This window comes from Danio rerio, chromosome 17, assembly GCF_052040795.2.
Source record: "Danio rerio strain M-AB ecotype USA chromosome 17, GRCz13ab, whole genome shotgun sequence".
Taxonomy (NCBI): Eukaryota; Metazoa; Chordata; class Actinopteri; order Cypriniformes; family Danionidae; genus Danio; species Danio rerio.
In genome coordinates this window covers 58,515,266-58,586,218 of record NC_141037.1, presented here as the reverse complement: position 1 = coordinate 58,586,218, position 70,953 = coordinate 58,515,266, and the positions used below count along the sequence as shown (strand labels likewise).

Sequence of the window (70,953 nt, the reverse complement as noted above, 5' to 3'; positions counted from 1 at the left end):
AAAATAAATAAAATATTAAATAAATGTTGAAAATCTAACACAGACCTTGGAAAAGGTATAGCAGAAAGTTTTGGTGGTTTTAAAACCTTGACTTTTCCAAACCGCGGTAAACCTTGAAAACGGTTCTCATGCCTAAATGTCTGATTGGTTCAATGCAGGTTATGCTCAAAACACACCCAGAACTCATTAAGAGAGTCAGCACAGCCCTGTTAGACCATGCCAAATAGCAAAAGTGCATTCAGACACCCCTTAATGCTTTTGCGCCGTGCGCTTTAGACTTTGCGCCTAGATCGTTAAAATACAGCTCAATCTTTTCTATCTACGACTGCAATACTTTAGGCGGGAATTTAATCCCATAACTCATTCTTCAGTTTCTCATCAAATCTTCTGACCAATCAGATGCTCTCTAGTGTCTGACATGCCCCGCCTCCTTCTTCTCATTGGCTTTTCATTTGACGCACTTGAGCTCGACCACTCTCACTGGCAGAGCTGTGAGAAAACACAACACTATTGGCTGTTTGTTTTATAAAGGAGGAGCTACTCTATATGTTTCAGTTGAGATTACATCCAATAAAAAAGCACTTTATGGAGACCTTTAACCCTTTACTGCATTTTAAACGATTCCGCATATATAGATTTCCCATTTTCCGCACCTGAGGGAGCGTCTGCAGTCAGATGTGGAGAGAACTCGCTGTGTTTTCCGTCTTCCTGGGTAATATTATCAGATTCAGCCTGGTTCTTCACAGGTTGTGGATTGTGTGTGTCCTCCAGACTGGCGAGCGGTGTTTCTGACAGCACTCCCTCCATCTGACTGACATCACACAGAGTTTTCTGCAGCTCTTCTTCTGCTCGTGCTCTCTCTAGAGTCTCCACCAGTGTTCCCTGAGGATGGACGCACAGTATGTTGTATATATTCAACACATCGATTCAGCTGAAGCCAAAGTTATTACATTAACCTTTCACCGGAAGAATATTGGTAGCTGAAACACACTTGTTGTGCTTTAATCATAACTGTATTTAATACAGGCGGAGGTCTGCTGTACCTGAGGATGGTGTGTGTGAGTGTGTTTGTCTTGTGGAAGCTGTGCTGATCTCTCTGTGTTGTTCCCCTGCAGTGAGTCCTCCGTCTGCTGCTGCTGCTGTCCTCCACCGTCCCAAACCTCTCTGCCATTCACATGCACTGGCGGAGGCTTCTGCCACGCTGCTGTAGAGACACAGCACACACACCGATTGCAGAACACAGCTGATCTGATTGGAGGATGCAGATCTAGCTCAAAAGAAGACACTATAGATGAAGTTTGAGCTGCAGATGTTGGGAAAATCTGACATGGGGGGGTTTTCTGCGATGTGAATACAGTTTCAGCAGATGATTTGAATAGCTCTAATTGGAAAGATTTCATTCATTTAGATAGATTTTAGATAGATTAATTAGGAGGATCAAGTATTTTTCCATGCACTGCGTCCATCATAATAAATTACAAACATATGTAAACACAACAGAGGAAAGCTCAAATTGAATTAGACAGGGCTTTACGGTTTTCAAGTATTCAAGTACAGAAGTTAAACAATCAAATGTAAAATAGCATGGTCATCATGGTATAAATAATATTAAAATAATAATAATATCTTTTGTTCTTTAATAAATAATCTAATCCTGTGATGCGATCATTGCCGATACACACATTGTGATATCGATGCTCAAATGATATATTGTGCAGCCCGAATTGAAATTGTCATTATTTTTATAATTAATATTTAATAATTAAATAAATAAAAAACAATAATTAATATTTATAATTTAACTAATATTGAAATGATTATTATTTCTAATTTAAATAATATTTAAATAATTGTAAAATAATTATTCATATTTATTTGTATAAATTAATTAATATTAAAATTTTAATTAATATTCAAATAATTAAAAATTCTAATATTTTTAATGATTTAAAAAAAGTAAAAACTAATATTTTCAATTCAACTCATATTTCGATATTTGAAAAATAATCAAAAATATATCATAATTAATATTATTTGTTCAGATATTAATTATTTAAATATGCATGAATTTGAAATATTATTAGATTATTTAAAATATTAATTATTATTTTAATATGAAATATTATTCATTCATTTATTAATTTTCTTTTCAGCTTAGTCCCTTTATTAATCAGGGGGCGCCACAGCGGAATGAACCTCCAACTATTCCAGCATATGTTTTCCACAGCGGATGCCCTTCCAGCTGCAACCCAGTACTAGGAAACACACATACACACTCATTCACACTCATACAGTACGGACAATGTAGTTGATCAGTTCCCCTATAGCGCATGTGTTTGGACTGTGGGGGAAACCGGAGCACCCGGAGGAAACCCACACCATGTTAATGTACATTAAAATCAGAAATAAATCAACGTCGTAGAAACAAAATAATTAAAAAAGATAAATCAAGAAAAAATCTTTTAAAAATGAATTTGCTGTTGCCAAGGTTGAGAATTTATTTTATATTCAGCATGGGGGCGGCACGGTGGCTCAGTGGTTAGTACTGTGGCCTAACAGCAAGGTCACTGGTTCGAGCCTCGGCTAAGCCAGTTGGTGTTTCTGTGTGGAGTTTGCATGTTCTCCCCCTGTTGGTGTGGGTTTCCTGCATGTGCTCCGATTTCGCCCACAGTCCAAAGACATGCGCTATAGATAAACTAAATTGGCCGTAGTGTATGAGTGTGTGTGTGTGTTTTCCAGTACTGGGTTGCAGCTGGAAGGGCATCTACTGCATAAAACATATGCTGGAATAGTTGGCGGTTCATTCCGCTGTGGCGACCCCAGATAACCAGAGACTAACCCAAAGGAAAATTAATGAATATTTATTTACATTTTGTAGGAAAGAGTGTATACAGCCTCGTTTATGTGCTGGTGTTTTGCCATTTCATGCTCTGTTCGCTGTTTCTACACTATTATGGTGTTTATGGCAGTAACACGACACACTTTTACTATTTGTTTTTCTCTTCAGGAATGTTTTCTGTTAAACACACGTTCAAAAATAAACACACCTGTGACAGCGGTGTACATTAAACTGTGACAACTTTCATATGTATTATTGCGACTTCCTGATGCCCTCTATAAGTCGCTCGAGAGGCAGTGAGGGTCCTTTATATTTGTGACGCGCTGGTGGCTTTAGACAGAGACACTGAGCCCAAGATGTTATATGGAAAGACTTTATGTAACTTGAAGCATGAAAAAACAATACAGCAATTTGTGTCTTTGAATACCTGTATGGTGCCGATTATTGCGTTGGTGTGATGATTGTTGCGTGTGCCGTTGTGATACAGTTTTGCGTTGCTGTTTGCGTGGCTGTTTGCGCTGCTGTTTGCGTGGCTGTTTGCGTTGCTGTTTGCGTGGCTGTTTGCGGTCAACAAAAAATACGGCTACCCCACTCTCCTTCTCTCCTCCACCCTGTGTGATTGTGCACGCGCTTTATATGTTCGAGCAGGTGCCAATTATGCCCACGTGACCAAAACATAAGACGTCACTGTGAAACCCAAACCAATCAGTATACAAATAAACATTATAATTAAATGAAAAGTAATATGGCTCCTATACACCAGCCCCTAATTATTAGATCACCACATAATAATTATCCAAAATTACAGATAGGAGACATAAATCAAACACACAAAAGTTCAACTGTAAAGTCCAACAGTAAAATGTCCATACTTTTCTTCTTTGTGTCCTAATGGCAAAATCCACAAAAAAAGCAAAAAAAATCATCAACAAAAGGAATTATCAAAAAAAAGAAAAGAATTTAACTGTAGTTCATATTTAATCAAACTCAGCCTCCTGCAGCAAGCAGACCTTGGTAATAGGTCTTTCCAAACAGCTGGTTTTTGTTTTAATCCGTACTTGACGGACAAATCCTTTTCGGTCTGGGAAGGTTTGGATCACTCGACCTGTTGGCCAAGAATTTCTAGGAGCTGTGCTGTCCATAATGATCACAAGATCTCCCACAACAAGGTTCCTCTTAACTCCAATCCATCTCTGACGCTCCTGTAGCTGAGGTAAGTATTCCTTAACCCATCTCTTCCAGAATAGATCGGACATGTATTGTACCTGTTTCCACCTCCTAAGTGCATACATGTCTGTCGGTTGGAACAACCCTGGGGGTAATGATGGTGAAGTCTTTAACTGCAACAAGTGGTTTGGAGTTAGTGCTTCCAGGTCATTTGGATCCATGGAAGCCTTGGTGATTGGACGGCTGTTGATGATGGCTTCAATCTCACAGAGCACTGTGTGAAGACCTTCTTCATCCAGGTTTTGCACCTTAAACATTGAATTAAGGACTTTACGCACTGATCTTATTAACCTCTCCCATGATCCTCCATGATGAGAGCCAGCCGGTGGGTTAAAACTCCATCTGATTCCCTTCTGCAGCAAAAGATCATTGATCTGCCCCTGGTTCCACTGTTTAATGGCAGCTTTCAACTCACGTTCTGCACCTACAAAATTAGTTCCGTTATCTGAACGGATCTCTCGCACCTGTCCCCTTCTGGAAATGAAACGCCTGAGTGCATTAATGAATGAGTCCGTATCCAGTGATGGAGCAACCTCAAGGTGTACAGCTCTGATGGCAAGACAGGTAAATATAACCCCATACCGCTTTACCATGCTCCTTCGGCTCTTAACCTCAAAAGGTCCAAAATAGTCCACTCCCACTCGAGTAAATGGTGGTTCATCTGGGACTATTCTTTCGTGTGGCAAGTCTGCCATTTGCTGGTAAACTGGCAGAGCATTTAGACGGCGACAGACGATGCATTTGGACAGTACTTTCCTTATGGCTACACTGACACCAGTTATCCAGTACTTCTCCCTCAATTTGGACAGCATATGGTTCCGTCCACCATGCCCCACTTCCTGATGGATATGTCTCAGCAAGAGTTCTGAAATGTGAAGATCTTTTGTTAATATTATAGGGTGTTTAACTTCCACAGGCATAGCCAACCTACAGAGACGACCACCAACTCTCAGGATTCCATCTTGCAGCTGTGGACAGAGTTTATGGAGGTGACTGGATATTTTAATATGTTGCCCTTTCTCCAGACTGGCTAGCTCTTCAGGAAATCTCTTTCCCTGACAGAATTTAATGATGGCAAGCTCAGCCCGGTCCAAGTCCTCCACTGTGAGTTTACTGCTTGTCCTTTTAAAATAATCAATCTCCTCTGCCACGGAGGAGCTCTGCTGTGCATTGTTGTCAGACTGTACAACGGTCTGATGAAAGTGCCTTGTTTCCTTTAAACAAGACATGAGCCAGTCCTTGATCCTCAAGAACCATGCTACAGATTTCTTAAGGCGTGTCCAGGAAGAAAAATACTTGATCAGGTAAGTGACTGGATCTTCTTTGAGTTGTGTAACGTTTGTTGCAGCAACATTTTTGACCTCGGGGTCCTTAGGTGAAAGGTAGTTGACGTCCTCCTTGTTTACAGGCCACTCACTCTCCGGATGTAAAAGAAAGTGAGGCCCTGACACCCATGTAGTGTTTTGAATAAACACATCCACCTTAACACCTCTAGATGCCATATCAGCTGGATTGCTTGCAGTGTCCACATACCTCCACTGCTCAGGACTGGAAACTTTCAGGATTTGAGAGACCCGATTAGAAACGAAAACTTTGAATCGTGAGGTTTCATTTCGGATGTATTTGAGCACAGATGTACTGTCTGTCCAAAACACAGAATCCAAAAGATCCATATGCATCTCTTTCCTCCAAAGAATGTCCATGCGACTGGCCATGGTAGCAGCAATAAGCTCCATTCTAGGGATGGTTACGGCTTTTAACGGAGCCACTCTTGCCTTCCCCATGATGAAAGCACTGTGCATTACTGAATGCTGGTTCTTCAGCAACAGGTAAGACACTGTTCCATACCCATCCTGACTGGCATCACTGAAATGGTGTAACTGGGCTGTAACAACATCTCCAAAGCATGATGGTTTCACACATCGGTCCACCTTAAACACATCCAACAAATGCAGCTGCTGCAGCCATTTCAGCCAATCCTTTGACACTGACTCCGGCACAGTGTCATCCCAGCCAATTTCTCTCCTGCACAAATCTCTCAGAATTTTCTTTGCTGTTAAAATGACAGGGCTTAGCATTCCTAGAGGGTCATAAATTGAACTGATAGTAGAGAGAATTCCTCTTCTGGTGAGTGGTCTATCCTTTAGTACAATCTTGAACTTAAAACAGTCTGATTTTATGCACCATTCCAAACCCAGCACTCTCTCCACAGGTAATGAATCCAACTCCATGTTTAACCCTTCCATGCCTCTTGCTCTGTGACTTTCAGGGATAGCTTCCAATACACCAGGCCTGTTGGTTATCCATTTTGTGAGGGAAAACCCACCCCTGGCACACAGAGAAACCAGCTCCTGGTAAAGTGACACTGCTTCCTTCTCTGTAACAACTGACACAAGGCAGTCATCTACATAAAAAGAGTTCAATAATTTGTCTACTGCATTCTCACTGTAGTGACATCCATAATCCTCTGCACACCTTCTGAGGGCATAATTGGCACAACTAGGTGATGATGCTGCCCCAAACAAATGCACCTTCATACGGTATTCAACAGGTTGTTGTTCCACATCTCCATTAGGCCACCAAAGAAACCTAAGCAGGTCTGAGTAATCCGAAGAGACCCGTACCTGGTAAAACATGGATTCAACATCAGCCATGATTACTACTGGTTCCTTTCTAAAACGAGTCATGACTCCTATCAAAGAACTCGTAAGATCTGGGCCCTGTAAGAGCTGAGCATTCAACGATGTTCCTTGATAACTCGCTGCACAGTCAAACACAACTCTCAACTTTCCCTTGGTGGGATGAAACACTCCATGGTGTGGTATATACCATACCTTTCCATCACTGCGGTCTAGTTCCTCTACAGGCACCTTCTCAGCATAATCTTTAAGAAGCAGATCATTCATAAAGTTGTTATATTCAGCATGAAATAATGAATCTTTCTGAAACCTCCTTTTCAGATGATGCAAACGCTGTTCGACAATGTTCTTGTTTTTTGGCATGCTGACGTCAATGCTCCTTAATGGTAATGCAATTTGGTAGTGCCCATTCACATGTTTTACTGAATTACTCACTAGTTCTAGGAATTTTTGATCTTCTCTTGACATACCAGCATAATCATCGAGACGGTTTTCAGGGAAGTCAGTTTTAAACTGTTGGTGCCAAATCTCATCCAGATTTACAGCTGACACTCTATTAACCATTACCAGGGGCTGTTTCCAGTTAACCCTTTCTCCACTGTCTCCCATCAGTGGTCCATTAACAGTCCAGCCCAACATGGTTCTAATGGCATATGGTCCATCATTTACACTGCATACCACTTGTAATGGTTCCAGTGCTTTAGGGACATTGGTTCCTATCAGGAGTTCTATTTCGGAATCGATCTGAGGTAAATGAATGTGTTTTAAGTAAGACCATCTTTTAATATCCCTATTAGTTGGAATATTTCCTCGGTGCACTGGCATGGACTCTTGTGTATAAACTTTTGGCAGCTCAAGAAAACGATCTCCTTCCAGAGCTGCAACCTCCAAACCAGATATAATGTTGCTACTCACAACCTTCTCCTGCCCCATGGTTCGTAGAAGAATACGCCCCTTCCTTCCTGTAAGGTGAAGCTTGTGCATCAAGTTCTCTGTACAAAACACTGCAGTGCTCCCTTGGTCCAAAAATGCATAGGTATTAATAATTTTGCTTCCTTTATTAGATTTTACCTGAACCGGTACTATGGGTAGCTTGCAGTCCTCATCTCCAGCCCCTGTAAGACCACTTGACACCAGCATGTTGTCAACAGGCACCACTGTGTTCCTCTCAGTCTGCTCAGTAACATGTGCAGGTTCCCTATGAAGTACTGTAGGATGCTTAAGGTTACACTTTGAACAGGAAATCCTTTTACGGCATTTTTTACTGATGTGTCCTCCTGTACACAAACAGCCAAAACATATACCATTTTCCCTCAAGAAGCCTATCTTCTTCTCGTGTACCATCTTCCCCAGCTGTACACACATATCTAGGGTGTGTCCTCCTCCACAGCACATACACACTTTCTTATCTGTTGTTATAATTTCCTTCCTTTTCTTTTCAGACTGACATTTACTTTCCACAGTGCCCACACTGGTCGCAAAGCTGATTCCTTTGTTTCCTGATCGATATTGTGACTTAAGTTTGTTCATTCCTTTATTTCCACTTACTGATGTAGTGTCTTGTATGTTACCAAACACCGGATCTGTGAGTATTTTCACTTGCTTCTCAATGAAATCAGCAATGTCTTTGAACTTAACTCTCTGGTTATTTCTTTCCTGCAGCTCACAAACCTGGCTCCTCCATCGATCTCTGAGTTTATATGGAAGTTTTTTAATAATACACAACATATTAGAAGGCATGTCTAAGTCATGAAGATACTGCACATCCTCCATTACATTACAACAGCCTCTGAGAAAGAAACTGAAATCCTGCAGAGCCTTCACATCCTCGGTTTTAATTGGAGACCATAAAAGGGCTTTGTCCATATAAGCAGAGGCCACTTTCTGTTCGTCCCCAAACTGTTCCTTCAACAAAGTTTTTGCTTTCAAATATCCTCGATCTGGATTCATATAATGACAGCTCCCCACAAGTGCTTTAGCATGGCCCCTTGTATATTGCTCCAAGAAATACAAACGGTCACAGTTGTCATTTATATTTTTCTCAATACCATTCTCAAAAGCTCTAATAAAAGAGTGGTATTTCAGTGGGTCACCATCAAATATGGGTATTTCTCTTTTTGGTAAAGCTGAAAGCCCCTGTTGCTGCATCAACAGTGTTGTTACCTCATTCTGTTTCTTCATGAGACCAAGAACACAATTTTTGGTTTCCGAATCCATGAAAATATCTGTATTGAAATCATGTGGTCCTTGTGAATCTTGCATGTCGAAAGAATTCAGGTGGTTTTGCGAAAATGGTGGGTCAATGATGTTTGATGGAGTTATATTGTCCAACACTGGAGTAAGCTTGACTTTGGGTTTAGCTCCTAAATATCTCTCCTTATTTGAATCTGATGGAATAAATTCACCTGCATCAACATTGAGTGGTTGTTTAGACTGTTTTGCCACATAAGAGTTCATCCCATCTGAAACATTTGATGTCAGTATCACGCTTGTTGTACTGTGTGTTTTGAGAACCTCAAGTTTTGCCTGTTCTCCTGCAATTTCAGCATCCAGTTGCAATCTTTCTTTCCTTTTACGCAACTTTTCCTCCTCTTCTTCCAGTGCATGTCTTTCTTCTAATAATTTTTTCTTCATGGCTAAAGCAGCCAACTCAGCTTGGGCTTTTAAACGTGCAGATGAGGTTGAAGAATGTTTTGACAGTGATGATTTGTTACAGCTTATGTTTGAGACACTATCACGTGGATTAATTTCATCCTCATTTTCAACTTCATTTGATTTTGCAGAAATCACATTTTCGTTCATTTCTGTTGCAGTCTGTGAAACACCCTGGGTTTGCTCAGTTTCACTGATCCATTGCTCAGTTTGGTTTTGAAACACACTGCTGTAATTCATTATGCTTAAAAACCATTCCTTTTGTTTAAGAAATTCGTCCTCAGGAAGTAGTGGCATAAGTTCATCATGTGCATTAACAGCACTCTCACACATTGTGTTTAAAGTCATTAAACATTGCTTTATTTGAAGGATGTTTGCCTTTTGTTTCATATATTCTTTCATTTTTGGTATCAACCCTTTGATTTTATCAACAGCACGTTTACGTTCACATTGCAATCTCTCAATTTTATTCAGCAAGGCCTTTTGAGTGAGTTTGCTTTCCCTTTTCTTTCCCATCTCTTCAACCGAGCACGGGGTACCACCAGTTTGACTCATAGTGACTCTTTTGATTCAGTGTTCAGTGAATCACAACATCCAAACACAATGCAACGTTTGAACACGCTCAAACGATTCGATTCAATTCAACAGCAGTTCATTTTCCTTCCAAACAACATCACGGCATCACACAAACAAGCCGCAAAGTGCAGACTTCCTACAGACACCAAAGTAAGTCGCGCGACCTCGCGCATCCGATTTGCATTCCAAACAACTTTAACATGCACCAATGCCAACCAGATTCCTCATCCACACATATATCCACAGATAAACTTATCTGTCCTATGAAAACGAACACATGACGTGGCCCATTTGGTTTGCAATCGCATCACTTACTTGGCGTCTTCCTGATTCGTCTGTGCGCTGATTTTGCGAGCGATGATTTTCCTGATAAGATGCCGTTTTTTGTTGACAAAATATTGCGACTTCCTGATGCCCTCTATAAGTCGCTCGAGAGGCAGTGAGGGTCCTTTATATTTGTGACGCGCTGGTGGCTTTAGACAGAGACACTGAGCCCAAGATGTTATATGGAAAGACTTTATGTAACTTGAAGCATGAAAAAACAATACAGCAATTTGTGTCTTTGAATACCTGTATGGTGCCGATTATTGCGTTGGTGTGATGATTGTTGCGTGTGCCGTTGTGATACAGTTTTGCGTTGCTGTTTGCGTGGCTGTTTGCGCTGCTGTTTGCGTGGCTGTTTGCGTTGCTGTTTGCGTGGCTGTTTGCGGTCAACAAAAAATACGGCTACCCCACTCTCCTTCTCTCCTCCACCCTGTGTGATTGTGCACGCGCTTTATATGTTCGAGCAGGTGCCAATTATGCCCACGTGACCAAAACATAAGACGTCACTGTGAAACCCAAACCAATCAGTATACAAATAAACATTATAATTAAATGAAAAGTAATATGGCTCCTATATGTATATTTGGCGATACACTGCATATATATAACCGATATAATAAAACAACATAGGAATATTTCGTGTTTGTCAGCATTAAATAAAAGGCCTGCAGTATTTAAGTGCTTCAAAACAGCGTTTACTCTAGCTCATCATCGCTAATCAGCCAGAGATGAGGTGATTTATCAGATATATTGTTCACTTTAGTGTGTGTTTCTGCCGCGGGCGTGTTTATTATTATTATAGTTGAGGCGCACGTGCTCGTGCTGCAGGCGCGCGGCCGAGTCATCAACAGAAACAGATAAAAACAAAAGAACAGGAACAGTCTCACCTGAAACTCTGTCGAGGAGTCTGGAAAGCGGATAAAGCGCATAAAACATCGCACTGACGATCATCTGGAAAAGCCACTAACTTTATATTATTCAGCAGCAGAACAGCGAACCAACGCGAGGGGGCGACAGCGGCGTGACGACACGACAGACGCCGGCGGAGTGACGTCACTGCCCACAGACAGCCGCGCCTCCCCAAACTTTGCATCACTGGTAGTAACAATGGTGAACTCCCTTCAACTACACCAGTGGTTCTCAAACTTTTTTCACCAAGTACCACCTTAGAAAAAAGTTGTCTCTCCAAGTACCACCTTACGACGCTATTTTTTAACCAGTATTAAAAAATAGCGACGTAGGCCTAATTAAGCAGCTACAGGTGTGCACATTGTTAAAAACGATGCAGATTAATTTCTATTATTAAGAATATGTATTATTGTCAGTCACTTTAAACATTTTAAATAGTCTGAACATTAACTGTGCTTGCAGGTAAAAAAAAAAAAACGTTTTAGTTAAAATGTGCTTTTAAAAGTTTATTAAAAAATGGCACTGTTCTTAAAAAGTAAAAAGAAAACTGCTGTACTTAAATCTAAAGTTTTCATAGTAGCCTATTCATCAAAAGTTGGAAATGTTGCTTGGATCTCATAAATATAGGCTATATGTCATATTCATACACTTTCAGACAAATCTTGAAATATATGTTAAATGTACATATGACAGGGTTCATACAGGGACAGCCTAATGAAAATCAATTCCAGCACCTATTTTTTTCAAGACTGATATGCTATGTATTGAAGACCTGAAATGTATTGTCAGCAACCCATAAAACATTATATAGGAATAGATACAAATAAAAACCATTAATAATAATAATAATAATATTTATTAACCATATATTAATAATATAATAAACCTGCACTAAATGCTTGTAAAATCTTTTTTGTACTCAAGTAAAAATACTATTACACTGCTAAAATAACACAAATTTTAGTAAATAATACTAATATTAGGTAAAAGTACAAAGTACTCTTTTAATAAGTACTAGTTAAAAAAATCTGATTTTCATTATGAAATCACTTTTTTTAAGTGTAAACCGGATTGAATGGTTTAATTGCTTAAATCCCAAAGCTACATGTATAGGAACTTGCACTAACAAAGGAAGTGTGACCGATTTTTTTCTTTCATGAAAATTAATCTTTTTCAATAGCACTGGTAAAACTACCACATAATCTTTAAGGCCATCAAGACAGTTTTTGCCCATTTTTAAACAACATTTTCAAGCTTTGAAAGGTTAAATTAAAGTATATGGTAAAAAGATTTAAATTTAGCCTTTTATTTGCATATTTTACACTATTTTTCTTTACATTATGGCAAATTTATTTTCTTAAATAGCTGTACATCACATGTAGATTTTATTTTACACTTGATCTTAATCTAAAATACAAACTTAATACGTAAGTACACTGTCAGTTAAAAAAATAAAACAAATGACTTCATTTTACTTGAGGTATTTGAAATATGACAACAATACATTTATCAAAGCAGTGCTTTAAGAGCCTTATTGTTCATTTTGATAAATAAACAAGTAACAACGGATTGCTTTGACCTGTAATGCTTTAAGACAGATCAGAATACAGCTAAATGTATAAATCACACAAATACCTCATCCAGAAACATTTCCAGCATAATTCTTTTGTCGTAAAGAAATAAAAAAATACCACCTTTGCTAAAAGTAAGTTTCACTTCACAACACAGCCAAACAAGAAGACCATTAGCATTGTAATCGATTATGCATCAATCTATTTCTAAATACTTGATAACTTTGAATACTTTTGACTAAATTTAGTCAAGGAGCAAAGATAAATAATGTCTACTTTTAATAGTGGAAAGATCGCGATTGTATCCAATCTGAGCACGCAGGCGATCATGAGAGCACTTGCAGTTCATTTGAAAAAAGCATATTTAAGAGCTCGCATGTCTGTTTTAGCGATTTGCGTACATGAATGCGCTCTCGTGATAAAATAAAGCACATTTAAGAGCTCGCATGTCTGTTTTAGCGATTTGCGTACATGAATGCGCTCTCGTGATAAAATAAAGCACTCGCCACATTTGCAGAAATGAGTTATTGCGCAATACCTCCATTCCCGCGCCGCCATTCAGACTGTATAGAGGAGTGACAGGTCAGAGGCGAGTCGGCTCGCTGTCGTAGGGCGAAACCGTATGAAGATCGTAAAATAGGCTGGAAATATGTCCGCGGTTTAATAACTATGCTAGACATTTCTATAGTGAAAACATCCGAGAAGCATTATTCCAACAAAACATTTGTTTTTAAGTTGTTTTCTGTCTCTGCAACACAGAAAGCCTTTGTCCCGCCCTTACGTTTCACGCAAAACTAGACAAGGTCGACTGTGATTGGCTACTTTTCATGTCAGTCAAATTACGCTTCAGAATCAATTCTTAAGCTGCTGAATATCAGTTTCCGAAGTTTATGACACAATGCACTAAAATAAACACTCTAAGCACAGAGCTGTGATCATACGCTTCACTAAACAGAAAATGCTGATCACATCGAGGTTATAGTACGCATCAAAGGATTAAAAGTGTTAATTGTTTATTTCATTATTTGGCGATTCCTCCGCGTACCACTAGGAGGAAGCCCGCGTACCACTAGTGGTACGCGTACCACAGTTTGAGAACCACTGAACTACACTATTAATCATACAATTAAAGAAATCCATTTTCAAATATTACATTTACTTGGTGAAATCGATTTAATCAAAGTACATTGAGATCTGTGGTTTCTGCAATGTGGATAAAGAGAGCTTTTGTCATTTGTTTTTTGAATGCAGCATTGCAAAGGATTTCTGGAAGAATCTACAAAGGACAAAACAATTTTACATTAAAAGATAATATTTTTATTGTGAAAAAAATCCAACAAATGTCTTGAATATATTGTTAATCTCTTTATTTTATTGGCAAAGTTTTGCATGCACAAACTGAACTTTGCTAGATCATCTTCCACATTAACAGTTTTTTGCATCGAGTTTGACTTTTTTTATTGTTTAAAAGCAAAAATCTGAGATATGCATCAATTACTATGACACTTTTTTGATTCCACTTTCAATTCTTAAAATCAAGGTTGCTGCTTCGATCCTCGGCTCAGTTGGCGTTTCTGTGTGGAGTTTGCATGTTCTCCCTGCGTTTGTGTGGGTTTCCTCCGGATGCTCCGGTTTCCCCCACAGTCCAAACACATGCTGTACAGGTGATTTGGGTAGGCTAAATTGTCTGTTGTGTTTGAGTGTGTGTGTGTGTGTGTTTGTGTGTGTGTGTGTGTGTGTGTGTGTGTGTGTGTGTGTGTGTGTGTGTGTGTGTGTGTGTGTTTGAATGTGTGTGTGGATGTTTCACAGAGTTGGGTTGCGGCTGGAAGGGCATCCGCTGCGTAAAAATGTGCTGGATAAGTTGGCGGTTCATTCCGCTGTGGCGACCACGGATTAATAAAGGGACTAAGCCGACAAGAAAATAAATGAATTTATCTGTGTTTTGTTTTTTTTGTTTGTTTTAGTTTTCTGTGTTTCATATGTTGTATTGTGCTGTATGTTTGTTCCTGATGGTTATGCAATAACAAAACCCTAACCCTAATGAAAAAAAAAAAAAAAAAAAAAAAAATATATATATATATATATATATATATATATATATATATATATATATATATTTTTTTTTTTAATAAAAATAAAAAATAAATAAAATAAATAAATAAATAAAAATAAATAAACAAATAAATACATAAAAATAAATTAAAAACTAAAAAGATATATAAATAAATAAAATAAATCAATAATAAAATTCAAAAAAAATAATTTATTAATATAAATAAAAATAAATGAATGAATAAATAAAGCACGGGTCTGGAAAGATTTTGCCATTATTTGCCAGAAAAAAAATAATCTCAAAAAAAAGTTTGCTGATGTTGGTGTGACCTGCTCGTTCTGTGGTTTTGTAGAGGAAACAGCTCCCAGGTTGGTTTGTTTTAGTTTTTAATGCAGTTTTTTGAACAACATTTTGGGGAGATGTTTTTGAGTTTACCAATGTGAACCACATTATAGTCCTCGAAGATGTTATATTTCATTATGAAAAATAAAAAAATCCAGCTTAATCTTTTGCATACATTATTTTTTTATATTAAATGCAAAACAAATATTTACATACACAAATGTCTCAAGTCTTTTTTGTGTATTCCAGTCTTTCTGGCTCAATTTGACTCTCTTGTTTCCTCTCATTCATTCATTCATTCATTTTATTTTCAGCTTAATCTCTTTATAAATCAGGGGTCACCACAGTGGAATGAACCGCGACTTATCAAGTATATGTTTTACGCAGCGGATGCCCTTCCAGCTGCAACCCAGAACACCCATACACACTCATACCCAGAGGAAACCAACGCCAACACGGGGAGAACATGCAAACTCCACACAGAAACGCCAACTGACCCAGCCGGGACTCAAACCCGCGACCTTCTTGCTGTGAGTCCACAGTGCTGATCACTGAGCCACCGTGTCACCCATATCATATCATAATATAATGTGTGTTTGTACAGTATGTGTGTGTGTGTGTGTGTGTGTGTGTGTGTGTCTGTGTGTGTGTTTGTATGTCGGTGATTTTGTGTCTGTGCTTATGTGTGTGTTTGTATGTGTGCGTTTGTGCAAGTGTGTGTGTGTGTGCAGGAATAACACATGCATGTTTAATGACTTTCTCTGAGTTCCAGCACTAGAGCAGGATCACATTTACAACTGTTGCTAAGACACACACACACACACTCACACACACACTTCACACACACAACAGACCTCAATTTACACACGTAGACACTTCACACACACAGCAGATCTATATATGACGCAGCGCACTGTCACAGCCTGCAGAAGATGAAGACTATAGACAGCAGTGTTCACAGTCTGTCTCTGGATTCCCTCAGTCTGACCGAGAATGAACATCACCACGACATGCATCTGGAGGATGAAGACGACACAGAGTCTTTGGGAGATCAGATGGACCGCTTTCCAGGACCTGCTTTCAGGAAAACAACAACAGGTCAGTGCATACACTGGACACAAACCAGGATGCCCTCCAAAAAGAGTAGGGGTGTGTCCCCGCCCGGAAACCAGGCCAACGTGCCTACTGGCTTCTGTCCATCATGACGTCTGTATAATTGGCTTCATCACTTGATCTCTTCTCCACCAGTAAGATGTCCTCATTCAGGGACCACTGAATTGGGTTTACAGTGAGACTCAGAGGGAGTATAGTCTCAGGTCTCTCAGAGGGATCTTTGGATGTGTGTTTGGGAAAGAGCATCGGCCTTAACATTGTTTGTCCCTGGACAACAGGCAATGGAGGAATTATAAGACTTCTTTAAGAAATTAAAGAAGTGGGTTCACCTGATCTGCCTGGGATCCAGCTACTTTGTGTCTCTGAGATACTCATAAAGTTATGAGCACAAGGAAAGGGGAACGAGCCTGACTAGCCAGTGCCTCAGTTCTTCCAGTTCAAACCTGAGGGGCAGTAACTCTCTGATGTCAGAATTCTGCTCTGGCAGGGGTCATTTATAGATCTATTACAGATGGGGAATGTTTTTCCTGAGTTTGTCCTCTATATGCATTACTTTATTACATTATGTAAATCAGATGAAAGATGCGCTTGTGTTTTCTCCAGTATCAGAGGTGAAGCTGATCAGGAAGGATTTGTCGACTGAAGAACTGTACCTGCAGGCCTGTAAACTGGTGGGAGTCATTCCTGTCAGATACTTCATCAGGAACCTGGGCTGTGCCACCATTAACCTCAACCACCACGGCCTCGGTCCACTGGGAGGAAAAGCCCTGGCCATCGCTCTAGTGGTGAGACTCATGCAGCACCATCTACAGGCTATATTATACTATACTATACTATACTATACTATACTATACTATACTATACTATACTATACTATACTATACTATACTATACTATACTATACTACACTAAATTACACTAAATTACACTAAATTACACTATACTAAATTACACTATACTATACTAAATTATAATAGACTAAACAATATCAGATTGTAGTAAACTATACTATATTATATTATACCAGCCTATACTATAGAAAACTACACCAGACTTAACTATACTAGAATACACTATACTACACCAGACCTTACTATACTATACTGTACTATCCTTTCCTATACTATACTATACTATACTATACTGTACTATACTACACTACACTATATTATACTATACTACACTATCCTAAATTATGCCATACTTTACTAGACTACACTACACTAGACTAAAAGGTACTAGAATGAAGTAAACTATACTATATTTTATTATATTATACCAGACTATACTATAGAAAACTATACCATAGTATACTAGACAACACTATACAACACCATACTATACACAATAATATACTATACTATAATACACTACACTACACTACACTACACAACACTATACTATACTATACTATGTTACACTATACTATTTTACACTATACTACACTATACCATACTATACTTTGCTATACTATACTATTTTACACTATACTACACTATACTTTGCTATACTATACTATACTATACTATACTATACTATACTATACTATACTATCTTACACTATACTACACTATACCATACTATACTTTGCTATACTATACTATTTTACACTATACTACACTATGCTTTGCTATACTATACTATACTATACTATACTATACTATACTATACTATTTTACACTATACTACTCTATACTTTGCTATACTATACTTTACTTTACTATACAAGACTAGACTATAATATGCTATGCTATGCTATGCTATACTATACTAGACCATACTATTATATACCGGACTAAATTGTATTCTCAGCATTACTCCAGTTTTCAGAGTCTATTGATCCTTTAGAAATCATTATAACATGATGACTTGATGATCAAGAAATGAAGAAATGTGATCATTATTTTGTTCTCTTCATACAAAATATTCTGGAAATGTATAAAAATATTAAATTCTTTGTTGATTGAAGACACCTGTAGTAAATAAAAATGTAATTTCTTAATATTATTGTTAATAAAATCACAGTTTCAACAAAAATACAAAGAAACACAATTTTACATTTGAATGTTTCAGCACATTTGACATTTTACCACAGATGCATGTAAAAAGCAGCTGCTTTAATGGTAATAAAGCTGTACTGTATGATCATCACTCATCAGTGTGTGTGTCGGTGCGCAGACAGACATGCACACCACCACTCTGGAGCTGGCTGACAACTGTCTGCGGGCTGAAGGAGCAACACACCTGATGGAGATGCTGAGGGCCAACTTTACCATCCACAACCTGGTGAGCTTCATTTCTATTGCTAAAATTAGGGTTAGCGCTGTCGTCTCACAGCAAGAAGGTCGCTGGTTCCAGGAGGCATGTCTGTGCGCTGTTCTCGCCATGATAATGTTGGTGTTCGTAACAAACTGTATTAAATGCTGTACTATACTCTAGCTTTTACTACAATATACTGTGGTGTATTGTTGTATGATATAGCCTATACTTTTGTGCTGGGTTATTTGTTTATATCATAGTAGTTGTCGTGTTTCTATAGCAACTGTAGAATCATCACAACATTTCACTTACTGTAGTTGTTGTGTTTCCATAGCAACTGTAGAATCACCACAACAGATCAATTACTTTAGTTGTTGTGTTTCCATAGCAACTGTAGAGTCACCACAACAGATCAATTACTATAGTTGTTGTGTTACCATAGCAACTGTAGAATCACCACAATAGATGAGTTAATATAGTTGCTGTGTTACTATAGCAACTGTAGAATTACCACAATGGCACAATTACTGTAGTTACCATAGTAACTATAGAATCACCTCAACAGATTATTCCAAGAAATTGACTATAGTATGGAGGAAATAACTTTAGTATTACTCTGGCATCCTCCACAGTCAAATATATGCAGTGTAGGTGAACTGGAGAAACTAAACTTCAGTAAACTATATTTAATAAGTCTAAAAGAAGAATAAAAAATAGTTAAATTCAGAAAGAAATAGTGGAAAGTATAAAGGAGATTTAAGCCACTAATTTTTGTGTATAAATAAAAAAAAATGCATTTGATATAAGTACATTATCAACGTATTCACAAAATAAAATCTTGAGAATTGCAGAAGTATTGGCCAGATTAAGTTTAAAAGCATAAGAATTTAATTCAACCTGAAATGTATGTTACTCCTCTATAAAGGATTCTTTCATAAAGCCACAAAACAGCAAGTCACATAAACATCAGCATAATTAAAAGTGGATTAATTACCAGTATAGATGTGCAAAATTTAATAAGGAATCTACTTTGTCTGTCCACTAGAGGGAGGCAGAGCGTAGACCTGTGACGTCCTTCTGAAAAGAAGGGTAGTAGTCTACCGAAAGTAAATACTGTGGTGATTTTGAACCATACTAAAGTGTATTTTACTGTATATATTATAATATTTACAACTCTGTTAATGAATACTGCAGCATAGTGTAGTATTAACTAGGAAACTGTTAAACTTGAATAAATATAGTAGTATACTTCAGCTTTTACTACAGTAAACAGTGGTGGAGTGTAATTTAATAAACTGTAATGTACTGTAATTGTAGAAACATACAATAATAGGTCATTTGTTTACATTACTGTAGTTGTTGTGTTACCATAGAAACTGTAGAATCACCACAACAGATCAATTACTGTAGTTGTTGTGTTATCATAGCAACTGTAGAATCACAACAACATATCAGTTACTATAGTTGTTGTGTTACCATAGCAACTGTAGAATCACCACAACAGATCTAGTTGTTGTGTTACCATAGCAACTGTAGAATCAACACAATATATCAGTTACTATAGTTGTTGTGTTCCTATAGCAACTGTAGAATCACCACAACAGATCAATTACTATAGTTGTTTTGTTACCGTAGCAACTGTAGAATCACCACAGCAGATCAGTTACTAAAGTTGTTTTGTTACCATAGCAACTGTAGAATCACCACAACAGATCAGTTACTATAGTTGTTGTGTTACCATAGCAACTGTAGAATCACCACAACATTATTTCATGTGCTGTGTGTGTGTGTGTTTGTGTGTGTGTTTTCAGGATCTCTCCGACAATCAGCTTCAGTCTGCCGGAGCGGAGAGCGTGGCTAAAATGCTGCTGGAAAACATCTCCATTAAATCCCTCAAACTGTCAGGTACTTCACGCATGTGACCATCATCCCACATGATGAGGAGCTAAAGCTGATTCAGACTGACACACAAACACAACGCTTGTGTTCACAGGGAATAAGTTCACTGAAGATGATGCCAAATGGTTTGCAGATGCTCTCTCGGTAAGTCAAAGGGTTAGTTCAGCCAAAAATGAAACTCAACCACATGTCATCCAGCAGACTGCAGTCGCACATGCACTGAAAACTGTTTGGCCACACTGTGGATTAAAGCTATGATACTTTAAATAATGTTAGGTTTCTTACTTGGAACGATCGTTAAACTTCACAAGACCTCAGCGTGTCATCAGGAGTCGTGAATATTGATTGGGACTCAATTCTGTGTGTTTGTTTTTAATCTAATAAGCCTGTCACCATTCACTGCCATTATATGCAGCAACAAACACCACAGATTCAGCTCAAAATCGGCTTGAATGTTCTGCTGAAGGAAAAAGAGTCAACTCTTGGGTGACCTGTGGGTGAGTAAATCAACAGGAGATTTTCATTGTTGAGTGAACTAACCCTTTAAAGTCTGCTCCATGTTCCCTTGTGTCCACAAGTGCCGAGAATAAATAAACATCTCTCTGATTTTCAAGAGATGAAGGATCTGATTTTGTTTCTTCAGAGCAACTACAGGGTGAAGGAGCTGGATTTAAGCCACAACGAGTTCAGCGGCAGAGGTGGAGAACATCTGGGCCAGATGATCGGTGAATAAAATAAACAGTGAGAATCAATCTTAGCAACACACAGACCAAAATCACAGTAATGAAATGTTTGTTCATGCAGCAAATAACGATGGTTTAGAAGTTCTTGATCTGAGCTGGAATCACCTGCGCATGAAAGGAGCCGTCGCTTTCTGTGCGGGACTGAAGGTGAAGACACCATAAATAATAATAATACAGTATATTTTATCAAATACTTGTAGCATTATTATAGTTTGTACAATTTACTAGCATTGATAGTTTTTTGCTGTGTTTGCAGGTGAACACGACTCTGAAACACCTGGATCTGTCGTGGAATGGCTTTGGAAATGAAGGTGCTCTGGCTCTGGGTGAAGCGTTGAAGTTCAACAACACACTGCAGCACCTGGACCTCAATAACAACCGCATCACTGATGAAGGAGCCGGCATGCTGAGCAAAGGTCTGGAGGCCAACGACACACTGCGAGTGCTGCAGGTCAGCCTCTGACCACTGACTAACACACTGAGAAAACATGGGGCCTGTTCCATAAATGTGGCTAATCAAACTCTGGATTACAAGATTTGTGTTGAGTTTACAAAACCAGAACAAGGAACGAGTGTCCTTGTTGTCACTTTGCTCAAAGTTTATTGTTTGAATCTTGGTTGGTTATCTCTTAACCAGAACATAACCTGATCATAACCAAAACATAACCAGTACATGGATGAGTGTCTTTATTGTCACTTTGCTCAAAGTTGATTGATGGAATCTCTGTTAGTCATCTCTAAACCTGAACATAACCAAAACATAACCCGAACTTAACCAGTACATGGATGAGTGTCTTTATTGTAACTTTGCTCACAGTTGATTGATAGAATCTTGGTTAGTTATCTCTAAACCAGAATATAACCTGAACATAACCTGAACATAACCTGAACATAACCTGAACATAAGCAGAACATGAATGAGTGTCTTTATTGTCACTTTGCTCACAGTTGATTGATAGAATCTTGGTTAGTTATCTCTAAACCTGAACATAACCAGAACATAACCTGAACATAAACAGAACATGGATGAATGTCTTTATTGTCACTTTTCTCAAAGTTGATTGATGGAATCTCGGTTAAATATCTCTAAACCAGAACATAACTCAAACATAACCAGAACATAACCTAAATATAACCTGAACATAGACAAGTTTCTTTATTTTCACTTTGCTCAAAGTTGGTTGATGGAATCTCAGTTAGATATCTCTAAACCAGAACATAATCTGAACACAACTAAGACAACCTGAACATAACCAGAACATGGACCAATGTCTTTATTAACTGTTCTCAAAGTTGATTGGTGGAATTTCAGTTATTGATCTTTAAACCAGAAAATAAGCTGAACATAACCTGAATATAACCTGAACATAAACAGAACATAACCTGAACATGACCAGAACATGGGGGTACGTTTGCTCACAGTTGATTGGTGGAATCTATTTTATTGATCTTTAAACTAGAACATAACCAGAAAATAACCTAATTATAACCCGAACATAACTTGAACATAACCAGAACATAGCCTGAACATAACCATAACATAGGGGAACATTTGCTCACAGTGGATTGATAAAATCTCAGTTAGTAATCTCTAAACCAGAACATAACCTGAATATAACCTAAACATACCCAGAACATAGCCTGAGCAAAACCAGAACATGGGGGAACATTTGCTTATGGATGATTGATGAAATCCCAGTTTGTGATCTTTAAACCAGAACATAAACTGAAAATAACTTGAACATAACCAGAACATAGCCTGAACAAAACTAAAACATAGGGGAACATTTACTCACAGTTGATGGATGAAATCTCAGTTAGTGATTACTAAACCAGAACACAACCTGAACATCACTACAACATAAACAGAACATAACCTTAACATAACATGCCTTAGAGCGGGTTAGCTGCGCACCATAAGATAGTGACAAAGAAGAATTAAACCCAAGTTGGCATCATGGTACAAAAAGAGACAGGATTATTGCTAACTAAACTCAAGTTTAACTGGATAACCAGCTAATTCGGCTTCATGGACCAGCCCCCCGCTCTCATTACCATTTCATGATTACCATCAGTTACAGAGCATAAGCCGAACATATGTTTTGGTTTAGAGATCCCTAACTGAGATTACCTCAATCAACCATGAAACTATCAAAATCACAATAAAGACACTCGTCCATGTTCTGGTTATGTTCAGGTTATGTTCATGCTATGTTCAAGTCATCTTGAGGTTATGTTCTGGTATAGAGATCCCTAATAAAGATTACACCAATCAACTGTAGGCAAAATGACAATAAAGACGTTTCTCCATGTTCTGGGTAAGTTCAGGATATGTTCAGGGTTTAGATTTCACTAATTGATATTCTACTATAGAGATCACTGGTCATCTTTAAACCTTCTGTACCATCGGTGTTTATTTTAGACACCAGCGACTCTACATGATACATTGAGCAACTCCAACTTGAGTTGAATATGTGCGATACACTGAAACTTGTTCTCCTCCAGCTGGCGTATAACTCACTGACGGTGGAAGGAGCTCTCACTTTAATCAACACGATCAAAAACACACCAAAATCCGCCATCGAGGACATCAACATTTGTGTGAGTAATGTGATAAACACTCTGCTTTCGCTTGATGAGGCTTGAATAAGCAGTGTGCTGTGTACTGAAATCTGCCAGTGAGTATTTGTGTTCTACTGCAGAATGTGCTGGTGAACGAGAACTTCGTGCAGCTCCTGGATCTGACCTGTCAGGAGCGTCCCAGTCTGGAGGTGCAGTATGGAGGCGTCGGAGGTTTCATCGCTAAGAAGCCTCGAAAACGCATCGACCCCATGAAGATCATCCAGGTGCACAGACTGCACTCACAGCTACTAACACTAGCTGTGTTTCCATCCAAATATGCGAACTAGATTTATCGCTAGAACTATAACTAGCAAATTAAGCTGTGTTTTCATCCAGGTGAGGGGTTTGGGGCGCTAGACGTAGATATAACTGAGGGCGCGGGTGGTGAGGGTATTGTCGCGGACGCTGCCCTCCCTATTCTGCCGTCCTAGATGCGGATATAACTGAGGGCGCGAGAGGTGACAGTAGTATCGGGGACGCCGCTCTCTCTATTCTGCCGTCCTAGACGCGGAGATAACTGAGGGCGCGAGAGGTGACAGTAGTATCGGGGACGCCGCTCTCTCTATTCTGCTGCCCTATACGCGGATATAACTGAGGGCGCGAGAGGTGACAGTAGTATCGGGGACGCCGCTCTCTCTATTCTGCCGTCCTAGACGCGGATATAACTGAGGGCGCGAGAGGTGACAGTAGTATCGGGGACGCCGCTCTCTCTATTCTGCTGCCCTAGACGCGGATATAACTGAGGGCGCGAGAGGTGACAGTAGTATCGGGGATGCCTCTCTCTATTCTGCTATACTAGACGCGGATATAACTGAGGGCGCGAGAGGTGACAGTAGTATCGGGGATGCCTCTCTCTATTCTGCTATACTAGACGCGGATATAACTGAGGGCGTGAGAGGTGACAGTAGTATCGGGGACGCCGCTCTCTCTATTCTGCTGCCCTAGACGCGGATATAACTGAGGGCGCGAGAGGTGACAGTAGTATCGGGGACGGCGCTCTCTCTATTCTGCTGCCCTAGACGCGGATATAACTGAGGGTGCGAGAGGTGACAGTAGTATCGGGGACGCCGCTCTCTCTATTCTGCTGCCCTAGACGCGCATATAACTGAGGGCGCGAGAGGTGACAGTAGTATCGGGGACGCCGCTCTCTCTATTCTGCCGTCCTAGACGCGGATATAACTGAGGGCGCGAGAGGTGACAGTAGTATCGGGGACGCCGCTCTCTCTATTCTGCTGCCCTAGACGCGGATATAACTGAGGGCGCGAGAGGTGACAGTAGTATCGGGGACGGCGCTCTCTCTATTCTGCTGCCCTAGACGCGGATATAACTGAGGGTGCGAGAGGTGACAGTAGTATCGGGGACGCCGCTCTCTCTATTCTGCTGCCCTAGACGCGGATATAACTGAGGGCGCGAGAGGTGACAGTAGTATCGGGGACGCCGCTCTCTCTATTCTGCTGCCCTAGACGCGGATATAACTGAGGGTGCGAGAGGTGACAGTAGTATCGGGGACGTCGCTCTCTCTATTCTGCTATACTAGACGCGGATATAACTGAGGGCGCGAGAGGTGACAGTAGTATCGGGGACGTCGCTCTCTCTATTCTGCTGCCCTAGACGCGGATATAACTGAGGGCGCGAGAGGTGACAGTAGTATCGGGGACGCCGCTCTCTCTATTCTGCTGCCCTAGACGTGGATATAACTGAGGGCGTGAGAGGTGACAGTAGTATCGGGGACGCCGCTCTCTCTATTCTGCTGCCCTAGACGCGGATATAACTGAGGGCGCGAGAGGTGACAGTAGTATCGGGGACGCCGCTCTCTCTATTCTGCCGTCCTAGACGCGGAGATAACTGAGGGCGCGAGAGGTGAAGGTAGTATCGGGGACGCCGCTCTCTCTATTCTGCCGTCCTAGACGCGGAGATAACTGAGGGCGCGAGAGGTGACAGTAGTATCGGGGACGCCGCTCTCTCTATTCTGCTGCCCTAGACGCGGATATAACTGAGGGCGCGAGAGGTGACAGTAGTATCGGGGACGCCGCTCTCTCTATTCTGCTGCCCTAGACGCGGATATAACTAAGGGCGCGAGAGGTGAAAGTAGTATCGGGGACGCTGCTCTCTCTATTCTGCTGCCCTAGACGCGGATATAACTGAGGGCGCGAGAGGTGACAGTAGTATCTGGGACGCCGCTCTCTCTATTCTGCTGCCCTAGACGCGGATATAACTGAGGGCGCGAGAGGTGACAGTAGTATCGGGGACGGCACTCTTTCTATTCTGCTGCCCTAGACTCGGATATAACTGAGGGCGCGAGAGGTGACAGTAGTATCGGGGACGCCGCTCTCTCTATTCTGCTGCCCTAGGCGGCCACCTAGGTCGCCTCTATGGACGCGCTGGCCCTGAGCGCACAGCGTTTATTTGTCCCAAAAAAAATGTCAGAACTACTAATTCATCGGTTCATGGTGTTAATAGCACTTATGGACACTGTTAACATAGGGCTTTCGTTTGGTACAGTACAGTACTTGCATTTGTGGATGTATCGACGCATTGTGGAGCTTAACAAAGACTTCTTGACCAGAGTTCATTCGGTAAAAGTGTTTTCGTTGTTCGTGTTTTCTTATTAAATATAAAGTTTATCGTACTCAGTTGTGTGCATTCATTTTAATGCACATTTTCTAAATGGATGCACATCGTTGCATTTCCACTAAGCATTTTTTATGCGATTAATACAAAATGCAGATAAAAATAGGTGGATGGAACATGGCAGTCATTAAACAAACAAGCTGAAATGTGTCTTCTTGTAGGATTACCTCGATCAGAGAAAGCTCCGTCTGTGGGACTTCTTCAGGAACATCGACAAGGACGGGACGATGCGTGTTCCTGTGGTCGACTTCAGAAAAGCAGTTCAGGTATTAACCTGCATCCCAAAGGGGCTGTTTGCACCTGCTCACTGTGTCTGTTGTGTATTTTTTTCTGACTTTTTGACTATCTACAACTCCCGAGTTTAAACTTTTATAATGTTTTTTAATGTGAACACGGACTTGACGGACATGCTGTTATGTTTAAACACAGGAGTTAAGGAGTTGTTAAAAATGAGTAAATAATAATATTAATAATGTTCCCCTAAAGTAAAGTCATGACATAGAGATGCATTAACAGGTTCATGTTGGTCATGTTGCACTTTAATTAATCTTCTTTCTCATTGAGCGAGTTGCATTTAGCTCCAAATGGTGTTACTTGATACAATTATTAACAAACATGTACTAGCAAGGCAGGCATAATTGACACTGGAGCTCAAGTTAGTTCTTTATTAGCGCACGCATTAGTTCATAATAAAATAGCATTTAGTTTAATACATCATTACTTATGCACCGTTGTTGTAAGGTGTTTCCTGCATTTCTCTCTCTGTGGTGTTCAGCAATCCAGCATCCCGCTGGAGAGATTCCAGATCGAGGAGCTGATTCAGCGCCTGGACAGAGACCGGACGGGTGTGGTGGACTACAGGTGCGCTCGCTCACACGCCTCTATAATGAACACTGAGCTCTTCATCAGGACAGTCAACAATACAATCACACATGATCACCTGCAATGTTCTCAGAGCATCACAAGCTTCAACTCATAACTACAATGCTGTACGAAAGAGAAATACTCCTTAGCTTACTTCTGCTGACAAGTCTTGAAATTTCATTTGCTCGTTCACGTAACACGGACAATCCCATGATTATTTCACGTTTTGAGTCATTGCCACAGCCATATCACCCTGCAGCCCAAGAACAGTTACTCAGTGAAGCTGAGCAGGGCTGAGCCGGGTCAGTACCTGCATGGGAGACCTAGCAAAACTAGGTTGCAGCTGTAAGTGGTGTTAGTGAGGCCAGAAGGGGGCGCACAACCTGCGGAGTCCTAATGCCCCAGTAAAGTGAAGGGGACAATATACTGTCAGTGAGTAGTCAGTTCGGATGACCTGAGGTCCTGACTCTTGCATGGCGCATCTCGTAAAAAGCAGGGGTGTAACCAAATTCCCTCCAAATTCCCTATCATAGCCTCGCAATCCTCTCCATCCACCGAATTGGCTCTATCATTGTCTCTGCACTCCACCAATAGCTGGTGTGTGGTGAGCGCACTGGCGCTGTTGCCCTATGGCTGCACATTGTCCAAGTGGATGCTGCACTCTGGTGGTGGTGTGAAAATCCCCCCTCCAACCCTCCTAGATTGTGAAGCACTTAGGGTGCATGGCCATACACGATAAATGTGCTTTATTAATGCACACATTACATCAGGTGTTAAGTTGTTCATTCATCATGTTCAGCATGTACCAACCCGGGCTCATTGTGGAAACGTAGCCCAGCGGACGTTTCTGGAGACCGCAAAATACATCCCCGGAGGTACGTATTCCAACAGTTTTTATTTTTGCGAATCTGCGAGAGGCCGCTGTGCGCGCTTTTTCAAGTCTCGGATGCGTGAAAAGCCACCGGAGGCTGCTGTAGATCGGCCGTCCGTCCGACTGAGTGGCTGAACGACTAAACGATCGACTGGGCGGCCTATCAGCCGACCCAGCCACCCTCCTCCTCCTCTAAACCCATGCGACAATAAGCAAAAGCCGTCCAGAAAAAAAAGCAAAAGCCCTTGTCCGATTTTGACCCGCGTTTTTGGAACTCGCGCCGTCGCGAACTCGTTCGCTTTTATTTTTTTGGATTCTGTTTTTCATCTTACCTGATTTCTGGAACCGCTCTTCCCCGGACTCGATCCCGGTCGTCGTCGTGGCCGGCTCCTCCTCCCTCCGGGCCTCCGCTCCGCCGATGTAACCCTGCGAGCTAAGCGGACAAACTGGTTGAGGTGGGAAAGCCCTTCACACGGGGGCTACGTTACTAGAATGAGCTTGGGTTGGCATGTACAGAGAGGATTCAAACCCGAGGACTCAAGAAATTAATAGATCAAATCTTTTTCTGGCTCTAATAGTTCATGATTGGTTTATGTCCTTCACGTGATGAATGAACAACTCAAACCTGAGAGAAGACTGGAAAAAGGAGCTAATCTTCTCCCCTACCTGCACAATGTGCGCATGTACGAATCAATCGTTGCTCGACTCATTGTTCACGAGTCAAATTAAAGATGTGTTCAAAATGATTGAATCGTTGAAGAACGGCCCATCGCTATCACTCTGACAAAGCGGTTTGCTAGCATTGCTAAATTATTGCTGTGTTTGCCCACAGAGGCCTGGCAGACACTAGGAAGCAGATGATGCGGGACCACCGGCGGCAGCTGCGTAAGGTGGAGTCTCGGCAGAAGAAGGAGAAGCAGAAGAGCGAGCGGATCCTGAAGACCTTCGAGAGCGCGGTGGAGGCGGTGACGCCGCGCAGCTCCATGATCATCATCTCACCCAAAGAGGACTCCAGCGGCCCGCAGCCCTTCTCCGCCACGCCGCTCAGCTCTTGGCACCACATAATCATGTCCACCAGCAGCCGCTACTCCGACCACAACATGAGCAGTGAACACGTGCACCTCCCCATGATCGGGAATCCGCCGAGCTCGCCGGGAATGAGGTCATATTCGCAGCCAAACCTGTTTGCTAGTATGCCCAAAACGGTCTCCAGCAAGCCAGCCTCCGCGCAGGGCATCCACTCCACCTCCAACCCCAGCGTGGCCAGCAGTAAACTCAGCCCAATCGCCAACCTGACCCGCTCCAGGCCTGCTCTGCACACCGAGCCCAGCGGGAGAGCCAGAGCTAAAGGCAAGAAGAAGAAGAAGACCAAGAAAACTAAGGAGAAGATTTAACAATCTGTGATTCCCAGAAGGATTTTGAGCCGTTCTTCTTGAAGAATAGTAGCCAGGTCAGTCTAAAAAACACTCAAAAGTTCTCAATAATGTTTAGATCTTGTGACTTTGCAGGCCATGGGAGATGTTCAACTTCACTTTCATGTTCATTAGACCACTCTGTCTCCAGTCTTGCTGTGTGTGTTGGTGCATTATCATCCTGATACACAGCGCCGACTTCAGCATACAATGTTTGACCCATTGGGTCACATGGTCCTTCAGAATGGTTGGGTAGTCCTTGGCAGTGACGTGCCCATCTAGCACAAGTATTGGGCCTCCGGAAAGCCAAGATATTCAACCCAGACCATCACTGATCCCCCCATGCTTCACTCTGGGCATCAGCAGTAAGGGTGAGGCACTTCTTTGGGGCTTCTCCACACAGTAACTCTCCTGTATGTGGGAAAGACAGTGAAGGAGGACTCATCAAAGAACAATACATGTTTCACATTGTCCACAGCCCAAGATTTTCCCTGCTGGCACCATTGAAACTGGCATTTGGCATTGGCTGGAGTGAGCAAAGCTTTGGTTACAGCAGCCGGCCATGTATATTGACCCTGTGGAGCTCCAGATCAACAGTTCTGCTGGGAGCAGAAGAGTCGAGCTGCACATTTAACTCTGCAGTGATTTGGGCAGCTGTGCCTTTTTGTGTTTTGGATAAATCGGGGTAATCAGCCCAACATCCCTTTCAGATAGATTCCTCTTGTATCTACAGTTCCTCCTGTTCAATATGGTTCTACTTCTTGTGGTTTGCTGACATTACTCTGGATACCGTGGCTGGATAGACTTGCTGTCCTGGTCACAGATGCACCAGCAAGACGCAAACCAACAATCTGTCCTATTTTGAACTTTGATATGTCCTCATAATGTTGTGTGTCTTGCAATCTGTCATGCAAAACTATGCTATTACTCTGCTAATTAAAGCTTGTTTCAGTTTCATTGTCCAACCCCTGCATATTATTATTATTATTATTATATAAGAATAAATCTAAGATCAATATAAATGGGAATGTGGCTGTAGTTTTCTTCTATATCACTGGTTAAAAATACGTTGTAGAAAGTGAAAAACAAGTTTCTTAATCATTAATTAGGTAACAGTGGTTGACTGCTATTATGTTTCTTTACACCGTTACTTTTTGTGGGATCATTTGCGAAAGAGAGACAATTCAGTGATTACAGAGGGATGACTATTGATAAAGTGGGAATAGTAAAAGTCCTACAATTTTGCTTCATTAAAAATTATTTTTTTAAATCGTCATTAACGCTTCTGAAACACCAGTTTATTACAAGATATGCTAAAATATCACATTATGGTACCAAAACTAATGCATTAGGATACACAATATAGTATAATCTAATATATTTGTTTTAGTGTTATAGCCACGATCAATGAAAATGTTGCAGATTTACCCCATATATAGTTGAAATCAGAATTATTTGCCCCCCTGAATTATTAGCGCCCCTGTTTATTTTTTCCCCAATTTCTGTTTAATGGAGGGAAGATTGTTTCAGCACATTTCTAAGCATAATAGTTTTAAAAACCTATTTCTAATAACTGATCTATTCTATCTTAGCCATGACGACAGTAAATAATAGTTTACTTGATATTTTTCAAGACACTTCTATACAGCTTAAAGTGACATTTAAAGGCTTCACTAGGTTAATAAGGTTAACTAGGCAGGTTAGGGTAATAAGGCAAGTTATTCTATAACAAAGGTTTGTTCTGTAGACTATCGAAAAAAAAAATAGTTTAAAGTGGCTAATAATTTTGTCCCAAAAATTGTTTTTAAAAAAATCAAAACTGCTTTTATTCTAGCCGAAATAAAACAAATAGTACTTTTTCTAGAAGAAAAAATATTATCAGACATATTGTGAAAATTTCCTTGCTCTGTCAAACATCATTTGGGAAATATTTAAAAAAGAAAAAAAAATCAAAAGCGGGCTAATAATTCTGACCTCAACTGTATGTATGTATATAATTGGTAAATCTTATTATAATCTTATACTTTTTACTTTCCATAATAAAAACATATATAGGTTAGACCACGTTTCTTACACCATCTCTTAATCATGTGAGAGTATTTGACTGTGGTTATGCTCCTTTTTACACCATTAGCTCTGTTTAATCTTAACCGCATGTTTCTGTGATAGTCTTCATGTGAAAACACATCTGCAGTCCCACACTGCCTTAAATCCACAAAGTAATTTACCTTATCAGAGTTACGCAAAAGACAAATATGATCATCCTCATTTGTCAGAGAATAATGGTGTGAAAACCCCAGGTGCTGAATATGCAGAATAAGATAAGACGCTGTTTAAAAAGCCTGAAATCTCCACTTCTGCAACACAACGAACTGATCCACGATGATTGTGACGCTTCTTCCTATAATCCTCTTCAGGGCTGCTGTTGTCCAGGGGGTGAGTACAGCACAGAAATACATCCACTCTGTTTTAAAGCAGAAGACAATGAAGATGTTTTGATATATTATTTTCTGTATTGTTTGGATCAGGGGTGTTCAAACTTGGTCCTGGAGGGCTGGCGTCCTTTCATTATTTTGCTCTAACCTTCTTCAATACACCTGCCTTGAAGTCTCTAGTATACCTAGCAGGGGTGTCCAGATTTTGCCCTGAAGGGCGGATGTCCTGCATAGTTGAGCTCCAACTTTCTTCAATACACCTGCCTGGGAGTTTCACCTATACCTAGAAAGAGTTTGATTAGCTGGTTCAGGTGTGTCTAAATGGGGTTAGAACTAACCTCTGCAGGACACCGGCCCTTCAGGACCAAATTTGGGCACCACTGACCTAGAAAGAGCTTGATTAGCTGGGTAAAGTGTGTCTAAATGGGGTTAGAACTAACCTCTGCAGGACACCGGCCCTTCAGGACCAAATTTGGGCACCACTGACCTAGAAAGAGCTTGATTAGCTGGGTAAAGTGTGTCTAAATGGGGTTAGAACTAACCTCTGCAGGACACCGGCCCTCCAGGACCAAATTTGGGCACCACTGACCTAGAAAGAGCTTGATTAGCTGGTTAAAGTGTGTCTAAATGGGGTTAGAACTAACCTCTGCAGGACACCGGCCCTCCAGGACCAAATTTGGGCACCACTGACCTAAAAAAAGCTTGATTAGCTGGTTAAAGTGTGTCTAAATGGGGTTAGAACTAACCTCTGCAGGACACCGGACCTCCAGGACCAAATTTGGGCACCACTGACCTAGAAAGAGCTTGATTAGCTGGGTAAAGTGTGTCTAAATGGGGTTAGAACTAACCTCTGCAGGACACCGGCCCTTCAGGACCAAATTTGGGCACCACTGACCTAGAAAGAGCTTGATTAGCTGGGTAAAGTGTGTCTAAATGGGGTTAGAACAAACCTCTGCAGGACACCGGACCTCCAGGACCAAATTTGGGCACCACTGACCTAGAAAGAGCTTGATTAGCTGGGTAAAGTGTGTCTAAATGGGGTTAGAACTAACCTCTGCAGGACACCGGACCTCCAGGACCAAATTTGGGCACCACTGACCTAGAAAGAGCTTGATTAGCTGGTTCAGTTGTGTCTAATTGGGGTTGGAACAATCCTCCAGGACCGAGTGTGAGCACCCTGGTTTAGATATTCAATTGATTCATGTGACTACTACAGTTAAGTGTGTTGGAGTGAACTCTATAGGGTTGCTACCCTCCAGTATGACACCCCTGTTCTAATCCCTTCACCTTTAATCTCCAGAGAGACATCTTTGAAGACATTATGAGTAGAAAGGTTGATGTTTTCCCTTGTGTCCTGCAGGCAGTGAGCCTCTGGGCTGAAGGCAGTGCCTCCAGTGGAGAGTGCATCTGTGAAGCTTTCCTGCCCAACAGCACATTCCCAATCGGACAGCTCGTCCTGCTGGAGAGCACAGCCGTGGAGATCAAATACAAGCTGGAAATGGAGATTAGCAAGGTGTGGTACAATCTCAGAAACAATCTCAGTCATTATCGATGCTTCCATCCAAAGATGCGAATTAAACTTACGTGCAAAACTGGGATATTGCTTAAAACATTCCACAATGGTGTTTGTTCTTCTCTAATAAATAAGTTGCGCCTCAGAAGACAAAGGTGAAATGCAATGAACGTGGTGAACGGAGGCGTGCACTTTCTGGTGTGCATGCTGGGGTCAATTCACTCAATGCGTTTCCATCTTAGTCTAATGCGCAATTTTTTTTATCGAATAAACTGTTTATCCTTCTCAGTTGTGTGCAGACGTTTTCTATGTGCATTTTCAAAACGTTTGCAAAGCTTGGCGTTTCCGTTAGACATAACAATTGACAGATGGACACAACATTTACTGGTTCTTCTGCAGGTTGAGGTGTACGAGGTCAAGCTGCAGGTCTACATTGCAAAGATGAAGAACCTGACGGTGCTCATCGAGCTGATGGAGGACGATCCCGACTCCTACAATGAGCTCCATCTGGAGGAGGTGAAGATCCAGATCAAGCAGACGGAGGCTCTGATTGTGGAGCTGCAGGCGTCTATAAAGGCCTCCTCCAGTGTGCTTATAAGCATACGTACACAGGTGACACTTCTCGAACATCCTCCTTTACATACAAATGTACATGCAAATGTTGACAAAGCACACCTGCAGCTCTTGTGTACAGTAGATCCCACAACTAATTGCGCATTTATTGAACTGTAACTTATCCTACAAACAGAAAGCTTCTTATTGTTGGTATTCACTTAAATATGTGTGAACCAGACATTGCTGAGACTTTCTTTCAGTATGTTAATGTCATTCCAATTGAAATTGAATATTGAGTAGGGGGCGGGCCATCAGTAAAACATGCAGGAGTAATTGGAGGTTCATTTCAAGTCTCGACCCCTGTAAACCCTGTAAAAGTGAATGTAACTTAGCAGTGTTCAGCAGTGTTGCACCTTTCTGCCTTATTTTTACCAGTGCACCAATAAAATGAGAGATTCTTCCCTTTCCTACTATGTCTATTAGCTTAGTAAAGAATACACCTGATTGATTTCTTGTTTTGGCTTGGGAATCAGCATTGTGTCCAATCTATGTGTTTTCTGATGAAAACAGGTCATCACTATGATTTCTGTGCTGACTCAACTGGAGATCACCTATGACAAGAACTTGGTTCTCGTGACCCGCCGAGAATATTTAATTCTTCAGCAGAAACTGGAGGAGTGTGAGAGACGCCATGATGAAATCTTTAACCCCAACATTGGTAAGTAAGGGTGTACTCACACTAGACTATCCAAACCCTGCCACACAAAGTGTGTTTGACCCCCATTTCCTGGCTCGTTAGACAAGTGTGAGTGCTCTGTACCATGCCCGGGCGTGGTTCGGTTGGCCGGCCCTGGACTGGTTGGAGGAGGTGTGCCAGATCGCTGTTCAGTTGGACTCAGAAACTGAAGATGCAATGTCACTTTCAAGCTTGCCACCTACAGCAAACCTGCAGCACGAGGACTTTTATGAAAATTGATGAGCGTCAAAAGTTGTGGATCTGTTCAGCGAAATATTTGACTGTGTACCACTGCATCCCACATGACTAAAATAGTAAGAAACGATATAACTAAAGCAGTGGGCTGCGTCCGAAACCGCCTTCTACTCAGTAGGTACTGCATTTGAACGTAAACGTACCACTCGGCTGTTAGAAAGTACGTTCTATACAGTATGAATGTGAAAAGTATGAATGGAATTCGGATGTACTACATCCGCCATTTTGTCATGGTCACGCGACCTACCTGAGTCATTTGCGTTGTTTCACTCCCATTCATGAATTCGCTGGGGCATCATGGGATAGCGCAGCATGCATGGGATGTGCACTCCAGAATATCGTCGGAAGTAGTAAGTCCTCCGGGTACTTCTCGCATACTGATTTTCGACTTCTATGAATTCGGACATACTACTCGGCTCGCATACTGATTTTAGCGTACTATATAGTATGGAAGTATACGGTTTCGGACGCAGCCAATCTCTACTGTGCTGAGCGCTTCTCTTCCTGTTAAACTGAACAGTCATATCATCGATGACGTAAGTGTGCTCCGGCTCAGAGGGTAAAATGCAACGTGAGTGCAGGCTAAGGGGGATAGGGGAAGGGGGACAATCACGCTCGGGCACGATTCAAGGCAATCATGCTTAGTGTGAGTATGCCCTAGTTGTCCATCTAGGCCAGGCATAGGCAACTTCATTCCTGGAGGGCTGATGTCCTGCAGAGTTTAGCTCCAGTCCTAATCAAACACACCTGCCTGCATCTTTCTGGTGATCTTGAAGACAATGCTTAGTGTAACCCCGCCGGTCCTACACCACCCAACCTGCTCTGAGCTGGGATTGAACAGGCGACCTTCCGCATGGGAGTCGGTTGCTCTACCAAGGAGGCTAAAGACCATGGCCTCTAGTATCTGTGACTAGATCACCTTTAGAGGTCAGAGGAGTGAGGTGAGCTGGCCTCCGTTACACGCACCCCCTCTAAACCTTACTCCCATCTGGGTTCGAGCATCAATGTAACTCCGCCGGTCCTACACCACCCAACCCACTCCTTGCTGGGATCGAACCGGCAACCTTCTGCATGGGAGTCAGTTGCTCTACTCTAGCTGGCCTCCGTTACATTAGCTTGTTCAGGTGTGTTTAATTAGTGTTGGAGCAAAACTCTGCTGGACAGTGGCCCTCCAGGTCTAAAGTTGCTTAGCCCTGATGTAGGCATTGAAATTATAAAGCCCTGCTTACACGATTTCAGCCACGATTTGGTAATCTAAGACAAATTCGAGAAATCCCAAAAGATTCCTGAAATCCTAGGCTAAAATCTGTGGTCTTTTGATTATTGGTTTGACATGTTGACCGACAGCCGCTTAATGACTGTTGCGATCAGATTTTTGCTCTGAATAAGTTCTGGAGAATTCAGAAGATTTCTTTCCTGCAGTGTGGCACCATGTCCGAACTACACTTCTAGCTATCTGCAATGGCTATGTGCGAAATTACTATTTTAGAAACTATTTCTGCCACTTTGCAGCGTAACAACAGCATAAACTACTATGACAAAGATCACCTCAGCGACAGATTTCTGTGCTTTATTCAGTGTTAAATGCGAGTTCAAATACATTTACCTGATATTAATTGCTGTACTGAAAGCATCAGCAGATAGTTCACCTCATATCTTTCTCAAATAACTAGCAGATGGTTTGAGAATGAACGCCTGAACTGAAACTCAGTGCAGACCAATACAATCAGTCACTCAGTAGCCTATTAAAAATGTTAAAGAACATTTCTTCAGGAGTGCAGTTGCAGTGTTGTGTCGTGTTTGGTGCAGACAGACCAATTGATTGTTGCTGGAATCTTGTTGTGGATCTGGTGGGATTAGGGCCGGAGCAAGCTGAACTGCCGCTCTAAGCAAAGGACGATCATGCCGCCCTCCATAGATATATACATCTATCTATTACCGCCCGAAACCCGAAAGGGAAAACGGAAATGACCGGTTATCAAATTAAAGTGGGGGGAGGGGGGGGGGGGGTGGGGTTGTATGGGCTGCTGGGTCGCGGACATAATTGAGGGCGCGGGTGTTGAGGGTGGTGTCGCGGACATAATTGAGGGCGCGGGTGTTGAAGGTGGTGTCGCGGACGCCACCCTCTCTATGCTGCCCTAAGAGGTTGCCTAGGTCGCCTCTATGGACGCGCCGGCCCTAGGTGTGATTCAGCTGAAGGACAGCAAACCAAGAGCCAACATGAGCACAGCATAACAACCAGCATGGGGAAATGTCAACACAGCTTTTTTTTTTGGTTTTATTAATGAACAAAATGTCCGCTACAGTTGTTTATGTTGTACTGTTAGGAATCATGCCAGAATAACCCTAACGTTTAAGACAGAGGTCACCAATCTCGGTCCTGGAGGGCCGGTGTCCCTGCAGGGTTTAGCTCCAACTTGCCTCAACACAACTGCCTGAGTGTTTCAAGTATACCTAGTAAGACCTTGATTAGCTGGTTCAGGTGTGTTTGATTAGAGTTGGAGCTAAAATCTGCAAGACACCGGCCCTCCAGGCACAAGTTTGGTGATCCCTGGTTTAAGACATGCCTATGTTTGGCACATCTTGATTGTTGTCCAATCTGTCATCATGACAACTGAGATCTTACAGTGTGACATGAGAGCCGTAATTGCACAGTGCAAACCAGGTTAACCTCTTAAACTGATCAACTCTTTTACTTGTACCATCAGGAATCTGCAATCATAGAGGAATCAGACGAATCAGCAAGCCTATCGTGAGCCAGCTGAATGCAGACCTGAACGGAGCCTTCAAGTATGGCGGATGGGGAAAGGACTCCAAGCCCTTGTCCGGCTCAGAGAGCATGTACTGGTACTCGGGCAGCTCAGACACGCTGGTCAGCAAAATCTCCCAGTACTCGGCCTACTACACACTGATCACCAGGCAGAGCTTTAAAGCTCATCTGCTGTATGTGGATCGCCAATACGACTGGCGCGGCGCTGGAAACAACTATGTAGTGAGGGGAAACAACCTGTATTATCAGTACAGAAGCCCTTTCGCGATGGCGAAGTTCAACATGACCAGTGCAAAAGTGGAGACCAAGGTGGTTCCTAAAGCCAGCGCCCAATTCTCCTACCATTACTCCGCCAACCAGAACCTGGACTTCGCCGCTGATGAGTCCGGCCTGTGGGTGACGTACGCCACGGCGGACTCGAAGGGTAAACTAGTCCTAGGGAAGATCAATGAACAGTCATTCGCAGTCGAGATGGTCTTTCAGACCAGTGTTTATAAACCCTCTGTCGGCAACACTTTCATGGTGTGTGGGGTTTTATATGCCACAAGGTCTGTAGACACTAAAACCGAGGAGATCTTTTACACCTTTGACACCCGCACCGAAAAGGAAAGCTATGTTAGCATCCCCTTTGAGAAGTTCCATGACTTCTACTCTTACTTAGACTACAACCCCACCGATCAGAAACTGTACATGTTCAACAACGGTTACTACGTCAGCTATCATGTGTGGTTCAACCAGGAGGCCTCCGCAGATAAAAGCCTCGTCGACTGAGCGACTTGAGAATGTTGAATAAGATGTCGTTCACCTGATGAACACAGAACAGCAGTGAACGTGACGTGTTTCTGTTTGTGTAATAAAGTTTGATGAGCAGAATGATGCATGTGTGCAGTTTTGTCTTTATATTGAATGTGATTTTATACAATTTCATTTCTTTTCATGAGGTCACTAGTATTTTGTATTCATTGCATTTTTCTGTTGATCTAATCTAGTAATCAATTAAAATGGTGAGCCATACAATATTGAAAATGCATTACAGATAACACTACAAAGGCAATCTTTCATCCAATTCCGTATGACCTAAAAGTGAATGTCAGCTGATCTACCATGACAATATATTATAGTAATACATAGCGAGTACTATAGTGTGGTTGTACCTTACTATAAAGTGCCTGAGGCAATCCTTGTGGTGATTCTACAGTTGCTATGGTAACACAACAACTATAGTAATTGATCTGTTGTGGTGATTCTATGGTTGCTATGGTAACACAACAACTATAGTAATTGATCTGTTGTGGTGATTCTATGGTTGCTATGGTAACACAACAACTATAGTAATTGATCTGTTGTGGTGATTCTATGGTTGCTATTGTAACACAACAACTATAGTAATTGATCTGTTGTGGTGATTCTATGGTTGCTATGGTAACACAACAACTATAATGATCTGTTGTAGTGATTCTACGGTTGCTATGGTAACACAACAACTATGGTAATTGATCTGTTGTGGTGATTCTATGGTTGCTATGGAAACACAACAACTATAGTAATTGATCTGTTGTGGTGATTCTACAGTTGCTATGGTAACACAACTATAGTAATATAAACAAATGACCCAATACTGTAGTTTTTCACAACTATAGGGTTTATTATACTACAATACACCACAGTTTACTGTAGTAAAAACTAAAGTATACTACAGTATTACAATTTATCAGATAACTACAATATGATTAATATTACAATATGCTGAAACATTCATTATCAAAGAGTTGTAAATACTACAATATATACAGCATAATACTATAGTATTTTGGTCATGTTGGGTGTTTTTAGCTTCACTGTCTCTTTTTATATGTGCTGCAGAAACTGTGGAGTGTTGTTTAATTCATAAAGGCATTCATTCATTCTTTTTTTTTTGGCTTAGTCCCTTTAATTATCAGGGGTCTCCACAGCGGAATGAACTGCCAACAATTCCAGCATATGTTTTACACAGCAGATGCCCTCCAGCTGCAACCCATCTCTGGGAAACATCCCCACACACTCATTCACACATACACTACGGACAATTTAGCCTACCCAATTCCCCTATAGCGCATGTGTTTGGACTGTGGGGGAAACCGGAGCACCCGGAGGAAACCCACGCCAACACGGGGAGAACATGCAAACTCCACACAGAAACACCAACTGACCCAGCCGGGACTCGAACCAGCAACCTTCTTGTGTTAGGCAACAGCACTACCTATTGCACCACCAAGTCACCCCAACTTTATTTAATTTAATGTAATTTCATAACTTTGCATATTGATCATTTATTTAAACATATTAAGGCAACGTGTTTACTCACTTTATAAAGTCAACTAATTGTTTTATAAGTAACAGGTTTAATCACTTATTATTAAGTAAAGTCAACTATTGTTTTTTTTACAGTGCACAAAACATTTCAAAGCACTGACACCATATTTTATACCTGCTTCTGTCCATTTAGATTAAATATTGCCACTAATTTCTCTCTCAGTTACTTTTTTGTAATGATATAAATCTGTCTTAAAAATGAAAACTGCTTCCTTTGAAAAAAATACAAATATGTTTGTGCACATAAAAAATATCTTTAAATGAGCAGCTATCCGGTTCATGTTTTATTTTTCCCTGCTTATTTTTTGCATTGTGGGAGCTTAATCTTTCTTGCAACATCTTTTAACCTTGAAATATTGTAAAAAGTGTGTTTTCTGCACATGTTTGAGTCTAGTGCTATATTGTCTGGGTTGGTGTTGTATATTACGCTATAAACACCTTGTAATAAACTCCAGCACATTTTCTGGTATTTTACCATAGACCAGGGGTCACCAATCTCGGTCCTGGAGGGCCGGTGTCCCTACAGGGTTTAGCTCCAACCTGCCTCAACACACCTGTCTGGATGTTTCAAGTATATCTGGTAAGACCTTGATTAGCTTGTTCAGGTGTGTTTGATTAGAGTTGGAGCTAAAATCTGTAGGGCACCGGCCCTCCAGGAACAAGTTTGGTGACCACTGCCATAGACTGTAAAAGATATTATTACTATTATTAATATTATTATAATATTAAGTATTCTACAGGCTTATTTCTCTAGATATTAGTTCTTATATTATTTCATACAACAAAAATGTCAATAGAAGTCTCTGTGTTAAACTGTAGAGTTGAATTTACCCCATCAGAAGTGGACAGAGCAGAGATCAACATCCCATAATGCAATTCACAACTGTAAATAACCATAAAACACTTGAGAATTAGAAAATATGGCAGCTTTTTCCAGTGTGTGCTGTTTTATTTCTTCAGCAGGGATGCTTGTTGTGCTTTATGGTTTAACTATTACACCCCTGATGGACTGAGACAGTCATTATGTCGGCATGATAATACTCTGCAAACTCTCTCCAGCTTTTCCAAATAATGTTTTCTCTCAAGGCTGATGAACAATCTAACCTTAAAACATCCGCTAATAAAACACGCAGGACATCCTGAGCAAACAGGCCGCTCTTCATCATCATCATCAGTGTGAGAAGCAGACATGTGCTGTAGATTACTGCTGATATCAGGCTGCATATTTAAGCTGAAGCTCTGAGGAGAAGCTCATATTGTGGACTCATGATGATGATGAGGAAGATCCTCCTGCTGTCCGTCTTCATGCTCGCGGCTCCGGCTCAGGCCTGGCTGGTAAGAGTTTCTCCCATTTTTTTTATGTCTGGCTTATTTGACTTATTTTTAACCCTCTTATAGAAACTTGATCTATGAAAATAGGCATATATATATATATATATATATATATATATATATATATATATATATATATATATATATATATATATATATATATATATATATAGTGCAGGGCAAAGATTAATCGCATTCAAAAAAAGTTTTTTTTTTATATATATTTATTATACAGCTGAATTATTCTCCCTCCTGAGAGTTTCTTTGATTAATTCTTTCTCAAATATTTCCCAAATGATGTTTCTCAGATTCAGGAAATGTTCACAGTGTTTCCTCTAATGTTTATTCTTCTGGAGAAAGTCTGATTTGTTTTATTTGGGCTAGAATAAAAGCAGTTTTTAATAGTTTTAAAGCCATTTTAAGGTCAATATTATTGGCCCCTTCAGCAATATTAGTGTTGGATTGACTCCAGAACAAACCACTGTTATACAATGACTTGCCAAATTATCCTAACTTTACCCTAATTACCCTAGTGAAGCCTTTACATGTCACTTTAAGCTGAACACTAGTGTCTTGAAGAATATCTGGTGTGTGTGTGTGTGTGTGTGTGTGTGTGTGTGTGTGCGTGTGTGTGTGTGTGTGTGTGTGTGTGTGTGTGTGTGTGTGTGTGTTGAGCAGTCTTTGGAGGACTGGGGCTCGGGCAGTGTGGACGGCTCCATCGGGGACTTGGGCCAGTGTGTCTGTAATGTGTTCCTGCCTGACACTTCATTCCCAGCGGACCGGATGGAGCAGATGCAGAGCTCCTCCAAACAGCTGGCGGTGGAGGTCCAGATCCACATCAGCAAGGTACACGGCAAACAGTCCACAGTGCATTGTTCATCAACCAGCTGGTACTATAGTCATTTACAGTAAACACTGAGGGAAAGCACTTCACTTAGACTGTTGTGGTGATTCTACAGTTGCTATGGTAACACAACAACTATAGTAATTGATCTGTTGTGGTGATTCTACAGTTACTATGGCAACAGAACAACTATAGTAATTGATCTGTCGTGGTGATTCTACAGTTGCTATAGAAACACAACAACTATAGTAATTAATCAGTCGTGGTGATTCCACAGTTGCTATGGTAACAGGTCAACTATAGTAATTGATCTGTCGTGGTGATTCCACAGTTGCTATGGCAACAAGACAACTATAGTAATTAATCAGTCGTGGTGATTCCACAGTTGCTATGGTAACAGGTCAACTATAGTAATTAATCAGTCGTGGTGATTCCACAGTTGCTATGGTAACAGGTCAACTATAGTAATTGATCTGTCGTGGTGATTCTACAGTTGCTATGGTAACACGTCAACTTTAGTAATTGATCTGTCGTGGTGATTTTACAATGCTGTAGTTTAGTCAAATAATAAATCATTTCTGTCATCGAATAAATTCAGAATGGGCGGGGCCAAGTTTTATAGAATTTACCAGTAGAGTCCCAGATGTACTTCACTTTTTTCTACAGAGAGGAATGAGATAAGATCTGTTAACTAGATATTGGAAGGTAAGCTGTTAATTCATGGATATTTTTACTGTCTACTTAATAATACTAAAGTCCTATAGTAACAACAACAGCAATTCTCCATCTCGCATTCAAAAGTCTACTAAATCAGTGCTTGTTGCTATCATTCTGCATGCATCACCTGGTTATGCTGGTCATCCTGGTGCTCTTCTATACTGAACTCATTCTCTGTGTGTGTCTTCAGCTCAGCAGCCTGAAGGTTGAGCTGGTGGTTCTCCTGGGGAGTCTCTCCAACCTGACGGCCCGGCTGGAGGTTCTGGAGAGCGGACCGGACAAATACATCAAGCTGGAGTTCGAGCTGCTGCGTGTGGAGCTGAGGGAGTTCGAGGCTCTGGTCACGCAGATCAAAACATCACTGAACTCCTCCTCCAGCGCCTTCGACAGTCTCTACGCTGAGGTCAGGCGTTTTAGCACAATTTAGTTAACCAGAACTAAATAAACTAAATAATCTGCCAAGGGTGTAAGCAAAATAATCTCATGTCAAAGGAAAACAAGATTGTTGTGCTTACCCCATTTTTACCCTCAAGTACTTCCCAAACGATGTTTCTCAGATTCAGGAATTGTTCACAGTGTTTCCTCTAATATTTGTTCTTCTAGAGAAAGTCTGATGTTTTATTTGGGCTAGAATAAAAGCAGTTTTTAATTGTTTTTAAGCCATTTTAAGCTCAATATTATTGGCCCCTTCAGCAATATTAGTGTTGGATTGTCTCCAGAACAAACCACTGTTATACAATGACTTGCCTAATTACCCTAACTTTACCCTAATTACCCTAGTGAAGCCTTTACATGTCACAGTAAGCTGAACACTAGTGTCTTGAAGAACACTCAAGTCTTATATTATGTGCTGTCATCATGACAGAGAAAAGAAACCAGTTATTTGAAATGAGTTATTAACACTATTATGTGCAGAAATGTGTGAAAATCTTCTTAATTATACAGACGGGCGAATAATTCATATCTGCGTGTTTCTGACAGATTCACAGCATGAGGATCATCGTTGACCAGCTGGAGAGTTACGACCGCAGTAATCTGGAGGTGATTCGCCATGAGTTCACCAAACTGCAGCGCAAACTGAAGAAATGCCAGGAGGACCAGCAGGACATCACCAACGCTCCCATCGGTATACGCTCACACTCACTCACGCAAATACTGACAACATTAAAATATATACAGTTGAAGTCAGAATTATTAGCCTATCCTGCATTTTCTCCCCCAATTTCTGTTTAACGAAAGGAATGTTTTCCAATCATAATAGTTTTAATAGCAGTAATGCAGTCAATGTATCGGTCCGTTATGGTAAAGAAGGTGCTAGGCCGAAAGGCAAAGCTTTCGAAATGAGTTTCCTTCGCAGGGTGCACCCATATAGACTTAGTAAGGAGCTCTGACACCCTGGACGATCTCGGAGAGGAGCTGCTGCTCTTCCACATTGAAAAAAGTCTGCTGAGGTGGCTCGGGCATCTGCTTCAAGTGCCTCCTGGACGATTAGCTAGGGAGGTGTTCCAGACATGAGGAGGCCTCGGGGAAGACCCAGTACACGCTGGAGGGACTATCTCTCTCGGCTGGCCTGGGAACGCCTCGGGATCCCCCCGGAAGAGCTAGAGGAAGAGTATGGGGAGAGGGAAGTCTGGGGTAGAGATCTGCGCGGGACTAAATTTTGAATCCCGCTCCCGCCCACACCCGCCAGATTTTAGCCCGAACCCGACCGCTCCCGATAAAAATTAAGAATTTGTTGTCCCGCTGCCCGCCCCGCCCCGTTTTCTACCCGCCACACCCATTCCCGCTAAAGAGCGGGGGAGAACACAACCGAAAATCACCCAGCTATACAGGCCAGACAGCCAAGCTGTCTGTATAAACACACACACACACAGCACCAAGCACACACACACAGACAAAGCTCTCTCTCTCTCATACGCGCGCGCACTAACACACACACAAGCACCAAACAGACAAACAGGCAAAGCTCTCTCTCTCTCTCATTCGCGCGCGCGCTCACTAACATACACACACACAAGCACCAAGCACACACACAGGCAAAGCTCTCTCTCTCTCTCTCATTCGCATAGCAATATCCGCGATATTGCTAGACAGCCCGCTCCCGTCCCAAATTAAACTCGTTACCGACCGCTCCCGCGATTTATTCGGAAATTTATTCCCGCGCCGTAGAAATCTGGTCGGGTCCTGCGGGAATGCAGACCTCTAGTCTGGGGTTCTCTTCTAAGACTGCTGCCCTGCGATCCGGCCCCTGATAACCGGATGAATATGGCAGTGACATGACATGATTTCAATTAGAACAATATCAACAGCACAATACACAGCTGATTCAGCGGTTGCCTAGCAACATAAAAAGAGCTGAGCAATTTACTTTTTTTCCTGTCAGAACAAGGAAAGTGTGGTGCTTTCGCTGTGATAGGTCCCTTGTACTACCTTTTCGTCAGACATTCCTTTAACTTTACATTTGGGTGTAAATTAGCTCTCCACCAATATCAAAAGCACAACACAGGCTCATTCTGAAAACGCAGCACTATGTACATTTCTGGAGATCACGAATAATGTAGCCAGAGGTCCGTATGGCTGCATTTTGTCTTTAAAATGAACGTTACGAGGCGGTCTGATGCCATACCTTTTCACACTACCAGCTGACCGCTCACCTCCGTATGGACGACTTTTTCACTGTTACCAATTTGCCCAGTGGCTCACAGCGTATGTCGGTGGACCTGAGATGCAGAGAGGAGTTGACCACAATGACGGGGTTCAAGTCTGACAAAGAAAAGTTTCAAAATGGTCAATCTCTGCTTTTGAAAACACTATTGGTTGGGTTTAGTAAAGGAGGAGGGTTGGTTGGTTGGTTGGTTGGTTGGTAGCGGCCTCTGGTGGATTTACGTGAGAACAGCAGGCGTAAATGGCATCTGGGAGAGAAATTTGAAATCTGAAAAAGCGTACACAGTGGCCTCTAGTGGATTCATGAAAACAAAAACTGCAAAATAGCATAGCTCCTGGGTGTATTTGGTGCTCTCCGGAAATCTATATAGGGGTACGTTTTTAGAATGAGCCTGGATTGTAAAAGAAAATCTACTCCATTAGTTTGCACGTCTCTTCAGATTTCATTGCTTTCTCCTGCTTTCTTGTAGGGTCCTGTAAGCATGCTGGCATTCTCAAGATTGGAAAGCCTGTGGTGAGCCAGCTGAACGCAGACCTGAACGGAGCCTTCAAGTATGGCGGATGGGGAAAAGACTCCAAGCCCTTGTCTGGCTCAGAGAGCATGTACTGGTACTCGGGCAGCTCAGACACGCTGGTCAGCAAAATCTCCCAGTACTCGGCCTACTACACACTGATCACCAGGCAGAGCTTTAAAGCTCATCTGCTGTATGTGGATCGCCAATACGACTGGCGCGGCGCTGGAAACAACTATGTAGTGAGGGAAAACAACCTGTATTATCAGTACAGAAGCCCTTTCGCGATGGCGAAGTTCAACATGACCAGTGCAAAAGTGGAGACCAAGGTGGTTCCCAAAGCCAGCGCACAATTCTCCTACCATTACTCCGCCAACCAGAACCTGGACTTCGCCGCTGATGAGTCCGGCCTGTGGGTGACGTACGCCACGGCGGAGTCCAACGGTACACTAGTCCTAGGGAAGATCAACGAACAGTCGTTTGCAGTGGAGGAGGTTTGGCAGACCAGCATATTCAAGCAGTCGGTCACCAATGCCTTCATGATATGCGGCGTTCTGTACGCCACCCGCTCTGTAGACACCCACACCGAGGAGATCTTCTACACTTATGACACGACTAAAAACCAGGAAAGCCACGTTAGCATTCGCTTCGAGAAGTTCCAGGACTTCTATGTGTACCTGGACTACAATCCCGCCGATCAGAAGCTCTACATGTTCAATAATGGCTACTATGTGACTTACAATCTGAAGTTCAAGGTTGTTTAGGAAGGATCAGTGTGTTCAGGACTGACCGTATGCATGGCGGATGCGTCCGGTAAATGTCACTTGTTTGTGTGCAGTGTCTTGGTGCTAGGGGACCTCTTATGCCTGTTTATACAAGATGTCAAATTAGTCTCTGATGTGTCTAGAGTGTGTGTGTGTTCAGTCTGAGCTCAAAATAACACACAGATAATCTTCTCCAGCTCTCTGAAACTCACCCTTTTAGGCTTTGATACTAATTGTAGTGTTTTGGTGACTGTCGCTTTAAATGCAAATGAGATTGTGATCTTTTCAGAAGAGGGCGGAGCTACAAATGCCTGTGTGTCAGCATAGTGACAAACTCAAAAACAAGACTAAAGCTCTATGCTAATGAGGGAGAGATGGACACTAGTGGGCGGGGCTTTCCCACTCTGATGACATCATACAGAGGGAGAATGTCAATCAAAGTGTTTCTGCAGACTGTTTTTATCAAGTCTGATTATAATAAATACAATTAGCTCATGTTAACTATTAGAGGCTGGATATATTCACACACTTCTGACACACAACTGGGTTTAAACCTCTTATGAAAGTCATTTATACATAATAGGTGCCCTTAAACACCAACCAGAATCTGTAACTGAGTAAATGAGATGTAAGACATGTTTAAATTGAACTGCATTGACGGGACAACAGCTAAACAGATGCAAGAAATTCAGCAACCATGATGACACCGTGTAAGTGCTGTGCCAATCCTGTCAATACTGCAAACTATATATTCTTGTATCACATTTAAATATTTTGAATACATACAAAGAGAGACAAAAGAAACTTTGACACTAGCCCTCATTTCTGCAGTGTCACATTTTACATATTTAAATAACAAATTATATATTAATAATGAAATTATGAGCTGACACTTTACCAGGAAATCAGGAAGTAGCCATGCTGATGGTCAGTTGCCTGAACAGTTTGATCCTTTCTGCGACAAATGCAAAGATTACAATAAAGTTTTACACAAGCATCAAAATCATGCAGTGTGTGTTTTTATCCTAAATGTCACAGTGGTGCAGGTTTAACAAACACGTGTTTGTGTAACGGAGGCCAGCTAGTGTGTGCTGTAAAGGTAAAACTCACTCCTCTGACCTTTAAATGGTGCTCTAGCAACAGATACTAGAGGCCTTGGTCTTTAGCCTCCTTGGTAGAGCGCCTAACTCCCATGCGGAAGGTTGCCAGTTTGAAACCAGCTCGGAGCAGGTTGGTTGGCGTAGAGCCAGCAGGGGTTACATTTGCATATGTGTTTGTTTTATATCAATCATTCATTTTCCTTCAGCTTAGTCCCTTATTTATCAGGGGTCACCACAGCGGAATGAATCGCCAACTATTCCAGCATTTGTTTTACACAGCGGATGTCCTTCCTGCCGCAACCCAGTACTGGAAAAATATAGTTTAAAGGGGCTAATAATTTTGTCCTTAAAATGGTGTTTAAAAAATTGAAAACTGCTTTTATTCAAGCCGAAATAAAACAAATCAGACTTTCTCCAGAAGAACAAATATTATCAGATATACTGTGAACATTTCCTGAATCTGTTCAACATCATTTGGGAAATATTTAAACAAGAAACAGAAATTCAAAGGGGGGCGAATAATATAATCTAGTATAATTTTCATGGCCTTTATCATGAAATAACTGAACATAGAACCCTGCGTAAAGATGCCACTTAGAGATCAAATATTTCCCAAATGCTGTTTAATTGAAAGATTTCCTTTAACACATTTTTCTGCTATCAGAAAGTTCAGTAATAAAATTCTCCCTCTAATTTGATTTATTTACTTATTTATTGACTTCCTTGTTTTCTTAGATTTGTTTATTTGTGTATTTATTTATTTTGTTGTTTAGCTATTATTATTATTAATATTATTATTATTAATTATTAATAGTTATTTAGTTTATTTTGTAACCTTAGTAACAGGGGATACACACTGTAAAACATGTCATTTGTAGTTAATATTTTGTGACTTATAATATACAAATGAGCTCATGATCATAATGCAGCACAATTACACAAATATAACAACCGATTTAAAAAATCAGAGCAGTAAATACTTAAACAAATAAATCACGGAATATTACATTAAAACAAATAAAGCATAAATATCTGAAGACATAAATAAGTTATTGAACTGTTATATACGTGTGGCAAAATGCATCTGCTAATTCAAAAGTAATGCTTATATCAATAACATTATTTTACAGTCAGTCAGTGGCGTTTATTTATTTGTTTATTTTTTTAAGAACAGCATATAACAGTTCACAATACAATATATACATGCCAGGGGGTAAGTATAAATATAACACATATATACAAACAAAATGTACACATGTTATAATTAAATAAATACATTATAGTGTTCTTTTTCAGTGCGCCTGGCTTTTTTGTATTGAGAGTCTCTGATACTGGTAATATACACGCATATTTCAGTCACCAATACCTTAAAATAAAGTTTCTTAATAGTAAATTTACAGTCATGAATGTTAAATTTCCAGTACGCGGAGTTTACATACATTTTCCAGCATCCTGGAGGATGAGGGCGGGCGGTGACGCCACTGGAGAAAGCTCCAATGGAAAGCGTCGGATGTTTCTTCTTCTTCCTGATGCTGAGAGCGGATGCTGAGGGTGAGGATGAAGAAGACGAGCAGCGGAGACGGTTTGCTCTTCATCTTATTCTGTGTACTCATAATGAACAACAACCATCTGTTAGCAACACGAGGCTGTTATGAAGCGCCGGCAGTGTAGTTTGACTTAGCATTAGTGTTTTAGCATCTGCTGTATAAGGTCACCATCACTGCAAATCACGGGCTGCGTGACCTCATCAGCATCATCACATTACAGTTCTCTTAGCATAATTAGCACTGAATACGGGTGAATATTGAATATGACGAGTCGTGTTGCTGTTTTGTGTAATGTGTTAGCCAGCTAGCTGTGTCTAATGTCTTAATGTGATTCTGATAGTTCCTGATTAGCCTTGTAAACTTCTCTTTAGTAAAATAAAACGCGAACAGAATGAGCTGGTCATGATTTTAATATTTTTATTTATTTCAGTCATTGTTTTAACCCACTGTTGGGTCAAATATTGACAAACCCCAACGTTAATGTAATGTTTTTCAATTTAATTTAAATATATCTACAAAATTTAAGCTTATTTACATTTGACCCAACGTTGGGTTATAAACACTAATTGTTTAAAGTGTAATGTTCAGGAGATAACATTCTGAGTTTTACTTTCAGTGTATTTGAAACACCCTGTTTATATTACTTTGTTGTAAAATGTAGCATGAATGTTTGTTTTAGTAGCATTCGAGAAATAAATAGTACATTATACACTCTACAAATGCTGGGTTGTTTGTCGGGTTAATTTAACCAGTTCAATTTAAATTATCGTTTTTAATTTAATGGTTGTGTTTGTCTATATTTTACCCAATGCTTTGTTTTTTTTTAGAGTTAAGTCAATGTCCAAACCTTCATCAGGAAACACTGTAAAACACTTAATTCTTCTGAAATATAACCTAAGAGTTCACATGTAACCAAAACTTACAGTGATATTTTGCTATCTTAAATCAAATAAGTGAAAAATAAATAAATAAAAATCTGTTCGTTTTGGTAATTTTAATCAAAATCTGCCCATCTGCATCTGCTCTGGATCTCTGATTGGCTGAAATATGCTTAACTTGTGCCTGTATTTATCCTTCATCACAGGAAAAAGCCTCATCCGCACACAAGAGAGTCTGTGATATGATGGAAACACTGGATCACAACACCACCGTTTCATGACAGACCTCAGGGGTCACTAAGGTCAGACGTGTGTCCATTCTTACAAATACTGTAAGATGACGTTGCGATTACTAGTGTTATAAAACAAACAGTTAACGATCCAGATTGTGAATAGATGTTGATCTGAATAAATTTATTAAAAGGGAATGCAGACCTCTCGTTCTTATTTACCACGTCTCCCTTCTTGTTCGGTCGGAACCGGAAATACTGGCAAACTGCAGGTCACTTGGTGCACGACTCGCCACCTCACCTCTCTCCCTCTCTCTCTCTCTCCTCCACACTGTCATGTGATGACAATCACGCATACGCATTTGTAGGCATTAAATAAATAATATGTATTATTTAATACTTGTCTCTTATTTAAGTGCATTGTTTTTTATGACGGTATTAAAACTGACACCGTTGCTGTTTTTAGATCACGCGGTATAACATATTATCCAAGCCTAATATATATATATATATATATATATATATATATATATATATATATATATATATATATATATATATATATATATATATATCGTTTGAAAAATGATTCGCTTTCCTGTGAAATTTTTACCTTTTCAAATCATTTCCAAGTGATGAACAGAGCAAGGAAATATTGTATTTTCTTCTATCTATATTATTAGCCCTCTTCATTGTTTCCCCAGATTGTTCAGTGACTTGCCTAATTACCCTAACTTTACCCTAATTACCCTAGTTAAGCCTGTAAACATCAGTTTAAGCTGAATACTAGTGTCTTGAAGATTATCTAGTCTAATATTATGTGCTGTCATCATGGCACAGAGAAAAGACATCAGTTATTAGAGTTATTAAACTATTATGATTAGAAGTCTCTCAGGCAGCACATGCGGTATATTTAGAAAAATAACTTAAATGTAATAGCTTTGCCTGCAGCTGTTTGTTAGTAACATGTTGATGTTTTGTACAGGTGTGCCTCAGTACACATGTGTGCGGATACAGATGAGACGCTGGGTTTCTAATGACCAGAAATGAGCAGCTTGAGAAGCGTTTCTACAGCTACAGATCCGTCCTCTGGTTCTGGTCTTTTCTGCCTGACAGACCAATATGGCAAAGAAAGACTATCTGCTCGATGCCGCCCAGCAGATCCGAATGGCGCTGGACCGAGAAGTGAACGAAGATTACGAGGCGGCGTTCAGCTACTATAAGAACGGAGTCGATCTGCTGCTCAATGGAGTTCAGGGTACGTCTGCTGTTGCTTTATCCTGCACAGGGTTCCCATAGGTCACCTATGATGCAACATAGACTTGTGTAAGCTGTTTGGTGCAGACGTGAGAGTAGGTATAGGCAGGGCCGGAGCAAGCTGAACTGCCGCTCTAGGCAGAGGACGATCATGCCGCCCTCAACCCCAATATGTGAAAACGAAAGTGACCGGTTATGAAAATGAAGTGAGGTGTCGCGGACCTCTATTCTGCCGCCCTATGGGCAGATATAACTGATGACGCGCGGGTGCTGATGGAGGTGTCGCTGACGCTGCCCTCTCTATTCTGTCGCCTATGCGCAGATATATCTGAGGACGCGGATGGTGAGGGAGGTGTCGCGGACATAACTGAGGATGCGGGTGGTAAGGGGGGTGTTGCGGACGCCGCCCTCCCTATACTGCCGCCCTAGGCGGCCGCCTAGGTCGCCTCTATGGACGCGCCGGCCCTGGGTATAGGTCATATTGGAGTGGAACATTTCTTAAAATAGGATCCAAATCTCAGTGAGGGATTTGAGGTCGACCACAACGTGACGTAGGCAACCCAGGCTCATTCTGAGAATGTAGTCCTGCGGACATTTCTGGAGACCGCGAGATACGTCCCGGGAGGTACGTATTTGTGCAGTTTTTGTTTTCACGAAGCCACGAGAGGCTGCTGTGCGCGCTTTTTTGCGTCTCGAACAGCGGGCGCGAACCGTTCTCGCGTGAACCCGCCAGAGGCCTCTGTTGGAATGACCTTCCGCTTGTCTGCCTGGATGACAGATTGATTGACCGTGTGACCGACCCACCCTCCTCCTTCCCAAAAGCTAACCAACGATAATTCAAAAAAAGCCGTCCAAAAAAAAAAAGGCTTAGTCTGATTTTCACCACGTTTTTGGATTTTGACCGCATTCTCGCCCCGTGATGAACTCGTTCGCTTTATTTTTTGGATTTAATTTTTGTTTTCTCACCTGATTTCTGGAACCGCTCTTCCCCGGACTCGAACCCGGTCATCGTTGTCGTGGTCAGCCCCTCTCTTCGCCTCCAGTTCGCCGATGCACACAAAGAGCAAACTGGACAAACTGGTTACGGCGGGAAAGCCCTCCACAAGGAGGCGAGCGGCCGGCAGGCAGGCAAGCGCCGAAATGTAGGAACGGCATCACACCGCCCCGCAGCATTTGCTTAAAAATTTAAACGTAGCCGTACGTACCTCCAGCCGTAGGAGTGTGTTTTTCCCCGCCCACCGAATTGATTGACAGGTGCGTATTAACCTGTCTCCAATGTGTATTAACATGTCCACAGAACAGGATTTGCAAAGAAACTGGGATCTGTTCAACTGTCTGCGATCAGCTGCAGCTCAAGAAGGAGTTTTACAAACGTTTGTTCATGTAACAAAGAGAAGATAGTAAAATCGATGTTATTCATGACCACTAGAACAGGGGCGTCGCTAGGGGGCGGGGGATAGGACGATCCTAAGGGCCCACACCATTTTGGGGCCCCCAGAAATACTATTGGGGGTCCACTAAAACCCCCTCGCTCTTTACTTTCATTGTCAATAATGCCCCCTTCCCAACCCCCCTCCCTCTGCTCTTTACTTTTGTACACGACCCCCCCCCCCCCACTCACTCTTCACTGAATGTAAGAGTGTATGGGTCTTTTTCAGTACTGGGTTGCAGCTGGAAGGACATCCGCTGTGTAAAACATAAGCAGGAATAGTTGGCGGTTCATTTCGCTGTGGCGACCCCTGATAAATAAGGGGCTAAGCCGAAGGAAAATGAATGAATGAATAAACGGGAATGGTATTACATCAATAACAATAGTAACTCCAGCAGAACCCTGAGAACATCTAGACATAGATTAACAATAACTGATGAAGACTGAACTGAAACACAAGGCTATGAATACATAAAACACACGTGTGGAGAATGACAGGTGCAGACGGGTGAGATCAGGCCTAGAAAGCAAAGCAGGTATTAAAACAGGAACTAGAACCGAACAAAAGGAGAACAGAGAACAGCTGAAGGCAGAATTAGTCGTCCTCCTGTTCAATGTTATTCTTGCGTTATCCGCAATAACCCACAGAGTCTTGTGTGTCTCACAGTGGATCCCAATAAGGAGAGACGTGAAGCTGTGAAGCGGAAAACCACTCAGTATCTGAAGAGAGCCGAGGAGATCTTCATCTCCTACCTACAGGACAACATCTCCAAAGGCTCCACTCATTTAGGAGTAGGTGACCCCCTGGTTTGATTTCCCATTGTTTCTTATAAATGTTTTTGCCGTTTATTATGAATGTCAGGACAGTAGCTAGACAGTTGGATGGGGAGAGCTTAAACACAAGCACAAACACAAGCTTTCAAGTTCACACTTAGCTGATAATCAATAGAGTGTAATTGACATGCTGTCCTGGGAGAGAACCCTGAGCTCGTAATATCCTGGAGCCCTGGGCTCCCTCCTGTTAGAAGGGCGAGAGGGGAGTTCGAGCTCAGGTAGGTCTCGAGAACTCCCCTGCTTGTCGCCATGTGAGAAGTGTAAACTATGGTTGTCTTGGGTGATATCTTGGTTTAGTCGATTGGCTATTGTGTATGTTTTTGGACGGTGGAAGGAAACGGGGGAACCCGGGGGGGAACCCACGCGAGCACGGAGAGAACATGGAAACTCCACACAGAAACGCCAACCGGCCCAATAGGAGTTTGGACCAGCGGCGTTCTTGCTGTGAGGCAACAGTGCTAGCTAGGGGTGTAACGATACACTCAGCTCACGATACGATGTGTATCACGATATAATGTTCACGATTCGATATGTGTCACGATATTTGGAATAAAAATTGAAAATTTAACTGAAATGCAAATTTTTCCCAAGTAAACAATTTTTTATGTATTTCTTTTGTTTCAACTTGTTAAACTGAACATTCTTTAAGAAAATAAATTAAACAGGCCTGTCTCTGGAAAATAAAACTATTTAAAAACTTCTTAAAAATATTATTGAAATGACAGAGACAAAATTAAGGAACAATTTAAGTAAAGGTGCAAAAAAAATAAGCTTTCTATTCAATTGAATTTAACAGTAAGAGCTTAAGGCTTTGCTTGCGTTGTTTGTGTGTGCAAAAAAAAATCCACATTTCCAGGTATTTAATTCATATTTAATTAAATTCATTTAGAGATATCTCTAATTACAATTGTGACTAGTCAAAACTCATTTAGAGATATCTGCAAATATTTTTCAATGGAGGAATATGACTAGTCATAATATATTTGCAGATATCTCCAATCTGATTTCGTACTAGTACAATTGTAATTGCAGATATCTCTAATTGTCATTCTGACTAGTCGAATTATAATTATGACTAGTCAAAATATAATTAGAGATATCTCTAAATATATTTATGGATAGTCAGAAAAAGAGTTTAAATGCTAAAACAGCTTGCCATATGCGTGCGTCTATCAGTCCGCCCTCACGGTCAGCTCACGTCATGTGTGATTTTGCGTCCCCCAATACATCATTATATGAAGACAGAATGATATTTTAGGGTGAATTGTACCTTATAAATACAGTATGTGACTCTTTCAACACCATTAGGAGGTATCCATGTCGCTGTGCAAAGTATGTAAATCACTGTGAAGACTTTAAAACTTAGGCTATGTTTGACCCAGTATGCGTGTCAAAAAGCGGACGAGTCTAAAGCAATGACTGTACAACCGAAATGTTGCCAGACGTCTGATTTTGAGAGGATGGGCCATCCTCTATTTCAGCTCCACTCATCTTGGTCTGCCAACATTACTGCTGCTGCAATCTGAACTCACGTGCGACAGCAGGTGGAACGTAGCTCACGTGCAAACAGCTCAACTAATAAGAGAAAACGGACGTCATATCGTAATCAAATCGTCATAACGCCACCATGCATATTGTGACATTTTTGCATCGCAATAAATCGTACAACGATATATCGTTACACCCCTAGTGCTAGCCACTGGGCCACCATGTCGCCCTATAGGAAAAAAGGGTGGGAAGTAGGGGTGGAATGGGGGGAAACTTCAAGACGAAGATAACTGGAGTGAAAAACTCAGGTTATTAACTCTGGCTTCCGTAATCATCTCATAGGGCAGATTGCAGAGCTAATGAGGTGCTGATCATAAGCATGTGATCCTCTCGAAATTAGTTTATAAATAAACCACACTAAATATATTGACTTAGAGCACACCAATATAATCGTTTGCTTGTTACTCAGGCCAGAATGCATGTATGCATTAAAGTGGTCACAATGATGGCTTAACCCTTGTGTGCTGTTGGGTCGTTTTTTATCCACTCTGGGCTGATTTTGAGGCTTAATTTGGCCACAGCTTTCTCTGTGTTTCAGCAAATGTGATGATTTTTGGCTACAAATCATATTTTGAAACATATTTTGGGCAATACACTCTGGGCAGATTGACTCTCCTTTAGTTATGTTGGGGGCTGTTTCTGCCCCATTGACTTCCGCTATAATCACATTTCTTGATTGTAAAGCCATGACAGCAGATAATCATGCATTCCTGATTGTTGCTGGTTTTCCCTGTTGGGAAGAGCTACAGTGTGTAATTTCTACTAATAAATAAAGGCCAGGAGCTCTTTTGCTCAGGCCTATCTAAAGGGTTAATACAGCCTACTGACGATCAACAGTAAAATGAAGGAGTTGACCACTTCCCAAAAGGAAAAACCACCACCAATCTAGTATGCATGGCTGTATGCTGTCTAGGCTTTGCAATCAAAAAATGTAGTTAAAATGGAAGCCACTGGGGTAAAAACAGTCCCAAACATAACCAAAGGGGAGTCAGTTTGAACAGTACACAAGAGTTAAAGAAGTAGCTCACCCAACATGAATAATTGACTCATCCTCAAGCCATTTCTTGACCTGTTCTTCTCTTGGTCATCAGGGTTACAGCAGTTTACGGTTTCGGTCGATCAGACACCTGAGTTCACCAGTGGAGAATCTGGCCATGTGCAAAGTCACCGGAGTCATTGATAAGGTTTGTGTTGAAAATCTGCTTCCCTCAAGCTCTCGATGCTTTAAGACCAGGGTGTGAGTTACACATTGACGAATGAGGAGGTCAACTTTCATTTTCTTTTCAGCTTAGTCCCTTTATTAATCACGGGTCACCACAGCGGAATGAACCGCCAACATATGTTTTACGCAGCGGATGCCCTTACAGCTGCAACCCATCCATGGGAAACACCCATACACTCTCATTCACACTCATACACTACAGACAATTTAGCCTACCCAATTCACCTGTACCGCAGTCTTTGGACTTGTTGGGGAAACCGGAACACCCGGAGGAAACCCAAGCGAAACACCATATGCAAACTCCACACAGAACATGCAAACTCCACACAGAACATGCAAACTCCACACAGAACATGCAAACTCAACACAGAACATGCCAACTGACCCAGCCGAGGCTCAAACCAGCAACCCTCTTGCTGTAAGCACCTACTGCGCCACCGCATCGCCCGAGGTGGTTTTCAGTAATATTATTTTGTGTTACATGAGCTTCATTGACACAGATTTATGTAGCCTATTTATTGAAATCACATCTGATTTATTAATAAAGTGTATTTAGATTCTCAGGGTTTTGAAGGATGTTTCTGAGCAACATACCCTATTTCAGATTACTCTAGGTCAAACTATGCATCTAATTGTACTTTACTTTCAGGCAATATGTAGAAACAAACACCTATTTTACAATGGAAACCCTTGCGTTGCTCTAGATCTGCTAGTTCCAGTCTGCTGAATGAATATTTCCTCAGAGTGATTGGCACGATTATGCATTCATAATGGTATGAACCATTATAAGGGTGGTCAAATGTATATTTATATTATCTACTAGGTCTATTTTAATTATTAAAATTATTATACAGATCAGAGCTAACTATCTGTCACTATTAAAGTACTAAACCCTCCACAAGTTTTGTTTTGACATTCTTCATGAAGATCAAGTGTTAATTATGGGGAGTCAGTCCCCCCAAAACCCCCAGTAATTTGCACTCTGTTTACAAGCAAGTGCAGTGGTGAATATGTGCATTGACTGTGTCTTCCTCCCCCTCAGGTTCTGACCGTTGAAAGTCTGATAAACAAGGAAACATTCATTGTTAAGGTAGGTGTAAAAAGCAGAAATCTGATGCATGAAACTCTGAAAGAGCCCTGAGCACATAAGATCCTCGAGCCCGGGGCTCCCTACCGTTTGCAAGGCGAGAGGGGAGTTTCAGCTCAGGTAGATGTGGAGAACTCCCCTGCTGTAATTAATGAACAGACAGTGATCGCTCTTCAGAGATAACTACTGACTAGCAGCATGTCTATAGTGCTGATTTGGATTAATCAATTAACTTAAGCATGTTTTTGGACGGAGGAAACCGGGGAACCTGGGGAAACCCACGTGAGCACGGGGAGAATGTGTAAACTCCACACAGAAACGTCGGCTGGCTTGGTAAGGACTAGAACCAGTGATGTTCTTGCAACAGTGCTAACCACTGGGCTACCGTGCCACCCATCTAGGAAAGGAGGAGGAGTAGGGGTGGAAGGGGGATTCTTCAAAACCAAGATGGCTGTGATATGGAACTGAGGGTGTTTATAGTGGCTTAGTAATCGTCTGATTCGTGAATCATTAATTGAATAATATGGGACCGGCTGTGATCAATCATAAGCACGTGATCCTCTCGACATTAGTTTATAAATAAACTTTACATTGGTGCATTTGCACAGAACAGATTTATTGAACATATGAACATATGAACGTTATATTTATTAAAATAATATTTTAGTCACCAAACATCTTTAGAAATAAAGAGTTAATACGTTGAAATGCAAGCAAAATATCGTAAAAAACAATTACAAACTACAAAATTTCAACAGAATTTTGTAGATCTTTTTTTTTTTTTGTAAAGTATAAATTTGGGCTACTTTTTTGGTTGGATAAGCTCCAGTCTTGGTTTCAGTACTGACTAATCAAGTGCACATGCACAAATATATTATTGTAGATCATCGTAAAGAAAATATTCATTTAAAAGAGATTGGTGTGGGGTGTACTCATATATGCTGAGCACTGTATGTACAGTTGAAGACAAAATTATTAGTCCTCCTATGAAATGTATTTATTTATTTATTTTTCAAATATTCCCCAAGTGATTTTCACAGTATTATGTGTTTCTTCTGGAGAAATGCTCATTTATTTTAATTTTTCTGGAAAAATAAATAAACAAATAAATAATTAAAGTAAAAACTGTTGCGGTCAATAATATTAGCCCCCTTCATTTGTGTTTCCATTGTCTACAGAACAATGATTTGCCTAGTACATTCAGTGATTTTTGCATTATTTCAAAATATTTGCTGCATGTATTTAATATTTGTAAAATCCAAGCACAAACTTCTATATCATCTACAGTTGAAGTCAGAATTATTCGCCCCCCTCTTTATTTTCTTTCCCAATTTTTGTTTAACGGAGAGCAGATTTCTCCAACACATTTCTAATCATAATAGTGTTAATAACTCATCTCTAATAACTGATTTATTTTCTCTTTGTCATGATGACAGTAAATAATATTAGTCTAGATATTCTTCAAGACACTTCTCTACAGCTTAAAGTGACATTTAAAGGTTTCACTTGGTTAAATAGGTTAACTAGGCAGGTTAGGGTAATTAGGCAAGTCATTGTATAACAGTGGTTTGTTCTGTAGACTACTGAATAATAATACAGCTTAAAGGGGCGAATAATATTGACCTTAAAATGGCTTTTTAAAAATTAAAAACTGCTTTTATTCTAGCCGAAATAAAACAAATCAGACTTTCTCCAGAAGAAAAAATATTATCAGACATACTGTGAACATTTCCTGAATCTGTTCAACAACATTTGGGAAATATTTAAAAAAAGAAAAAAAAAATCAAAGGAGGGCGAATAATTCTGACTTCAACTATTTGCATGAATTATATCGCACATATTATTAATGCTGCCGTAAAAAGCCGGTCTAAATAGGCGGCTCACTAGGTTTAAGAACTGCCTCTATTCTGACTTATCGCCTGTAAAACTGTCCTTAATTTCCCCTGTACAGAGTTTACCCAAGTCGAGCTGGGAGAGTCGCGAGCGGTCGACCATCATTCCTCAGGGAGTGCCCTTCATGGTGAAGCTGCTCAAATACTACGTCAGCGAAGACACTGTGTTTCTGCATCTAGAACATCTTCAAGGTACGTTTGTTTGTATAGCGGTCTTCATACTAGCGTATATTGTTACAAACAACCCAGGCTCATTCTGAAAACGTAGTCCCACGGACGTTTCTGGAGACAGCGGAATACGTCCCGGGAGGTACGTGCGGCTGCATTTATTTTTATCAAGCGAACACTGCGGGGCGGTGTGACGCAGTTCCCTTTCGCGCTTGCCTGCCGGCCGGCTGGCCAACCGCTTACCTCCTTGTGGAGGGCTTTCCCGCTGTAACCCGTTTGTCCACTTAGCTCACCGTGTACATCGGCAGGCTCGAGACGCAGAGAGGAGTTGACCACAGCGATCAGTTTCGAGTCCGGGGAAGAGCGGTTTCAGCAATCAGGTAAGACAAAAACAGAATCCCAAAAATTAAGTGAACGAGTTTTGTAACGGTGAGAACGCGGTGAAATCCGAAACGCGGTAGAAAAAAAAAATCAGGGCTTTTCTTTTTATGGACGGCTTTCGTAAACTGTTGCTCGGGTTTAGGGAAGTGAGCGGGCGGGCGGGTCAATCGGTAAAATTGGTTGGGTTCAGGGAAAGAGGAGGGCGGGTCAATCGGTAAAATTGGTTGGGTTCAGGGAAGGAGGAGGGCGGGTCAGCCGATTGGCCGGTCGCGCAGTCATTCATCCGGTCAGTCGGACAGCGGGCTCTGCTGGGTTCACGCGAGAACAGCGCGGACGCAAACCGCACTCGCGAGAGGCGTTTGAGGTGCGAAAAACCACACAACGCGGATTCGCAAAAATAAATACTGCAGCCGTACGTACCTGCCGGGACGTATTCCGCGGTCTCCAGAAACGTCCGCGGGACTACATTTCCACAATGAGCCCGGGTTGGTTACAAAGCAGATCAACAGAATATCCTGAGTGAACAAGACGTTCCTGGACATTCCTGGAACTGTCCTTGTATGATAACAAGACTCTACAAGGGAAGCTGTTCGTCTTATTAAAAATAAAGAGTGTGTCTGTGTCTCGAACATCTACAAGAAGCCCATTCTAGAGCTTTGGGCCAATTTGTAAACGGATGTATATCATCACGTATTTTTATCGATCTTCAACCGTGTACGGTTTGATGGCTTTGCTTTCCCACAGGTGGAAGACTCTTCTCCAGACTCCACAGGGTCAGAAGTGAAGCAATCCGAGAGTATCCAGAGTGCTTCAGCCCCAACCAGCATAAGATCTACCTGAAGAACAGCTACACCCTCCCTGTCCTCCGCCAGAACACTTACCTCAATGAGGATTACGGGAGAACATCGCCTCCAGCTAATCATCGTCTGGAGAACTGTAATCCCCGATCCTACTGTGAAGATGTGGGGTGCCAGCAGACGGGTTCCCCGAGCGTGTTTGCAAGTGATGGTCTTCCTTCAGTTGGTGTACCGAATGGTCTCAATTCTTTACCTCAGGATAACGCTCCACTTCCCATTCATCCCTGTGTGATCGTAGACACTCGGGATCCTCTTGATGTCACTTCGGACCTTCTAGGAAACGATGTCCGCATTGAGCGGATTGACTCTTGCGTAGATCTGAGCAAAGCCTGGGGTGCTTTGGAACCTGCTCAGGACTGTAGGGGTTTCACAGGGTCAAACTCGGATATTCTAGGGTTCAGAATTGCTGCTCAGATTACTCCGTCCACTTTGTTTGGAGCAAACGCGCAGCCGATCCTTTGCAGCACGGTTAACGTTCTTCCACAGAGAGTGCGGATCATTCCCAACGCATCTACGAAACACCAAGCGCATGATGGGTTCCCTCATGAGCACAACAGCCCTCACCGCAGACCCAGTGGACAACAGTTCGTTACGGAGTTTCATAAAGTCAGTTCTCATCGCTATTCCTTTGAATGTACACCTCAAAATCAGGATGGGTTCACTTTAGAGTTCACTAACATCACGTCTCGGGGTAACTCTGGGGATTTGGGGAAGCAAGACAATTGCCAGTTTTTCAGCCATTCATTTACGCAACCTGAAGTGTCCATGATCTCCTGCCCATCAGCGTCCACCACTAACAGCGCCTGTTGGAGTGAGACTTATCTGGAAGCAGGACATCGGGTAAATGTGGCAGGATTGGAAAGTAAGCCCCAAATTAATACTAAGAACGTTGGTGCCAAAGCAAAGTGGGGTAGACGGGGGCTCCCCGAGGATGAGGTGCGCCTTTGGGGGGCTCAGATTCTGTTGGCCTTGGAAAGTCTTCATGAGCAGGGCATTGTGTGCCAGGACCTCAACCCGAGAAACATCCTACTCCGCAGCAGTGGTAAGTCACACTGAGTAACATGGTTTTATAGCTGACCCGAAGGACAACCGTTGTAACCTAAATCTGTTCAGTCTTCAAGAAAATAGAAAATGATTTATGTTGGGAAACATCCTTAAACGGCTAACCAAAGTCTTTAGGATTACTTAAGACTTTGATTAGGGGTTGGAGATAAAATCTGGAAGTTTTTATAGTTCCTATAACTGAGGGTGCTTTCACATCTGTAGTTCGCCTGATTTGGTCCGCACCAAGGGTAATAAATGATGCATTGTTGCATCTTCTGCCGTCTTTGGGTTGTTTTCACACCACACTGCTGGCTTTGGTCCGAACCAGTTGAAAGGAACCAAAATGCAGTCATCTGACAAAATCCACATCTCTCATTGGCCAGATGTTGTTGAACAAATTTCCTAAACTGCTTATTGATTGGTCAGAATTCAGGTGCAGAAAATGCCAATGAATTCTCGCAGGTAAACAAAACCGGCAGACACGAAATGACGCTTTTACTCTGGAGGGGCGACTGCGCTGAATGATTGTATCCCTGCTTTAGACAAACTATACATTTCGAGAATGAAGTGCGGCCGCGGCTGGAAAACAGTGTTTAATGCATCGCTCGTCACTTCAGGAGGAGGCGTGAATTAATTTAGCTAAACTGCGACATGCTCATATTTATGCTCATATATTGCGGAAATATTACCAACGATCCATCAGGTAATGTTTTCCCCTCTCTCTCTCTCTCTGTTGGTAAAGCGCTGTCAACAAATATTTTTTCCTCCATATCCCATAATGCACAGCGCATTGGCCTACGGCAGCTGGATTAATCCAAAAGGCGCAGTACTTTTTGCGGTTGGACCTGTTTTAGTACAGATCATATTCTCACCACAAACGAACCGTTTCGTTTGAAAGCGTACCGAGACCACCTCTTCAAGCAGGTCTCGGTACGCTTATTTGGTCCACTTTTGGTGCGCACTCGAGTACAATTGCTGCATTCTCACCTGCCCAAACCAACCGCACCAACAGGGAAAACCAACTCTACTGCGATTCAATCCAACTAAATAAGGCAGGTGTGAACGCACCCTCAGATCCTGATTTTTGGTGTTCATACTGCAGGAATTAAGGATGATTTTAACTCAAGGAATGGCTTTTGGAGGAATTAAATATTCTCCTACCTCAAAGTAAAATCAAACCTAACACCATAGGAACTATCATGCCATATGAAAACATGTTAACTGCATTCATTGCCTCTTTGTGTCACATGTTGTCCAAATGCAAATGAGAATTTATTAATATAATGAAAGGTGTAACAAGAGTAACAGAGAGCGAAGCAGCATGGACGAAAGTCTTAGACACTGGAATCACACCAGGAACCTTCATAAAGCCAGGCCAAGCCGATCCTGACAAAACACAGAGATCCTGAACACCGTGTAACGACCTGACAATGATGTCCCGACTTTCTCTACGTTCTAATAGAGGGGAGCTAAGTGCCATCAGCTGATAGCCCTGCCGATCACATGATGCAAACAAAACATGCATCGGAGCTCGTGAAAGCCACAACACAGAACCATGTGACAGCAGCAAGCAGAAATATACAGAGCGCATGTACCTGACAACCGTGCATACCATGATTTTTTCCGGGGGTGCGCGCGAATTAAAGAGCGAGTGGGGGAAGGGGTGGTGTGGTTGCGAGCAAAGTGAAAAGCGGGATGGAAGGTGCACGCAAACTGAAGAGCGGGGAGCAGGAATGGAGATGGCTGAGCGTTGGGTTTGGTGCGCCTAACTCGGAGCACTCACACTTGCCGAACGAACTGGGAAACGCACCTGGGCATGGTTCGAATAGCCTAGTGTGAGTACACACTATGTCTCTTGATTAACCTTTTTTTAATGGATAGTGACCTGAGGGCAAATGTAGTTCTTGAGGGACTGGCCTGGTGGCTAGTTCCTATATAACCAAGTTCCTACACAGAAAAATTGCACAATTCATTCATTCATTTTCTTTTCAGCTTAATCCCTTTATTAATCTGGGGCTGCCACAGCAGAATGAACCGCCAACTTATCCAGCACATGTTTTATGCTGCTGCCCTTCCAGCTGCAACCCATCACTGGGAAACACTCATACACTCTCATTCACACTCATACACTACGGATAATTTAGCTTACCTAATTCACCTGTGCCGCATGTGTTTGGACTGTGGGGGAAACCGGAGCAACCGGAGGAAACGCACACCAACACAGGGAGAACATGCAAACTCTACACAGAAACGCTAACTGAGCCAACTGAGGCTCAAATCAGCGACCTTCTTGCTGTGAGGGGACAGCACTACCTACTGCACCACATTAGCACAACATTTCACCATAATTTTCATCAGTGGACAACACTAGTTTCTGACTGAAGTAACCTAGTGGCTAGTTCCTATAACCGAGTTCCTACATGGAAAATATCACAACAGATAAGTTAAACAAATAAAAGATATATTAATCTCTTAAGGGAGCTCTGAAAACGGAGTTCCCATAACTCCCTGCTGTGAAAACCCTGAATAAAACTTAAATATTAATTGAATTAAGGCACTCAGTGTTTGCTGCTGCTTCATTAGTGCTGTTTCAAGACGCTTATAGGTTTTGAACGTGACGTTTTTGAAACACTCTGCACACAGGTGAGGCGTGTCTTACATACTTTGGCCAGTGGACTGAAGTTCAGCCTGAAATTAATCCCAAAGCAATGGAGGAGATGTACTGTGCACCAGGTGAAACATCCCACACTCAATCTGCAACAGCTCGTTCTGTTCTCTTGTACTAACTGGTTGAATTTGTTTGCTGATTTGGAGCAGAAATTGGAGGCGTGTCGAAAGTCACAGACGCATGTGATTGGTGGAGTTTTGGAGCGTTATTATATGAGCTTCTTACTGGCATGGTAAGCTCTTTTTCCCCCTGGTTTAAAATGAACACACTCATAAACCCAGTTTTAAAGCAAACACTGACATAATTGGAAACAATTCAGCTGAACTGAGCTCGTTAAATAATGATTTAAACGACATTAACACTGAACAGCCTCTTTTATAAAGTGCTTTTTAAACTCATTTAACTCCGTTTCTTAGGTAACGTCAAATTAATCAGTGTTTTGTCATGTATTAAGTCAGTTACCCTTACGAAAAACAAGTTTATTCCAGTGTGCTATTAGTATAGTTCTTTTAAAATAATAATAAGTACACTTTTAGTCTACTTTTAAAATATAAATACTTAAAATATCCCTTAAGTGCGCTCGACTCAAACTGACAAGCCTTAGTATACTTTGGCCTCTACTGTTATACCTTCTTTCAAAATAATAATACTAAGTTTACTTTCAGTCTACTTTTAAAAATATACTTAAATGTCACTTAAGTGTACTTGATTCATACTGACAAAGTCTTAGTATATATACTTTGGCCTATACTATTATACATTCCTTTAAAATAATAATAATTTTAATAATGAGTTTTCACTTTCAGTCTACTTCGAAGTACTTTTAAAAATTAAGTATGTCTAAAGAATATACTTAAAATGTACTTAAGTGTACTTGACTTATACTGACAAGTCTTAGTACATGTTCATACTTTGGCCTATACTGTTATACATCCTTTCAAAATAATAAGTATACTTTAAGTCTAAATTTAAGTGCTTTGTAAAAATATACTTAAATTTCACTTAAGTGTACCTGACTTAAAATGACAAGTTTTTGTACATGTTTATACTTTGGCCTATACTGTTATATGTTCATTTAAAATAATAATCAGTATACTTTAAGTCTACTCTTAAGTACTTTTAAAAATATACTTAATATGCCACTTAAGTATTCTTGACTGATTCTGGCAAGTCTTAGTGTATACTTTAGCCTATACTGTTATACATTCTTTTAAAATAATAATATATGTACTCTCAGTTAAAAATATACTTAAAATGTCACTTAAGTGTGCTTGACTTGTACTGACATATCGTTGTACGTTTACACTTTGGCCTATACTATTATACATTCTTTGAAAATAATAATATTAAGCACACTTACAGTCTACTTTTAAATACTTTTAAAAATTAAGTGCGTCTAAAATATACTAAAATGTCACTTAAGTGTACTTGACCTATACTGACAAGTCTTAGTACATGTTTATACTTTGGCATATACTGTTATACATCCTTTCAAAATAATAAGTATACTTTAAGTCTAAATTTAAGTGCTTTTTAAAAATATACTTAAATTTCACTTAAGTGTCCCTGACTTAAAATGACAAGTTTTAGTATATGTTTATACTTTGGCCTATACTGTAATATGTTCATTTAAAATAATAAGTATACTTTAAGTCTACTCTTAAGTACTTTTAAAAATTAAGTACGTCTAAAATATACTAAAATGTCACTTAAGTGTACTTGACCTATACTGACAAGTCTTAGTACATGTTTATACTTTGGCCTATACTGTCATATGTTCATTTAAAGTAATAAGTATACTAATAATAATAAGTCTACTCTTAAGTACTTTTAAAAATATACTTAATATGCCACTTAAGTATTCTTGACTCATTCTGACTAGTCTTAGTGTATACATTAGCCTATACTGTTATACATTCTTTTAAAATAGTAAGTATACTTTCAGTCTACTTTTAAGTGTTCTAGATGGTGTCCAACAGTATGAGTGTTGACGGTGTTGTTTTCCTTCAGCCGCTGTGGCAGTGTCATCCGGCCGGTGTTCATCCACACACTCCACTCCATATCCCAGAATTCCTCAGCACCGCAGCCACTTCACTCCTCACTGAGGTAAAAACACTACAGTAACACCTTTATTCATTCAATCATGAGGGAAAATCACGTGTAGACGTTTGATGTGATATCTAACCTGTTTTATATTAAAAGGTGTTGCATGAAGACAGTCACTGCCTCTCGAATGGCACACTACACTAAGCACTTACACACTCAACAGCATAGTATATGAATTTAGTGTCGTCCCAAATTGAAAGTTTTTCCCAGATGACACAATGAAATAAATAAAGGACCAACTACAAAATAGTACCTACCATGAGTATATACATGAGTATATATAACCGCATTCACCAGCAGGAGGCGTCATAATCACATGCGAGGGAATCCAAAATAAGTAAAGCAATCCAATATAAGTACCGATAGCTCCGCCCCTTTATAAGCAGCCCCTCCCTATCATCTGTAGCTCCGCCCCCCTCTATGACATGATTAAAAACAGCAGCCGTTGAAGTCTGTGAAGTGTTCATTCATTTTCATTCAGCTTAGTCCCTTATTTATCAGGGGTCGCCACAGCGGAATGAACCGCCAACTATGCCAGCATATGTTTTACGCAGTGGATGCACTTCCAGCCGCAACCCAGTACTGGGAAACACCCATACCCACTCAAATTCAAACACACTATGGCCAGTGTAGAAGTGTCCAACATCACACACTTGTTTTGAATGGTTGAATAAGGGCATCATCCGCGTATTTAAAGTGCACTCACTCATTTTAGAATTAAAATAATATTTCAGAGTGAATTCGCACTTCAAAATGGCGTAGAATAGTGGATAAGTATGCGATTTGGGATGCACCCAGTGTGTATGTGTGTGTGTGTGTGCAGCTGCTGCAGTTTGACGCGTGTTATCGGCTGGGTTCAGGAGGAGGAGGCGTCAGCGACATCAAGTGTCATCCGTTCTTCAGTGCCGTCCCGTGGCTCAAACTCTCCAGTTCATGAAGAAGAGTCCATCACCACTACACTGCTTCTGCCGTCACACACACACCAGACCCCCAGTCCAATACAGAGGTGACCAGTTATGCCCCTTTACCATAGAGCATACAGTAGGTCTCATACTCAATTCCTGGAGGGCCGCAGCTCTGCACTGTTTTGCTCCAACACAGCTGAGTCAACTAAAGACGGTGTTCACGACTCTTCTGAACACCTCCATTATTTGGATCAGCTGTGTTTGATTAGGGTTGGAGCAAAACTGTGCAGAGCCTCCAGGAATTGATATGCTCTAGATCAGGGGTGTCAAACTCAATTCCTGGAGGGCCGAAGCCCTGCACAGTTGAGTTCCAACCCTGCTCCAACACACTTACCTGTAGGTTTCAAACAAGCCTGAAGGACTCAATTAGTTTGATCGGGTGTGTTTAATTAGGGTTGGAACTAAACTGTGCAGAGCTGCGGCCCTCCAGGAACTGAGTTTGACACCTGTGCTCTAGAGAGTGTGTAGTGAAGTTTGAGCTGAGAACAGCACACAGATAATGTCCTCCAGCTCTCTGAAACAAACCCTTTCAGGCTTTGATCCTAATTGTGCTGTTTTGGAGACTGTTGCTTTAAATGCAAATGAGATTGTGCTCCTTTTCAGAAGTGGGCGGAGCTACAGATGCATATGGATCAGCCTTCAGTGCTGAACGTGTTTCTTACCCAGAGTCTTTGTCTTGTTTCTAGTCCTACAAAATCAAGGAGGATTTTCTAGACATGTCGTCTTGTTTTCAGAAACACCGACTCAAAACTGAATGAGTTTGTCATTAAATCAAGCTGAATAATCTGCCAATGGGAAAGGGGAGTAATATTATTTCAAAGCGAACACAAGCTTATTTCACCGACCCCATTGGCAGATCATTCAGCTTGTTTTAAACTCGCTTAATTGTGACTTATTATTTCTGAAATCAGCATCTTGTGTTTCGCTAATCTAGAAATGCTTCTTGATTTAAGAGTTTTTAAATACCGAGACAAAAGTCCAAGTAATTGAAGCATTTTTGCAGTCTGTCCAACATCAGTGATGTGTGGAGCGCCGTGTAATGAGCAATGCTAAACTGTTTTCAGTACCAGATTTATAAAACAAAGATTTTCTATTATTATCAAGCTTTTTTTAAAATTAAATCTCTCCAAGAATGTTATTTGACACAGAAGGGAAACACTTGAAAGCAGCTTGATGATGTTTTATAATCTCAGTGTTTTCTGCACACAGTGAGCGGACACATTCAGCACAACTAATGATGCGTGTCCTTTGTCTTTTAGTTTTATTATAGGATTTTTTTAAATGACTGACTTGTATGACACATGTCATTATAAGATTGCCAGTTATGTGTTATAATAATAATAATAATAATAATAATTACTATGATACAAACAAAATAATAAATAATTAAATGTGAGTTTGCGCTGGTGTTTAATAACTAATGTTTTTAAAGTACAGATGTTCCACGAGTCTCCGAATGAACACCAGTTTATAAAAACTCATGAATGATAAATGTGTTAGGAGCATCAGGCTATGATGAAGGTCAGATCTCTGCTGAAGGCAGTTTATTTTCAGCATTATCACTGAGACTGGAAACATTTCTTTATGCTTTCACTTGACTTTCACAGACGGCAGAAACAGTGTGTGTGTGTGTGTGTGTGTGTGTGTGTTTACCGCACTGAAACAGCCAAAGACTGGAGATTTACAGGCTCATCAGTGTGTTTTTAGCACCACCTGGTGGCTCCAGAGGACATTCCTACATGGTTTCTACAAGGAGCGCTGGGCTGTGTTCTAGTTCAGTTTTAAGGCCCTCACTCACTTCCCTCCGCCTTGTTTACTCGGATGTATGTCACTACTGATGGAGCATCTGAATGGGTTACAACAACATCAACCATCTAAATGGGTATATAAAACATCTGAATAGGTAAACAAAAATAAAACAGACAAAACAAATAAAAGAAAAATCTGAATGAGTTTAAAATCTACAGAAGAAAAAAAAATCTTGTTATTAATAAAAAAAAAGAAAGGAAACTCTTGTTATTGAAAAGTCATGTTATTACGACATAAACGACGTAACTCATTATAACGACTTTTGACAATTGACGTTTTAGTTCAATATGTAATTTTAATGGCACGTTTTGTTAAAACATAATATTTCAGTATAACGACTTAATATTTCAACATTATGACGGGAGATATTAAGCCATTTTAACAACTAAATATTTCAATATTACAACATATCTTGTTATTTCAATATATTAAGTCGTTTTATCGACATTTTATAACAACTTTATATTTTGGTTTTATGACATCTAGTTATTTCGAGATATTAAGTAGTTTTAACGACATAATATTTGGTTATAAGCCTAAATATTTCGGTATTACTACATTTAGTTATGTTGAGATATTAAGCAGTTTTAACAACATAATATGCGGTTATAACGACTAAATGTTTTGATATTGCAACATATCTAGTAATTTCCAGATATTAAGTCATTTAATCGACATATCTTTTTATAACAACTTAATATTTCAATATTATAGCATATCCTAATTCGACATAAAGTCATTTTATTGACTTATAACGACTTACTATTTCGATATTACGACTTATCTAGTTATTTCGAGATATTATGTAATTCTATTGACATATAGCAACTTAATATTTCGATATTACAGCATATCCTATTTCGACATCGTCATTTTATCAACATATTATAACAACTTAATATTTCAATATTAAAACATATCTAGTAATTTTGAGAT

General features: G+C 41.0%; 5 protein-coding genes across 11 annotated transcripts in view; 4 read left to right on the top strand and 1 right to left on the bottom strand.

Annotated features, from left to right (window-relative positions):
* Window positions 1–11,283, bottom strand: part of angel1 (angel homolog 1 (Drosophila)) — a 25,930-nt gene extending 14,647 nt beyond the window's left edge. Inside the window, 5 exon segments of one of the 2 annotated variants that reach the window (NM_001446873.1) lie at window positions 654–708; window positions 711–715; window positions 717–882; window positions 1,044–1,204; window positions 11,145–11,283. In NM_001446873.1, the coding sequence (NP_001433802.1) occupies window positions 654–708; window positions 711–715; window positions 717–882; window positions 1,044–1,204; window positions 11,145–11,208 (451 nt within the window). In that variant the 5' untranslated portion in view covers window positions 11,209–11,283. 2 annotated transcript variants of the gene reach the window in all.
* Window positions 11,284–15,944: 4,661 nt separating this feature from the next.
* Window positions 15,945–30,648, top strand: lrrc74a (leucine rich repeat containing 74A). Of its 2 annotated transcripts, XM_087291142.1 has the most exons (13): window positions 15,945–16,230; window positions 16,849–17,030; window positions 18,424–18,531; window positions 20,316–20,409; window positions 20,498–20,547; window positions 21,047–21,128; window positions 21,208–21,293; window positions 21,403–21,597; window positions 23,652–23,747; window positions 23,849–23,992; window positions 26,561–26,665; window positions 27,175–27,260; window positions 28,967–30,648. In XM_087291142.1, exons 1-13 carry the CDS (start codon window positions 16,065–16,067, stop codon window positions 29,526–29,528), a joined length of 1,956 nt encoding a protein of 651 aa, XP_087147268.1. In that variant the 5' UTR covers window positions 15,945–16,064; the 3' UTR covers window positions 29,529–30,648. The 2 variants fall into 2 exon arrangements, with proteins under 2 accessions (XP_087147268.1, XP_087147270.1); XM_087291144.1 differs by lacking the exons at window positions 15,945–16,230; window positions 16,849–17,030; window positions 18,424–18,531; window positions 20,316–20,409; window positions 20,498–20,547 and adding an exon at window positions 20,819–20,900 and having other exon boundaries at window positions 21,018–21,128; window positions 28,967–30,568.
* Window positions 30,649–31,223: 575 nt separating this feature from the next.
* On the top strand, window positions 31,224–38,686 carry olfm4.1 (olfactomedin 4, tandem duplicate 1). 2 transcript variants are annotated; one of them, XM_087291161.1, is made up of 5 exons: window positions 31,224–31,982; window positions 33,342–33,494; window positions 33,894–34,106; window positions 34,620–34,767; window positions 37,749–38,686. In XM_087291161.1, exons 1-5 carry the CDS (start codon window positions 31,929–31,931, stop codon window positions 38,579–38,581), a joined length of 1,401 nt encoding a protein of 466 aa, XP_087147287.1. In that variant the 5' UTR covers window positions 31,224–31,928; the 3' UTR covers window positions 38,582–38,686. The 2 variants fall into 2 exon arrangements, with proteins under 2 accessions (XP_087147287.1, XP_087147288.1); XM_087291162.1 differs by having other exon boundaries at window positions 31,224–32,389; window positions 33,100–33,494.
* Window positions 38,687–40,954: 2,268 nt separating this feature from the next.
* olfm4.2 (olfactomedin 4, tandem duplicate 2) lies at window positions 40,955–47,998 on the top strand. 2 transcript variants are annotated; one of them, XM_087291163.1, is made up of 5 exons: window positions 40,955–41,497; window positions 42,173–42,340; window positions 43,246–43,458; window positions 44,037–44,181; window positions 46,190–47,998. In XM_087291163.1, exons 1-5 carry the CDS (start codon window positions 41,429–41,431, stop codon window positions 46,993–46,995), a joined length of 1,401 nt encoding a protein of 466 aa, XP_087147289.1. In that variant the 5' UTR covers window positions 40,955–41,428; the 3' UTR covers window positions 46,996–47,998. The 2 variants fall into 2 exon arrangements, with proteins under 2 accessions (XP_087147289.1, XP_087147290.1); XM_087291164.1 differs by lacking the exons at window positions 40,955–41,497; window positions 42,173–42,340 and adding exons at window positions 42,763–42,802; window positions 42,858–43,043 and having other exon boundaries at window positions 43,140–43,458.
* Window positions 47,999–49,618: 1,620 nt separating this feature from the next.
* rps6kl1 (ribosomal protein S6 kinase-like 1) lies at window positions 49,619–70,175 on the top strand. Of its 3 annotated transcripts, XR_015513882.1 has the most exons (13): window positions 49,619–49,677; window positions 50,727–50,822; window positions 51,736–52,008; window positions 54,104–54,228; window positions 56,910–57,002; window positions 58,083–58,130; window positions 60,079–60,211; window positions 61,313–62,467; window positions 65,113–65,202; window positions 65,287–65,369; window positions 67,148–67,243; window positions 68,067–68,249; window positions 69,916–70,175. XR_015513882.1 is itself a non-coding variant. In XM_087291140.1 (12 exons), the coding sequence occupies exons 3-12, from the start codon at window positions 51,873–51,875 to the stop codon at window positions 68,178–68,180; spliced, it is 2,073 nt and encodes a 690-aa protein (XP_087147266.1). In that variant the 5' UTR covers window positions 49,619–49,677; window positions 50,727–50,822; window positions 51,736–51,872; the 3' UTR covers window positions 68,181–70,173. The 3 variants fall into 3 exon arrangements, 2 of the variants coding, with proteins under 2 accessions (XP_087147266.1, XP_087147267.1); XM_087291140.1 differs by having other exon boundaries at window positions 68,067–70,173; XM_087291141.1 differs by lacking the exon at window positions 69,916–70,175 and having other exon boundaries at window positions 49,619–50,822; window positions 68,067–68,458.
* Window positions 70,176–70,953: the final 778 nt, after the last annotated feature.

Bases quoted from the DNA above. Each gene is read 5' to 3' on its own strand.
- rps6kl1 (XM_087291140.1), top strand. From the start codon at position 51,873: ATGGCAAAGAAAGACTATCTGCTCGATGCCGCCCAGCAGATCCGAATG. The intron at 54,229-56,909 runs GTAGGTGACCCC...CTTGGTCATCAG, and splicing joins AAGGCTCCACTCATTTAGGA to GGTTACAGCAGTTTACGGTT. The intron at 57,003-58,082 runs GTTTGTGTTGAA...CCTCCCCCTCAG, and splicing joins TCACCGGAGTCATTGATAAG to GTTCTGACCGTTGAAAGTCT.
- olfm4.2 (XM_087291163.1), top strand. From the start codon at position 41,429: ATGATGATGATGAGGAAGATCCTCCTGCTGTCCGTCTTCATGCTCGCG. The intron at 41,498-42,172 runs GTAAGAGTTTCT...TGTGTTGAGCAG, and splicing joins CTCCGGCTCAGGCCTGGCTG to TCTTTGGAGGACTGGGGCTC. The intron at 43,459-44,036 runs GTCAGGCGTTTT...TGTTTCTGACAG, and splicing joins TCGACAGTCTCTACGCTGAG to ATTCACAGCATGAGGATCAT.
- olfm4.1 (XM_087291161.1), top strand. From the start codon at position 31,929: ATGATTGTGACGCTTCTTCCTATAATCCTCTTCAGGGCTGCTGTTGTC. The intron at 31,983-33,341 runs GTGAGTACAGCA...TGTGTCCTGCAG, and splicing joins GGGCTGCTGTTGTCCAGGGG to GCAGTGAGCCTCTGGGCTGA. The intron at 33,495-33,893 runs GTGTGGTACAAT...GTTCTTCTGCAG, and splicing joins TGGAAATGGAGATTAGCAAG to GTTGAGGTGTACGAGGTCAA.
- lrrc74a (XM_087291142.1), top strand. From the start codon at position 16,065: ATGAAGACTATAGACAGCAGTGTTCACAGTCTGTCTCTGGATTCCCTC. The intron at 17,031-18,423 runs GTGAGACTCATG...GTCGGTGCGCAG, and splicing joins CCCTGGCCATCGCTCTAGTG to ACAGACATGCACACCACCAC. The intron at 18,532-20,315 runs GTGAGCTTCATT...GTGTGTTTTCAG, and splicing joins ACTTTACCATCCACAACCTG to GATCTCTCCGACAATCAGCT.